Source organism: Arachis ipaensis, chromosome B1 (genome assembly GCF_059453495.1).
Source record: "Arachis ipaensis isolate K30076 ecotype BB chromosome B1, ASM5945349v1, whole genome shotgun sequence".
Taxonomy (NCBI): Eukaryota; Viridiplantae; Streptophyta; class Magnoliopsida; order Fabales; family Fabaceae; genus Arachis; species Arachis ipaensis.
The window spans coordinates 135,088,723-135,149,670 of NC_142436.1; the positions used below are offsets into that span (position 1 = coordinate 135,088,723).

Sequence of the window (60,948 nt, forward strand, 5' to 3'; positions counted from 1 at the left end):
TTTATAAAATTAAAGTGGTTTAGGGCTTTGAAAGATCGTATAGCATTGACTGATGATGTGCACATACAGATGTATGTAAAGTGTCATATAATGTTGTTATTTGGGACAGTTCTGTTTGCAGATAAGTCGGGTACAGCGGTGCACTGGAAATTTTTACCTTTGCTCCGCAACTTCGGTGGGATCATACAATTTAGTTGGGGTTCAGCGTACCTGGCACACTTGTATAGATCATTGTGTAGGGCAACTCGTGTCGACTGCAAGGAGATGGACGGTCCACTGACACTGTTGGTCAGTTGGGCTTGGATCCGGCTCCCATTTCTAGCTCCGATTCCCGGCAATCCCGGAGTGTTTCCAATTGCAAATAGGTAATTTTGATTATATTATGCATTGAAAGAATTGATAGAAATTGTTTTTTTTTTTATGGTAAGATAAGTTAACTAATGGATTATCCGTCGGCAGGTGGCATAACTGGGACCGTCAAAACTATCCCTACCGATATAAAACGCTTGCGCACTACAGGAGGTTGTTGGATGATCTACAAGAAGGACAGGTATTTTGTAAAATACAAGTACTTTATGTAACTTGTTAAGTGAATTAATTGTTGTGTAATCATCTGACTGGTCCGATGTGTCCAGTTTGTTTGGCAGGCTTATGGCATTGGATATATCGACCCAGACGTAATTCCTTTAGCCATCCGTCATAATTCAGTTATCTGGAGTGCCACAGTGCCACTTATATCCTTTGAATGCATCGAGTGGCATGCAACTGATAGAGTCAGGAGGCAATTTGGATTGACACAGGGTGTTCCTGCTCAAGGGCAGGATCTAGGTGCATCACACGGTGAAGTTCTAACTGGGCCTAAGAATCAAGATTGGGCCGATACCCACTCTCCTTGGGTGATGCAGTGGACAAATCGATATAGTCACACTCTCTCGGATGACCTAGTAAGCAGGCATTGTCTCAAAGTGAACCACTGCTGATGGCTCTTTGTGGCACATGGCCTCAAACCATATGGGCAAAGCTTCGTAAGATGCTTCCCAACTTCCGAAAATTGATTCGACCGCCTGCTGCTTTGCTAACCAAGCCTTGCGATAACTGATGGTGTAGTTAAACTTTGACTGGACATCAGCAATTACTGCTTTCACCTTTATAGACGGATCAACCTCTACCAACGGCTTTATTGCTTCTGCAACTGTCTTGGAATCCAGCTTCGAATGGTCTTGAGAAATAGTAGACCTGGTACAAGTGTGACTTCCATTGTACCTCCTTATCTCCCAACAGTACTTCTTCTGCATTTTGGTTACCCTGATCAACCAGTCACAACCATTCCCATATTCTGTGCATTTGGCATAAAATGTCGTCGGTTCCGACTTAAATACCCGATAGTCCACACCTCTGCGGATGGTATAATCTTTCATTGCCTTGATTACTGTCTCCCTTGAACTGAATTCCATCCCCACTGTGAACTCACCATCCGCCACAACAGGAGGCGCTGCATACATCAAAAGTAATAAATGCTTCAATATGTACTCAGTAGGAAGTCTTTTATTACAACTCAATTAATAAACACACTTTAATATTCTGCGGTCGTTATACTCTTACTTTTCACTATTTCATCTACGTAAAGAACAACTAAATATCATTCACAACAAAGAACTATTAATTAATAAAGAAATCCAGCGCTACGGTCACAAATGCCTAGTCACATATCACATACATTACTCATCCAACTTATTGATCTGCTACTTCAGAGTTTCACATAGCTACCTAAGTTTACGCACCTGCATTCATATATTGCGGAAACTCTGGTGCGTGCATAGCCTCCAAATCCAACGACCGCATGAAAGAAGGCTCCTGAAATCGATGCGAGTCTGCTAGTGCATTTGCAACTTCCGCCACATCTGCGTTCATGGCGCCGCCAGCATCATCTTCGTCTTCACCTGGACCGACGATCTCATAGTTACTTTCAAATTCATCTTCGCTTTCATTATAATCTTCCAATTCAATGTTACGGTCCGCTTCAGATTGCTCAAACTCAATATATAACTCGATGCACGACATCCGGTGGCGATTTTCCATGTACATTGAAAACATTTCATGCATACCTGCTTCATCCGTCACGTACTTGGACTGAAATTGAACAAACCCACCAAACACAGGTAAAGGATACCTGTACAAAATATACGATATTCTCCTACATCTTCGAGAATCTATCTTCTCACAAATCACACCTTTCAATTCCTCAAATGACAATGTGAACGGAATAACAACATCTAATGGATTTTCACACACAAATTGAACTCCCTCATATGTTTGCAGTAAGATCTGTCCGTAATAATAAACCTTCAATACAACTCTATCATCCATAACATTACACGTAGTTGACTATTCACAACCTCACAAAAAAAATTTTTACAAAAAAAATGGAGATGAATCAGAGAACAGAAGAGAAGAGGATGAACATGACGAGGAAGAAATGGGGCTTTTCTGAACTCACCATCCACTTTTTGTATGCACTAACGGGCAAATCGGACGGACCGACCGCTGCACCACCCAAATCGGTGGGTCCGATTTCTGCACCCCGAATTAAAATAAAATTTTCTTCCTCTAGTAATCGGTGGGACCGATTATTGCACTCATAAGGTAACGTCTTCCTCCTCCACAAATCGGTGGCACCGATTTATTCCCCATCAACCTCTCCCACACACAAATCGGTGGCACCGATTTATTCCCCATCATTCTCTCTCACACAAATCGGTGGGACCGATTTTTGGTTCTTCCTCCCTGCTAGAAATCGGTGGCACCGATTTCTTCATCCAAAATTTTAAAAACGCAACGCCGTCATAACAGTGTAAATCACCGGTAATGATCATATCTCCGCACAACTCACAGCCAAGCATCATATCTAAAAAAATCAGCCTAGTAAAGATAGATTTCATTCTCTCTTATTGTTTTATTATTTTATCATGTTAATATATATATATATATATATATATATATATATATATATATATATATATATATATATATTCCGTTTTTTTCTCTTAAGTTATCTTTTTGTGTTATCTATATGCATTGCTTTTTTCTTTTTTCTAAAATATTGTTTTCTTCTTTAACTAATCTGATGTATCATATCGCTTTTATAAATATAATTTGATATCTTTAATTAACACAAAATTTTGGAAGAATCACTTTCTTATTTTATATAATATTTTAAAAAATCTTTTTTGATTTGACAAATCTATCTAAATCTTTTTAATTTTTAAGATTATTCTATCTTTAACTAAATTATTACCTTAACTTTTAAGAATAATAATTATACCATCTACTATAAATAGAACACAACACAAATTCTAAAAGACACAACCTCGAAACAATGAGGAACATAAATAAAAACATGCAAAGACCAACATTTAAAAAGAGTAGGTCATCCTCTTCTTCAATCATAAAATCGCTCCCAAAAGAATTATTGGTAGAGATAGTTGCAAGTGTAGCCTCTCATTCATTCATTGACCTCCACAACGTGAAGAAGAGTTGCAAGGATCTTCTTGAAGCTGCGGAAGACAACTATGTTTATCGACGAGTCTCTCTGGACAAACTCTCCTTTATCCCAAGGTCTTCTAATGATAAAGAATTGTCATTCTTGAAGCGTTGCAAGGAAAATCAAAACACAGAGAGCTTGTATAGAGAAGGATTGCGAGAATACTTAGGGAATGGGAACGCCAAAGGTCTTAGACTTTTGGATATGGCGGCTAAAGAGGGTCATAAAGAAGCAAAATATGTGTATGGCATGATCTTGTTGTGTTCATCAAGACAAGATAAAAAGTTAATCGAATTGGGGTTACGGCATTTGCGTTTCTTGAGAGAGTCTAAGTGTGTTGTAAGAACAAGGAAAAAGGTAGAAGAATTCGTTAGAATAATAATGTGGAAAAACAATGGAATGATTATTAGTAGGATAAATAGAAAATTACTTTTGTGTCCATTCAAGAACACATGTAAAGGGTGGAGAGTGAAGAAAGGACGATGGACACTACATGATGATGACGACGATGATATTGTTATTGACTCGTGTGAATATTGTAGATGGGATTACAAGTTAAAGTTCTTTTATGGGTTGATGAACATCAATTAGTTCTAACTATATCATTCATCATGGGGTTCTTTAATTTTTTTTTATATTAGTTATCTTATATTACAAGATTTTAGAAGTTATATTATTCTTACGACAATAGATGCTTCTGTTCATTACTTGTATTATTTTTCTTTTCTTTTTTTTAATATAAATGAGTTAAACAAAATATTTAAAGACTATGGAGGCTGAACTATGAATCAAACATAACCACAATTTATAGAGTTTATTTTGGTGAACTTCTAAAAAGAATATTTTTTTGAGTTATTCTTTTTTTAAAGATTTTATAAAAAAGATAAAAATAATTTTATATTTAGATATTTTATGTGAAAATATTTTTTTATCTATTAATTATGTTTGGGTATAATAATATAAAAGTACTTTTTGTTTATTTATTATATGAAAATATCTTTTTTTTTAAAATATATTTTTTAAAAAAAGATATAAATCGTAGCTTTTTAAAAAAGATATTTTTTATTTTTTTAGTACTTTTACTTTTATTATTAGAAATTTACTAAACACGCTAAAAAATAAAAAAGATATTTTGTATTGAAAAAAAAATCTTTTTCTATCAACTTAGAATTAATTTAGATATGATTGACTTTTGAAAAAAAGTACTTATTTTTTTATATTTTTAAAAGATCTTTTTTTAGTAGACAAACTATTTTATATTTGGATAAATTTTTTTAAGAAAAAAATTTAAGTATTAAAAAGTCTTTTGTTCTTATTTTTTTAAAATAAGGTATTATTAGTTTTTAGAAAAAGTAAATATTTTTTTAATAAAAGTACTTTTTTAAAACATGTATCCAAATAGATTTAAAATTAAATAAAAATACTTTAATTAAAAAAATATCTTTTTAACTCAAAAAAGTTAATCTAAAATAATTCTTAATGACACCCAAATAAAACACATTTACAAATATCAATTTTTGCCGTGAATATTATCTTATATATAGTTAATTTGAGTAAGTAAATTATCTTTTAGAGGAGTACTTTTGTTTTTTCGAACTTTTTTTATAATAGAAAAAAAAATTGATTTAATGTACTATTGAAAAATTTTTCACTACTAATTTCCTTGATTAAAAAGAAAATTATTCCCAATACTTTGAGTAGTTGGACTAGTTTTTACCATGCTAGAAAATTTGAAATTTAGAACGGATAATTATGATTATACAGAGATTTGTTGAAATTTACTTGAACATAGATTTCAAGAAAATTTTTTTAAAGAAATACATAATATGGGTTATGCTATGTGTACACTAAAATTAGTCATTAAAATCAGTCACTAATATAAAATGAGAAAGTCTAGAGAACCAGCATTTTTGTTGAAATCTGGCCGGCACTTAACCATCAAAGGAAAAATAATTAATCCTACACCATTAAATCTCATCTCACACCATTGAAAATATTGATGATGGCTAATTGATGGCTAAACATCACAAATTCTGCTGGCCCCCTAGCACTCCTCATATAAAATACATGCTGGAATATAAATACACATTAAAAATAAATTAAACCACATGTATTTATACACAAATACATTGATGGTTGATTTTGGTGTACAAATAGTATTTTTCTTTTTTTTTTTTTTGTGTGATATTGACAATATTAGATACAATGGCATTTTGAATTTTTAACAATTAGAATTTGCATGGTATTATTGTATAATGAGAGAAAAAGAGAGTGTGACTGTGTATCATAACTCATAAGAAATTGCATATAAAGAAGACATAGAGCACATATGTGTGCGAAACAGGGGCATAAATCTCACTTTCAACCTTTATTTTTTTTAGTTCTTTTAAATCGAGCGAAAAAAAATAGAAAAAGGCGAAAAAAGGTGTGAGCAACAATGAGAATGGCCGTCAAAGTGAAAAACAGTGTGAGGTAATTGGTTCTGCCGGTGAAAGCAATAGGAGAGAGTGTGTGAGAGGTGTGCATCTAGTGGTAGAGCGGATGGATGAACAAACGATGAACTTCAAGCGGATCTTCCATTCTACGAAAATTGTTAAATCACTTTTTCGTAGTTCTCAATAGATCCTAGATTTTAGAAAGTGCCTACAGCTATGCACTTTCGGCTAGTTCAAATGCAACCATCCGGATGAAATTTGCTTCAGCAGAAGCTATTTCATGTATTTGGGGAGGAGAATCTTTAGATTCGTTGTGGTATGGAGGGTTCAAAGGGGATGAGAGTCTCCTTTAAGAATAAGGTGGTGGGAATGACTAGTCTTAAGCCTTTCACGATAGATGATGCTCTTAATGGGGATAATTTAGCTATCAGTGACAGATAAACAAGGAGATCCAAACCCACCATCTGTAACGTTCGTGGAGGAAGAGAGAAGGTCACTTTTAGTACCATATGCGGGATCTATTATCATCAAAGTACTTAAAAAGCATGTGAGTTATACAGCCATAGTTCATTATCTCAAGAGCATATGGCGATTGCAAGGCGGATACGATGTCATAGATGTTGGTTATCGATATTTTTTTGTGAAATGTGATCTCATGGAAGACAAAGATAGCATTCTCTTAGGTGGCCCGTGGAGGTTAGGAGGGCATTATTTGGCGGTCAAGTCTTGGTCACCTGATTTTTGACCTTGTGAGGAGTTCATTGGCTCAACGCTTATTTGAGTGTGCATTGTGGGCTTGAACATATGGTACTACCAAGAGAGAGCGATGTATCGCATAGCTGCGACCATTGGCAACCCATGAAAGTGGACATGGCAACAAAAGAGGCGGAACATAGGCGTTTGGCTAGAGTGCGCGTCTAGATTAATGTGGAATTGCCGGTTGTGACTGATATAATTGTTTACGGACACAAATACCAAGAGCATTATGAGAATTTAAAATTGGTGTGTGAGTAGTTCAAGTGCTTTGGGCATAATAAGAAAGCTTGCACGAGAGTATAAGGAGAGCAACCGGTGGAGGAGTCGCGCACGATGTTGTTGCACCACGAGAAGAGGCAGTGCCATCGAAGGAACCAATGGAAGCTGAGGGGAGCACAAAGAGAAAAAAAAAATCAAAATCAAATTCAAAATTCAAAAGTCTTGTTTGAATTTGGAAAGAATCATCTAGTTAATGAACCAAATCAGGAAGGAGAGCATATCAGAGGAGACGTTGCACGAAAATGTTGAGAATAGGTAAGAGAATCATGCACATGAGGAGTGGATCAAGTTACTAGGAGAAAAGACAAAAAAATTGTTGAATAAGTAGACGAAGGTGTGAGGTTTGGGCTGAAATCTAATAAGTCCAATTAAAAAAGGCTTCCATGTTCAATATAGTGCCAACAATCAGCATGGGTCATCTAGCCATGGGTTAAAACATGGGAATAAAGTTTCAACTACTAAGAAAGGGAAGTGTGTCTAATATAAATAGAGGAAATGTGCAATATGACAAGGGGAGCTCTAGTGTGAAGACGCCATCCTTTGCGACAAGGAGGAAACATGTGCAGCCCAATTTTCTTCAAAATTTTCCCATTGATATTGGGCCAAACACTAATGTGGTAGTTAAAACAGAGGCCTTCCGACAGCAAAAGGAGGCGTTGTCATCTCTCTAATTCCAGTTTTGTGGTAATTATAATCCATGTTATTGGCATACTCTATCCTTATCTTTTATTTATTTTATGGATAGTTACAATTTTAATACTTTGGCTTAGAATATAATTAAGAGGAGCCTCTGATAAGATGGCTCGGGTTCACTGCAAAGAGCTTGTTCACAAATATCACCCTTCTTTTTTCTTTTTGTTGGAAACTCATATTGCTTTTGTCAGAATGAAAATATTTTGGAGTGATTTGGGTTATTCAGCTGTAACAATTTCTGAATCGCAAGGTCAATGAGGTCGTATATGATTTTTATCAGCTGTTTCTATTAATCATTACAAGGTAGTTAGTGTTATAAAACAGTACATTACTGTGGAGATACTTATTTATGGATAGTAAGTCATGGATGTGTAGTACTATTTATAAAAGTCCTAATATGGGGATCAGACAGGAATTATGATATCATTTGATAGAGTTGGCAGAACAAGTTCAGCTTTCGTGGTTAACAGTTAGAGATTTTAATAATATCTTGCTCTCGTCTGAAGTGAAAGGGGACTTGTTTGACTGTAGAAGGGCAGAGAGTTTTGCTGATACTTTAGATAGGTGTGGGCTTGTTGATATTGGTTCCACTGGGAGAGAATATACTTGGTACAAGAGGGTATCTAAAGGTAAAGATGTTGCTAAGAGACTAGATAGGGCCTGTGCTAATCAGTAATGGTGTCTGAACTTTTCGAAAGTGTCTTCGGAGACTTTGTATAGGTTACATTTAGATCATTGTCCCATTATTATTCGTTGCAAGAGGTTTATCCACTCTAAGTAGGACCAGAAACCTTTTCGATTCCAAACTGCTTGGACAACTCATCCCAAATACTCTAGTATCGCTAAAGATGCATGGAATAAGAGAACTCCTAATGTGATTGCAAGTCTTAAAGAGGTGCAAAAGAAGTCTTTGAAATTCAATAAGGAGGTTGTTGGCAATGTCTTCATAAAAAAGAAGCAGTTAGAAGTTCAGTTAGTGAAATACAGAAGTTGTTGGAATCATCAAATAATCCACGTCTTTGGGATAAGGAGAAAGAGTTTAATGATGAGTATAATACTATCTTTTTGCAGGAAGAACTTCTCTGGTATCAAAAACCAAGAGAGCAATAAGTGAGGTTTGGTGATAGAAACATCAGTTTTTTCCACATGCAGATCATAATCTGCAGGCGAAGGAGAAAAATTCATGGTTTCATTTTGGAAGATGGTTCTTGGACCGAGGATCTAGATGTCTTGAAAGCAGAGATAAATAAATTTTTCTAGAGGCTTTTCTGTAGAAAGGAGAAGGTTGATATTGATGTCCTTGGAGATGTCCCTCTTCCGCAGTTAAGTCAAGAGGCGTGGAGCCTGTTTCTTTAGAGGAAGTCAAGAAGGAAGTTATGGGTATGCATTGTTTAAGTCATTAGGTCCGGTTGGATTTCAGGTTTATTTCTTTAAGAAATTTTAGGAGCACATTAGGAAAGATGTTCACCATATTGTGAGCATGGAATTCTTTGAAGGACAATTGGATATGACAGTTTTTGAAATTCTCATTGTGTTTATTCCCGATGTGGAGACTCTTACAACTTTTAAAGATCTCCGTCCCATCAGCTGTGTTATATGGTGTATAAGATTGTTACTAAAGTGCTGGTAAATCGTTTGAGGCCTTATCTTTCTAACATCATTGGTCCTCTTCAAAGAGGATTTATTTTAGGGTGGGGTACAATTAAAAATATTGTTATAGTTCAAGAGATTCTCTATTTTATAAGAAAGACAAAGTCCAAGAAAGGCATCTTAGCTTTTGAAATTGATTTAGAGAAGGCATATGACAGAGTGGACTAGAGATTTTTGGAGCACTCTCTTTTCAATTTTAGTTTTTCTATCAGTATAACCAGGTTAATTATGAATTGTGTAACTTCTTCCTCCCTTTCGATTATTTGGAATGGTGGAAAGCTTGAGAGTTTCAATCCGAAGAGGGCTCAGATAAGAGAATCCAATGTCACCTTATCTATTTGTTCTTTGTATGGATACATTGGCCTGTTATATTTCTCATAAGGTGTCTGAAGGAGTGTGGAAGCCAGTAGCTATGTCTAGAAAGGGACTCAAGGTATCACATCTAATGTTTTCAGATGATCTTTTACTTTTCTGCACAACTAAGGAAACACAAGTCACTATGATCATGGAGGTTTTGAACACATTCTAGAAAACTTCTGGGTTGAAGGCTAACTTCGAGAAATCTAAAGCTATTTGTTTAAAACATGTTTCCAATGCCAGAAAGAAGATGTTTACTGGGATCTCATCAGTTCTATTTACTCAAAATTTTAAAAAATACTTAGGGTTATGCGAGATATGATGAAAATTGGAAAAAAACGGTGTTGTTTCCAAACGGAGGGGGTCAGGAATCATTTTGTTCCTTGTTAGAGTTGACAGGGACCACTTTGTCCTCCGTTAGAGTTGACGGAACAAAAGGCCTAAGTGACTGACGGAGTTAATTGTTAGGGACCAATCGAGTAATTAATTTTAGTTGGGGACTAAAGTGCTTGGTCCGAAATTCTTTGGGGACCGAAATGGGTAAATACTCTATGTTTCAAAGTACCACCTTCTCTAGCCAACTCTCAACGGAACCAGGATGGGTTTGGAAGGAGAGCTCTAACAAATCTTATTCAACCAGAGATGGGTATTTGTGGCTGCTAAGAAGGGTTCACTAGGATGAAGGGCACAGAGCTGGAAGTGGCTGTGGCGGGTGAACAGTCCAAAGAAATCTAAGTTGCTGACATGATTAGCCATTCATGATACATTGCCGACAGAGGTTTTTCGTCACTGCCTTGGTCTATCGGAATCGCCGATGTGTCCCTGGTGTGGTGAGGAGCCAGAAACGGTGATGCATTATTTACTGCAGTGCCGAAAGGCGCAAGAGATTTAGGAGAAATTGGACCCTTTTATTCTGCAGCTGTTTTGGAAAAAAAAAAAAAAACTTATCTCTTATCTGGTTTTTGGTGGATTTAGAGGTATAGAAATCAGGAAGTATTCAATCCAGATAAAGAGTAGACATAGAATAAGGTGGTGGTTTTGGTGCGAAGATGGAAGAATGAGTCTGAACAGGGCCTTTTTCGGTCTCGACAGCTTTTTTTAGTCCATAATGTGATATGACAACCTCCTCAACTTGATTTTTCGAAAGTAAATTGTAATTCAAGTCTATTTGAGGAATTTCAAGTAGCAGAGTTTGGTTGTGTGCTAACGAATTACGCTGGTGATTGGATGAAAGGTTGCTTTGAAAATATTCTAATATGGAGTATCATAAGAGCAGAACTTTTTGCAATATGGAGAAACATGGTCTTAGCTTGGAAGTGTGGTATAAAAAAGATTCTTTGTGAAACTGATTCGAGAAAAACTTTCATTGCTGCTTAGAGGGAACCAACTTCAGATGATAGTAAAGATGCAGATATAGTGTCACATACAGGGACGGACCAAGGTTCACATAAAGGGGGGCATTTGCCCCCAGTAAGTTTGAGAAAAAAGTAATAATTATATATATGTATATATATTTGCCCTTAATATAATTATATTTTTTTTCAACAAAAATTTATAAAATTTTATTTCGAGATTTATATTAAAATAATTTTTGTTTAAGTTTAACATGTAACAATATTTATTTTATTAAACTTGATTTAATATCACAACAATTTAAAATAAGTAAATAAATTAACTCAATAAAAAAATAATTAACAATGATAACATAATTTTTTAAATTAATCAATCAGTTAATTATCAAAATAAAATTTTCTAAATATAAACAAAATTATGAGTATCTTTTTTATCTTCAAAAATTAGTTGACATAAAAAAGAATAGTATCTATCTATTAATTGATATTCTTTATTTTAAAATTATATAGTACTTTTATTTTATCTCTTAAATAATTTTGTTTGTAACAACTATTTTAGATTAAAAAGTATTTTATGTTATAAATATCATAACAAAAAAACTTTCTAATTGAATAAGAGGTAATTAATATTTGAAAATTATAATGAGTAGTAGGACAATTGTTTAAAAATATAGAAGTTAATTTGATATATTAAAATATATATATTTTTTACACAGTCATTTAATTATATTTATTCTTTTAGATAACTATTTACATGATGAATGTAAAAAGTAATTATTTTTAATTATAATATATAATTGTGTAAAATTTTTAATCAGACATTATATCAAAATTAAATAAAAAATATATAAAAAATTAATTATTTAAAAAAAATAATTATAAATTAAATTTTTATTATTTTATATAAATATATTTTTCATATACAAATTTAGTTTTTTTTTGTATTTATATATAATTCTAGTTTCAAATTATAAATACTAGTATATTAATAGGCACTAATGTGCCAATTGATTCATTCTTTTATCATTAAATGTGTATAAAAATTAATAGAAGTAAAATTAATAAAGATGACAAATTCTCTCTAATTTAATTAAAATGTTTTAAGATCAAGATTTAAAAATAAAAAAACATAAAATTATACATAATGAATAGTATTTTAAGAATGAAAGTGTTCATTAATTTTTTTTATTTCATATCTCTAATATATTTTTAGCATAATTAACAATATTTAACAAAATTTATTTTAGTATATATATTTTTGCCCCCACTCTTAAAATTTTCTGAGTCTGTCACTGCTCACATATCCATGAAATGCTTGAAAGAGAGTGAGAGGTTCAATTCAGTTTAGTGTTATGTGAAACATTACTGACTTGATGGCAAAGTTTGGAACTTAGAGTCCGAATAAATGGTTTGAACCTCTCAGTCCGAATAAATGGTTTGAACCTCCCACAAACATTTTTAAAGCTCTCACCAAGATCATGACGCTATTTAAGTTCTAGGGATATTTTTTCTGTGTTTTTTTTATTGTACTTTTTATTCTTTTCTTTTTTAGATAATTTTTTTTTATTTTTGTTATAAAATTTATAATTTTTCAGCTTCTATATATTTTATTAAATTATATTATTTTTATAATAATTATGTTATAGATTTTTAGCGTGTAAATTAAATTATATTGAATTATGTTAAATTATTTTAGTTTATAATTGTTATATTATTTTTTTATATTTTTGAAAATTTTTAAAGACATATAACGTCTAAAGATACATGTTAAAATTAATTTTTTTTATTGAAACAAATAAATACAGATAAATACAGATAGCAATAAAAATATGAAAGAGACAGAATACATTTTCTTAACAAATTAGTTGGCTTAAAAGAAATTAAAAAAATCTAAGGAATAAAATTCTACAACCAAGCAAAATATTTAATTAAATTCAACTAATTTGTCATAATCGTTTTCCATATCCCATGCATCTTCTCTTTCGCGTCCTTCTTTCTTCTTCCTTCTCATTCGCATTCTTCTTCCTCCCCAAGTGATGTTGCTACTTCTTCTTCTACTCATCCTCTTTCCTCTTTTTTCCTTATCTTTCTCTTTTGTATCGTCGTCGTTACCACCATCAGACCACAGCCTCTATCTCCTCCTCCTCTTCTTTCTTTTTCTTTCCTTATTTAAATTTCTTCGATTTTCTCCTTTTTTTAGTTGGCTTAAAAAGAAATTAAAAAAATTAATAAAGCTCTACAACGTTATAATCGTTTTCCACATGACGCGCTTATTCTCCTTCGCGTTCTTCTTCCTTCTCTTTCGCATTCCTCTTCCTCCCCAAGTGATGTTGCTACTTCTTCTTCTACTCCTCTTCTTCTCTCATTTTTTTTTCATTTGTCTCTTTTATATCGTCTTTGCCACACCACACCACAGTACAACCTCCATCTCTTCTTCCTCCTCTTCTTCCTTTTTCTTTTCTTATTTAAATTTCTCCAATTTTTTCTTCTTTTTTCTCCTCCTCCATAATGATTATTATCATCATTGTTATTGTTATTGTCGTCTTCTTCTTATATGTATAATAGTTCAAATCCAGAATGCATTAAAATTTCTTAACGATGACGACACACAAACAAACTCAATTCAAAATAAGTTCAGACCAAAATTACATCTTATTTAAATCCAGAATCTACCAAAATTAAATTCAGAATTCACCAAATTATTTAATCAACCTACATTAAAAATTGCAATATAATACATACATGTTCAATTAAGTATAATATGAGAAGTAATACTCCTAAAAGAAGAAATAAGAGTAACAGAAAAAAAAAAGAATAAAAAAAAGAATTAAAGAAAATATTTTTATATTTTCGTAACAAAATTTTGGTGTCAAAACTTAGAAATTTAATTGTTATTATTAAAAAATTTTGGTACATTTTTTTTGACAAATTCTTTATAATTTAAAATTATTCCTTTTCCTCTTCCCCATCTTCTATTATTTTTTTTCATCTTTTTCTTATTATATTCTTTTATAATTGTTTTTGTTTTACTTTCTTAAGAAAAATAAAACAAAAAAATATTTACTTAGTAATTGAATAATGTTTTTATTAATGATTAAATACTATGTTTTTTATAGTGTTTTTGATTGCACTCTCGCATTTTGACATCTTTCTATCAAATTCTTAGTGATTCTTGTTCATGTAATTTTTTTTAATCATTTGCTTCTCTTTTGATGCATGCTATTTCTCGTTTGATTGAGTTTTTTTTGTACAATTTTATTGTTACGAATTTTTTTATTATATTTATTATTATTATTTTTATTATTACTATTACTTTATAATTCATGCATTTCTTTTCTTATAGAGTTTTTTTTAGCTTCGTACAATTTTATCCTTATGGATTTTTTTGGTGACTTAGCATTATGGATTGTTGTGTATTATGTTTATTTTGTTATTATTTCATAATATGAATTATTATTTTCATTAAGAAGACTCATTTAAAGATAAAAATTAACTATAAAAATTATATTAGAGTAATAAATAATAAAAAATTATAGCCAAAATAATACTAAAAAATAATAAAAAAAGAGTAATGTACTTATAAAAAGAATAGTGGATATATTATATATTTTGTCTATTTTATCACGAGAGTACTGAAAAAATACATAAATTATTTATTTATTCATATATTATTTCTATGAATTTAATTTACATCTACTACGAGTCACTGTGTAATTAAATCAATAATTATTTTTGCTGATTTCTATTTTTGATATATTATATATTTAGTATTTTTATATATTATTTTTAATTTAATAATTAAAAATTAATTTTTATTATAAAATTTATTTAAATATTTAAAATAAATAATAAAATAATATAAAATTTATTTAAGTTCATGTTTTTTAAATAATTTTACATCTTCAAATAACTTTAAGTAATATAATCCAATATTTATTTTCTTGTAATTGATTTTGTAACGCAACTTCCTGTAATCAATTTGTTGCATAATCTTAATTGTAAACTTCAATTTAAATACACACTTAGATAGGGTAGTGCTTTACTTTTCTACGATTTAATTGATTATAAAAAGAAAAATAACTATGCTATTGTACTGATCATGATGGCAGTTGATTTTGGTGGTTTTACTAATAACCATCCCTCAACGCAAGTGGCTCCAGATAATAACGACAAGCAGTTCAGAACACTGTCAAAATAAACCGTAATTGCTTACTTCCACACTTATAAGACATACTCTCCTTCTCACTCTCACTTTCACTTTCATTTTCTAACATCATGAGGTTCCAAATAAGCAACACAGTAGTGGGCGCCCTCAACATTCTGTCCCTCTTGCTTGGTCTCTCTGCCCTTGCAACCTCCGCTTACATCCACTTCCACGGAGGCAACGGTGCCTCTGATTGCCAGAAGGTTCTCCAGTATCCACTCCTCATTGCTGGAGTATTCATTGTCATCATCTCTACGTTCGGCATAGTAGGCTCCCTATGCCGCATCAACGTCGCATTGTACGCCTACTTGCTCGTCACCTTCTTCCTCATCGTGGCTATGGTTCTCTTTACCATTTTCGCCCTCTTTGTAACCAACAAGAAGGTTGGCCAGCAAGTCTCTACCAGAGCCTACGGCGAGTACGTGGTTACTGATTTCTCTCATTGGCTTCAGCATTACGTTGTTAACAACAAAAATTGGGATGAGGTTAAGAGTTGCTTGATGGATGCTGGTGTTTGCCATGATCTTGCTATCCACGGTGGCTTCAACCATAGCAATGAAGATCTCTTTTTCAAGCACTTGTCCACCACGCAGGTAACTACTCTCTATCATTTTTTTTTTAATAACCGTAAGTTGTACCGTTACTTGAATTTTGAATTAAAAAAATATTCAGTTAAAGCATTGCTACACTAAAGTCATAGTTATTAATTGTAAAAAGAATGTACTTATTGTTGCTGCAGGTAGGGTGCTGTAAGCCACCTGCGAACTGTGGATTCAAGATGAAGAATGCTACATACTGGGAAGCTCCAAAGACAGGAGTAAGTCTGGCTAATAATTCAGATTGCAAGACTTGGAGTAATAAAGAGGACAAACTTTGTTATGATTGCAATTCATGCAAAGGTGGAGTGTTGGCCAATATAAGGAACCAGTGGAGGCATCTCACCATATTCAACTCTGTTGTGTGTGTGCTTATAACCGCCATTTATGTTTTGGGATGCTTTGCTGCAAGGAACAACCGCATCGACATGTACAACAAGAACCACACACACCCTTGATCTCTCTTCATGCTTTGTTTTGTTTGTGTATGTTGGATTGATTTTACGTTTTCTTTTTCTTTTGAATTTGAAGAAACAATTAGCATATTAGCTTTATTTCTTTTAATTTCTAGAAAGATGTGTGTTATGTTTCTTGAATTTATTGGTCCAAAAACATCATATTTTGTTTGTCTTTTGTTTAATATAATAATATATTTTTTTTTGGTGACTTTAATATAATAATATATAATTGTTAACACAAGAACTAATTGATTTGTGAAAATATTTTTTATTTTTTTTATAATCGATTTTTATTTTTAATTTTTTACATTTAAAAAAACTATTGATGTATGAAAAGAGGATTTATTTTAAATATTAAAAATAATAAAAATATATTTAGTTAGTCTATTTTTAAAATGTATTTTTTAATATTTAAAATATCAAAACATATTTTTATATACGATTTTAGTTATTTAATTTTTTTAAATAAGTTAACAATTTATTTTTATAAAATTTCAAAAATAAAATAAATTATTGTCTTAAAATAATTAATTTTATTTCTCGTTAAAAAATAAGACTAAAAAAAATTAATAATTAATCTATTATTCATTATAACTCTTTTAATTCAGTTAGTATGTACTCAGTACTAAATAAAAAAACTCAACAAATACATGTTATTTTTAAGTTGAACTTAGAAGATCCCATTTTGTTATTTTTATACCTATATTAAATATCATGTTATTTTTTATTAAAATTAATTGATAAAATTTCACTAAAAAATGACATGTTTAAAATTTTATCTTAAAGTTGGTTAAAAAACTAATGGCAGAAGAAGAAGGAGAAAAAAAAACCATCAATAAATGTTAAGTGAAAATGTTTTCAAAAGTGATAACTGAAAATTTTAGAAACAAGAAAAATGCATTTTCAATTTCTTTCACCTTAATTTCTCTTTGTAGTGTCGTTAACTGTAATATCTCATTATAATCTCTTGAGGAAAAAAAATTTAGAGAATAATAAAAAATTCACGGATTAAAACGCAAGTCTTGGCTTATTCCTTTGAATGATGCAACAATAACAGCCCTTCTTTGCTGTGATATTTGTACTTGCTTATTCAATTTCGTTAGGGATTGCTCCCATCAACCATTTTCCTGACACAGCTTAGCAGCACCAATAGCAAGGAGACAAACGGAAAATTAAAATAGGATCACAGCTAAAAGAAAGCCTCTTTTAAGTCTTAACAACAAAAGTTACTTTTGGATTCATTAAACAGATTCGGATATTACTATACTCTCAAAATTAATAGAAAGAACAAAACATGATTCCAGAACATAACCAGAACTTTAAGCAAAGAATCAAGGTCTAAAAAATATCTATGCTAACAACCGCCTAGTCAAACTCTTGCTTTGATAAGCACACTCAGAAACCCAAGTTTTGATCACCTAGCAACTCATTAAAGAGTGCAAGACACTGACTGAAGCTTTGTAAGAATTATCTCCACTTCACTTGAGGAAAGTACAGGCGAGGAACAAGAACAAGTAAACGAATAACGATGTTAAGAGTTCGAGTGTCCAGGTTGGGCGCAGCAACATAGACGGAATGTTGGGTACCGCCAATGAACCAGAAATCCATCCGCCCACTAGGGCCCCAAACCTGTAATTGTGCAATGAAAAACAATGTTGTCGGTTAATAAGAAAAAAGGGGATTTAGAAAGGTTAGTTGATGCAAGTTCTGCTATGTACCCAATAATGCAGGCTCTACCCAAGCTCTTTGTCTTTTCATTGAGAAAATATATGCAAGCAGCCAAAGAGATTGCGACCTGCATCAGAAGAACGATTTCGTTAGAGGAAGCAAGAAGTTGGGGTATGGAAATGACAGACAACTGCATACATATCAGCAGTGTCCTTTGATGTCTCCATTCTAATACATGAACCACACACGTAATAAATAGTTAGATAACATAATAAACCTAGTGATGGGCAAACTAGAAAAAAGTAAGCACGTATCAATAAAAGGTAATATTGGCATTTTATTCAAAAGAAAATTTGACTTAAAAACATGTGTTGGCTGTGTGAAAACTGAAAAGACATTGAAATTGTGCTCAATTAACCTGAAAGTCTCGTAGTTACAAAGCACAATCAGTGCAATGGCTGATCTAAGATTTCTATAATGATATATTTCTTCCTTTATCAAAAGAAAAGAAACATGTATAAGGATACTCAGACACAAGTAGTCAATCAAGGTATAACACAAATCAAGAATAAGCCTAGGAAGCAAGACTATATTCAGAAAAATAATGGTACTCTTTTAAAGGATAAGGCATAGTTATGATTTTCAATTTTTTTCCCCTCTATTTCAAAAATAAATACATGTTTATTTTGAAAAATAATCATCTGACTTACACCACACAGATATAAATAGCATAATAAAAAATAAATAAATAAATTCAAAGCAAACCTGAAAAGCAGGTCCCGTTTCAGCAGAATTCATAATACTCCAAGCACCCATGAAGGCGAAGAGAAATAATCTTCTGAGGATGACTTCAGTTGGTGGAAGCTCAACAAAATTGAGCAAGTTCTTAACCCATGGTGGAGACTCCTCTACTTTCTTCTTCAACCTGCTTTTCAAGTTGATTTTTGTTTTCTTCCTCTGTTTGAAACTAGCCATCAATAGTTTTTCAAAAGCAGCCTCGATTGACTCTTCACTGGCCTCATGTCCAGAATATTGCTGCAACAGAAAATTTCTTGATCCCCAAATCTCTTCTTCAGATGCATCTCGACTAATACCAAGGCGTTTGTAAGGATCCCAAACGCTACGCCGAGGGAACTTTTGAACGTTACCTACAAAGAAGATTTATATAAATACATAAATCAAATAGTTCAATAAGGTGGAACCAAAAAGACAGAGGAACACAGGGCACAAATGCAGAATTTATAAGCTCATATTCAGCTTTCATATCAGGCAACAGACAACAATCCAATATTCACTGAAAAGCTACCAGAAAAGGAAACAGTACTAGGGAAATGGAAATCGCACAATAGATCAAATTACAATCTCTCATTTCAAAGAATATAAACTTATAAAGTAATGATGCCAATCTACTCAGGCATAGCTGCAGCAACTCTCATCCTCCTTCATAAAGCAGGCCTCCGTGCACGCACTCTCACATAAAATGAAAGTAAACCTTAACAATGCTAACATAGCCTCCCTCTTAGATGCCCCTTTCTAAATTCCCCTTGTTATTGATTTAGCTAAATCTATAGCTTGGCCTTGTTCCACTTTAAGCACCACAACACCAACACAAAACAGGACCTAAAAAGGCATACCAATCACAAGGTTCCTACGAATAGAGCAGTGAGCAGAGATCGATTTTGCCCTAGGAACATGATACATGCCCCAACCAAATGAAACCCAATCAAAGTTTAATTATCACACTATCAATTTTACTAAATATCATCCAATCCTTCACAAGAGAAACATGTAATGTATACATAGAACCATGCACAACTAATCAGCAGTTAGCGTAAACATAAGCACATATGCAAATGAATTCAAATTTGGATGTTAATTAAAGAACACGAAGAAACCTCCGTAGGGCGTATCAACCGCACATCTGGTACGAATTGGAACATAGCAAAACTTTGTCCGCTTCCCCGTATTTCCTCGCAGCAACCTGAACAAACCCAAAACGCACAAACATAAATTAAATTAGATTAAAAAATCAAAACTTTCTTTTCCAAGAAAAATAACACAGACAGAGAGAGTACAATTTATTGTGGAGGAAGGAGGTGGAATTAGGAGGGGAAAGAGTAAGAGAGAGCATGGTTGCAAGTTGTGATGAAGAGGGAAAAGGGATGGGCTAATTGAAATTGAAGAGCATGGTGGGAGGGGAAGGGGAAGGGGAGGGGCTAAATGGTAAATATGGAAAAGGTGGAGCTTAGGTTTTTGCCGGTTTGGTTCGACCACCACCACAAGTGGTGTGTTCGTGTGTGTGTGTGTTGGACTGTTGGTTAGGTGGGTCGAAGAAGAACAAGACGGAAAGAGAAAGAAACGATAATAGATGATGACTCTCTTATTTTAGTTTGTGTGAGAGCTTGCTATCTGCTACGGTACGCACTAGGTGTATACTGCGTATATTACAATATTATTATTATTATTTTGAAAAAATATTAGGAATCTTAAATTATATTTTTAATATTAAATAAAGAAAATTTTTGAAACTTTTTATCTTTTTAATATTTTCAAACATTAAATATACACATAAATTCTTATCCATTTAAGAATTACAAGAGTAATTAGAAAAATAATTAGAATTCTTAATCATCACTCTCCCTATTTTTAATTATCTCGTTTTTATTTATCATTCTTCATATTTTTATAAAAAAAATTATATATTAAAATTAATTAATATATATCTATATATAAATATATATATTATTTAATTTATTTTTAATATATTTTTATATTTTAATATATATTATATTAATAGCTAATTTTAGTAGTTAATTTTAATATATATTTAGTATGATTAATTTTTATAGTACTAATGTAAAAATAAAAAGTTGGGAAAAAAATTATAATATTGACTATATTCAGTGACTAAATGAATTCGTTTGAGGGACTAACTTCAATTCAGTTTTATACATTAAATGTAAATTGAGTTAGTTATTAAATTGTACTTATACATAAGTACTCTAATTTACATGTTTAAATAGGAACGAATCTTCTCAAATTTTTTTATTTATTTTACCAAATATTATTTTATTTATTTTAATTTTTAAAGAATTTTGGATTAGATATTTTAGTTATTAATTAAAATTAATTATTCGATTAGTCTTTAAGGTAGCGTTTGTTTGTAGAGACTAGAACTGAGACTGGGGGATAAGAAGTCAGTATTATGTTTGTTGTGGTAGAGACTGGCACTTAAATTTGTGTCTCTGTCTCAAAAATTTCAGTATTTCAGTACCTCCAAAAAGTAGGGACACTGGAGACTGAGATTTTTAAAGACAGAGACAGAAACTTTAATAATATTTTTGTACCTCAAATACCCCTATTGTAATTAACTAATGCCAACTTTACCCTTTCTTGAAATCAGATTAGGGCTTCAGTGTGAGCAGCCACTCACTCTATTTTCTCATTCGTGCTTCAAAGTGTGGCTTTTAGCCTCTGCGTCGCCAGTGTCAGCACAGTCCCGTCGTCACCGCCGTCATAACCACCGCAAGGTAAGTGAGTCGCAGTTGAAGTTCTTCTTCTTAGGCTGTGAGTTCTCATGTCTTCATTTGCTCATTCACAGGATAACGTACAAGGAACCTAGTTGAGAGAGTCTTCGTTGTTGCTGTCGCTGTCGTGTTCATCAAACTTCGTTGTTGTCATCACAGTTTGCATAACCTAGGTTAGTTGGGGTCAAATTTCTTTACTGGTTTGGGTAAATTTTTTTATTTCGCGAGTTATGCTCCGTGGATTTCGTTATAGAAAGAATCTGGGTTTTTCTCTCTTCACTTCGATTTGGTTATTTGTTCTGATGTATAGATGCGTATATGTTTTCATGCCTTATTTCTTTAATTTTGTTTGTGATGTGCTTCTTATGAATTGGTTTTGGTCATGCTTGGTTATTTACGTTTTGCATTCTTATACATCTTTTGATTCTGAATTCTGGGATGCTCTGTTTGCCTAATTTATGTATGTTTGATGTGAAAATGTATAAATTGTTTTGTGAAATCTATGATTGTTGTGGCTATAACTAACGCACTCACTGTAATTTCTGAAATCGTATTGAAGAGGAATTTGTTAGTTTAGTATGGTAATATTAAATTTTGGCAGATGATTTGTTCTATTTCTTCATCCCCAATGTTTCTAGCTTGAATGATATCTGGTTGCTGAAGTTGTATTTGTATCATATGTAGAGTTGAAAACCTAATGGACTTATGTACTCAGATTCTGATTAAGGAGGAAAAAAATGCAGTTAATTCTTTTGAATTTTAGCTCCTACGTACTTTACACCACTAAAATTTTAAAATTTGCGATTTTTGACACCTTGAGGTTGTCAAATAGTGCATAAAAAGCATTTTTATTAATAAACTTCACAAGCAAAAGTTCAACGGGGTTAATTGTATATTTGTCTTATTAATTAAACTAGGAAGTATTATGGTTCCTACAATACCAGAGTTCTATGAGACTTCCACTGTGAGAATAATAAGTATCTGCGTCTCCTTAGCTTTTGTGTATTAAAACATTATATTATACTTTATATTTTGAAGTTTTCCTTCTATGGCATAGGCCAAAATAATAGTATTCTGATGCAAAATAATAATGAGATGTACTGATTTAAAATCCAATCTTGCTCCGCAATTATCAAGAATCATCAATGCATGATCAGTTTGCAAATCAAAAAATGCTAGCCATAACTTTCCATTCATAGAGATTTGCCTTCTAGTGCTGGTGTTGCTTAATTTCTATCTTGGTTCATAAGGTGTGAGAATTTTGCATTTAGGTCCTGCAAGATGTTTTGGGTGGATATTGAGATTACATGCTATTTCAGAAATTATTAGGGATCTAAAAAGGCCAGTTCCCATGAATCGGCTACTTCAGGTTGTGATTTTGATTAGCATGCTTTTGTATTTGAACAATATTATATCCCGTTATAACTATTTCATTTTTCATTTAACACATTTTAAGTACTTTTCCTCTTTTCAAGCTGCCATAAAACTGATTTAGGACAGCAGAGCAGTGTAATTATGTATAGTTCCCTAGTTTCTATTCCATTTGTGTTGATATGTTCTGATTGACTAGTTATTTTTGTTTTATCTCTGTAGTTAGGAAAATATTTACTTTCTGTACTTGGAGTGGCCTATTATGTGTTAGGAGGTTCATTGTCTTGACATATTTTCTCCTTTCAATATTTTCACCTACACTGAATCCCCTCAAACCAACTGTTGATTTTAAGTTGATAGTTCACTGTCCCGATTTTGAAATGTAACATTCTTTTTGAAAAATAAGTACATGTTAGACTATGAATGGTGTTTTCTTTTTTAAAATATTGTAATAGCACATAATTCAACAGTTACATTGATCAAGTTGTAGGAGTGTGTAGTGGTGTACAAGAATTATCATAGATTAAGTGGATTCTGATAGGAACTGAGAGACAGCACTACAGCAGCAGTTTTGTGATAGTACACAGGATGAATTCGGTTTATATCATACTCTCTTTAAATATTAGACTTGTAGTTGTAGCTCAAATACAATTATTATTATTTTTATATCACATTTTTCTACTGACGCATTAATAGTTGAAATGAAGACTATGGCAGCAACTCTTTCGTTAATTCAAGCCTTTTGTAGAAATTAGTAATTAGTTAAAGAGTATAATTTTTTAATTAATTTAAACATGGTCGGTTGACAGCACTTATCTTCCACTCCAAATCTAACACAAATCAAACAATTTTTATATACATACTCTCTATGCAAACAAATGCTATATTATATCATACTCTCTTTATATACATACTCTGTTATGATAAACTTCAATATATATGATTAGATAAACTTCAATTTATATGACTAGATCTAGATAGTGTTAACTGTCTTTTGGTTTCAGTTTCTTGATCTTTTTTTGGTCCTAAGATATAGCAGATTTTGCATCAACTATTGTTAGATTTCTATAAATGTTTATGTATTTTTTGATGTAATGATTTTGATAGGAAGAAATGGAGCGGTCGAAAATTATTAAGCGATGTGTGTCTTTTTATGAAGAGATGAGATCTAACCATGAAGACTTGATGTTGTTCTTTATGCTTACGCTATTTGTTTACTTTAGGGATAGAACTAGTGGCCAATTATCGTTAGGTGGAAGAATGAATAGTAGAGTTAGACGTGAGGCTTTAGAGCGTATCATTGGTGAGGGTGATAGGAATTGTATCTGGGAGTTGAGAATGAACACAAATGCCTTTGCTAATTTGTGTGAGTTGCTCCAAGTTCAAGGAGGACTTACCGAGGATGGTCATGTAAGCCTGCCGGAGCAGGTTGCGACTTTCTTAATTATCTTAGCGCATCACAAAAAAAATCGTAGTCTGCAGGTTAGATTTTGTAGGTCCGGCGAGACAGTTAGTAAGTATTTTAATAAAGTTTTGAAAGCTGTGATACGGATTCAAAGCATTTTGTTTGCCAAGGCTACACCAGTTGAAGAGGATTGTCTTGACCCCACATGGAGAAAGTTTAAGATAGAGCTTATTCGATGTTGTGTATGTTTGGGTATTTTTTGAAGGATTCTATATCTGAGTATCATAACTTTCTATGGATGATAGGGTTGCTTGGGAGCATTAGATGGCACTTATATAGAGGTGACAGTCCCCGAGTCGGAGAAGGCAAGATACCAAACAAGAAAGGGTAAAATATGCACCAATGTCTTAGGTGTGTGTAACCAGGAGATGGGTTTTCTCTATGTACTCAGTGGATGGGAGGGATCGGCGTCTGATTCACGGGTACTTTGAGATGCAATAACTCTTCGTAATAGTCTTAAGATACCCCACGGTAATGATGCCATCTTTGAAGTTAAGCTTATACAATTACCTTGAGTTCACGATAGCCAACGCCTTACCTTGTTTACATTACTCGTCTATAGGTAATTACTATTTAGTTGATGCTGGTTACACAAATGGTCCGAGGTTTCTCGCACCGTATAGAGGCACTCGATATCATGTAAGAGAGTGGGCCCAAGGAGCACGTGCACCACACAATTACCAAGAATATTTTAATAGGGTTCATTCTTCCGCAAGGAATAACATTGAGCGATGCTTTGGTTTGCTGAAAAAGAGGTGGTCCATCTTAAGAAGCCCTAACTTTTACCCTCTAAAGACACAATCTCAGATAATTATTGCCTGTTGTTTGCTGCAAAATTTCATTCGAAAGAGTATGGAGATGGATCCGGAGGAGGAAGGTAGCATATTGGATGAATTTCTGCCTGATGGAGACGAAGAACAGGATGGAATGATTGATGTGGTTGAAAACACGAACGAGTGGACTCACTGGCGTGACAACATAGCAACTGAGATGTATGAAGAGTGGCATGCAGGTCGTATGGGTGACTCTGGTGTTGGCAAGAGCAGCCTCCTTCTCTTCTTGCTTTCACACTAAGCAATGGAAGGAAAGATCTATAATATATACAAGCCTCAGCCATTCATGTTTTCCTTTTTTTTAAATATTAACTTCATAAAAAATTTGTTAAATGCGGTTTATTTTTTCACAGGCACATCTGACCAAGTTCTACAGTCATGGCAAGCCATTTCCTCTTTTTCACCGACTGGAGGGTATATTTGGCAGGGATAGAGCCACAGGAGTAGCAGCAGTTAGTGGTTTTGATGCGGAGGAACATGTTAACAAAGAGACAGAAGACACTGCAGTTGGATTTGATGAGTCTGATATGTCTCCACATCCAGACAACGGTGGAGGGCCAGCAATGCAAGGATAAGGTTCACAATCTGAAGCAGGTGCGAGTGCAGGAAGCACAAGGCGATATGGGAGAAAGAGAAAACAACTTGACGTACTGGAGAGGATGGCCGACCATATTCAGCAATCTTCAGCTGACCAAAGGAAGAATGCACAACTGATAGCTGATGCCATTGTTGGAGTAAACGAGAAGTGGAAGGTTGGCGAGAAGCTCACACAGCTTGGGTTCAGTGATGACGAGGTGGTGAGGGTGATTTTGAAGTTTGCTAAAAGTCCTAACGTGTATGCACACTTCTGGGGCTTGTCAGATTCACAGATGATTGGCCTTGTCCGCTCCATTATATGAAGTTGACTGTTAGTTAAGGGTATTAGGTTTGGGCTAGGGTATTAAGTTTTTTACTGTAGGGTTTTAGGATTTTGGGAGTAGGTTATGTTTAAGATGATATAACGTACAAACTTATATTTGGTATGCATTTGGATAGATATTTTGAAAATGCCTTTATTTTGCTCTGTTCAAAATAGGTGTAGGTTCTTTGTACAGTTTTATTGGTATTGTGGTATGGCCTTTATTTTGGTGGTTTGAGCAGGAATTTTTTACTAAGTACAATATTTATGGTCATGATCTTGTTAATGACAATTATCTTTTAATTTTTGGTCATCAACTGTCCCATTCTTATATTTTGTGGTTCTCAGTAATGCAGTTCTTCTTCTAGTCTTTGCTTTTGTTAATTTTCTTTTAGCCACAACTATATCTACTTTATTTCACACTTACCGCTATCAGCAACTTATGTATTTAACATTCATATCATGTGTCTCAATTATTACAGGAGCACAACACCAAGAACAAGCCTTTTCATTTCTTTATGGAAGAAAAAAACTTATTTTTCATTAACTCTTTAAATATTGGTTTAAGATGAGAATGTCATCATCTCTGTTATTCAAGAAGAAATAGTGGTAAAATAAGATACATAATAATTTATTTACATAGAATGGTAGTTTTTTGTTAACCTTATTAAATAAAAATTTATCCACTTTCAAAACATCAACAAATGCAGCACATGAGACAATATGTCACACTTGTTTTGAGTTGGTGCCTCTGTGCAAACTATGCCACTCACTCTCACTCTCACTCTGAACCACATTGCAAGCCCCCCCTTCTTTTTTCTCATTGCACTATTAGACCAATTTTTTCTTCTTTCTTGTGTTCTAACTTCTAATGCCACTCATCGTCACACCATTCTGCCTTAGCAGTTTTTCTATTTCTTTTAATGTAACATAATGTGTATAATATGATTCCTCTTATACGGTATTTAATAACAAAAAAGAAATATAAAGTGAGAGCAGTAGTGAAGTAAAAAGGACTATAGTGACAAAGAGAAGAAGAGATATTGAACCTGTACTCATTTTATAATTAACAATAAAAAATACTGAAACATGTTCTCAAACTAGTTATTACAATTTCTCATTTGCCTATTTGAGTTCAAAGGTCATACTAAAACTTACACAACAATAAAATGACCAAGACAACACAGACTACAGAAACAAGAAGATGAAGGAATGCTAACAATTTCAGATACACAACATCAGTATGAAGATTTTCCACTCTTTCGCTCGTCTTCAAATTAGAATTCACTTTCTACCCGGTTGGCCATGCTATTCGAAACTTGTAACGGTGCTCTTAAACCACACGCACCAAATTATTCTCCCGTTACGTTGCCACTGACATACAAACCACTTGTGGATCTTCTACTTGTGGAAGCCATTGTTAACCAGGCTATACCTTTAACAGTAAGCAAAAATCATTTAGCAGGTTAACAACAAATAGTAACACAAAACAAGAATGAATCAACTAATCGAAATAAAATGCACCAACGAATCTAATGAAAACAAATTTTCCAATTCAATATATCTCATTGCAATTTGCAAGAACGGGGAAGACCACTTCTGCCTATGTCCACCCTTCAATTCCTCCCAGAACCGCTAACGGAGAACAGAAAGCCCAAATGGTAAATTAATACAAAAACATAAAAGCTAAAATATTAAGAAGAAGCACAAAAAATGCAACACACCCAACAAAGAATTACAAGCCTAATTAACAAATAACGCTAAATTCCATGCTTTTATAATGTACACAATGTCAGTACTAGTGGCAACTTTTCAAACCATGTTTGTTAATAAACAATAAAACAACACGCATATTTAATACAACCAATTATTTGACAGTAAATAGCTATTAGGAACACTTTTGAGGATGAAGAGGAAGGAAATGTGATCAAGACTGAATGCTTGTCAATTCATTTAATGAAAAATAGTGTTTGTTAGATTTTGTGAATTGTAATAATGCTCTTACTGTGGATAGATAAAGTGTGCCTCCAAAACAAGGGAGAAACACATTAGGTGGTAACTATTAACATAAAAGCACTAGTGTATAAGAATCTGTAACTCTTGACAGCAAAAATTCAATATACAATTGTAAAAATTAGATTGAGAAGTCAAGAAGGAAATAACAAACTTCACTAACTACTAATTCAGGCAATATACAATTAACAAACAAACTAACTAATGTCTAATCTTTTGTATTTAAAATCAAATATTGGTGCCTCTAGTTTTTCCAATAAATTTCCAGACACCCGTGAGTACTAATTTCGATAACAAAAAAGGATCACAATAGGAACATAATTATGATATACAGCTCTCAAATCATCTTCTTTGATTTTCTATACAGTAATCGTCAAAAATAAATTTTAAAAAATAACAATCACAGATTTACAAATCAGCAATTAACAACCACAAGTAACCTGAAAAAAATTTTATGATACACAAACAATGGAATCAGCAATCAGCAATCACACATTCCCAAATCCTTAAAAAAGATGACACAGAATTCATAAATCTGCAAATGAGGGCAAATAAGAACTCGGATATAACAACTTCAGAAATCTTCAACATTTGAAGAAGCACAAATCATCAATTTTAAGCAAATTAGGGCAAATTTCAATTCATTGAACGAGGGATTTAAACATTCTCATCAACATGCGGACAAGTCAGAAGGTGAGGGTCTCACAAATCAGAAAATGGGGGAATCAAAAATCCCTCTTGAACTTCACAAAATTAACAAGCAAATAACGTAAATTGAAAGAAGATACCAGCTCCGTTGACAGAGAAACAGCGGAGACCAGACACACAGCTCCGAGACGGTGGCGACGCAGACCCACCGGCGCGGATACACCAGCAGTGTCACAAACCGAGGGTGGCAACTGGGGCCACGAAGATGAACCAACGAGAACTGGAGAGGCGCCGCCGTGGTTCCCACCATCGGAGGTGCTATCGGCGGCGGGTCAGGCTCTAGGAGTTCACGGCAGAGGAGAGGAGAAAGGGTAGAGAAGAGGTAAAAAGGGATTAGGGTTGGATGCTGATGAAAATGAAATTGTATTTGGGGGTTAGGGTTCTTAATTAAAATTAAGGGCATTTTAGTAATTTTAAATATTTAGTCTCCAATTTTTATTTCGAACCAAACAAGATACTGAGACATAAATCAGTCTTGTACACTTTCACACCAAACACAATACTAATATTTATTTTTGTCTCTGTATCTTGATCTCAATCTCTCTGTCTCTGTCTCTTGGTCTCTGTCTCGCAAACAAACGCTGCCTAATAATTACAACTCTGCTAGGTAGACAATAGAGATTGTAAACAATGTGAACAATAAAATGGACTTCTGGTCTACAGAAGATGAAAAAAAAATAGTCCATTACAAATTACCCTCCCAAAAATCCTACTTTCATCTTTTACACTTTAATCATCCACCTTCTAACCGTTTTATTACCGCATACGTCCTCCCCAAAGCTAGTAAAATGAACATCCAATAAATTTCATTATATCTACTTAAATCCAATCAAATTAAATGAACATCCACTTTAAAATGAAAATAACCATCCACATACCTAGTAAAATGAACATCACATCTAGAAAAGGGGAAGAAGAAGAGGAGGAGGAGAACCACGGCGGCGGAGGGAGGACGGCGACGAGACAGCCACAACCACAGTGGCACATGGGGAATGCGCACAATAGCATCACTCGCGCGACAGCAATCGGTAGTGGCACCGCAACAATTCCTGGCGCGACACCATATCAACGCTGCCAGAGAAGAGTGGCGCGAAAACAGCAAGACAACAAACTGCGGCGACAACGCTCTTATACACGTGAATGGAAGATAGGGAGGCAGCACGGGAAAGGGACGGAAACGGACGGGTGTGACTACGCTGCGTCTGCACGGGGTGCGGGGAAGGGAGACAGCGGCATTCTGCTACGTCTGGACGGGGTGAGGGGGACCGGCGGCATTTGGATGGCTGTCTCCGGTAACAATGCCGAGTTGTGGTGGAGGACCGGAGATGGAAGGTGTATGGTAAGCAGTGAACGTGGGGCAATGGAGTAACCGTATGAGTGGCAATGGAGTTACGGGAATCCTTATTTTTGAAATTTCATAAATTAATATTAATTAATTAATTAAGAATTTGAATTAATTTACCTTTCTTTTTTAATTCATTGTTCGTGTTGTTTACTATATACATTGTTCTCCTATACTTTTTTTAACAACTAACTTCATCAGTCACTTAGGTCTTTTACTCCGTCAACTCTAACGGAAAATAAAATGGTCCTAGCAACTCTAATAGGGGATGAAATGGTCCCTGATCCCTCTGCTCGGAAACGACACCGTTCTCCCCCAATTTCGATCATATCTCACACAACTCTAACATTCATACTCTCCTTCTTCATCTTCACAGTCTTCTTCTCCATCTTCTCCTTCCTCCTCTTCACCTCCAAGATCAAGTCATGGTGTAACTGCCATGCGTGTCGCACCTACTTCAACGTGCCATAAACCACACACTTCCTCAAATCTCTATGACTAGTACACCCACCTCCTCTACACTTCACCCATCAGAAGCATCCACCTCCACGTCCTCGATAACAATATCACCTCCGACTCCGACAACGTCTACCACATCTTCAAGACCAAGTTCCACAACTACTCTAAAAGCATGTCATTCTCCACTCTCTGGCAAGCAATATAGATTGTTGGACATTAGGACATCATGAAAAGATTCTTCTTCGACATCTATGCAAATTTTCATTTGGAATGGACACCGGGTGCTTCATTCCTTCTCTCCCGGAGTCCAAATTGGCAGATAGCTTCGACCTCGCATCCAATCTATTAGTACAACGAGCAATGTTGCCGTCGCCGCTGCCGCTTATATGAAAAGTGAAGCGATTACTAAACATTAGTTCGGAGAAGAAGCTGGAGGAAGCAATCGGAGTGGTGGACAATGTGGCCATGGAGATGATAGTAGAGGAGGAGGGAGATGACGACAACGACGACGGGTCTTAACAAATTAAATCAAATTTGCTGTCTAGATTCATGGAATCCATCAAAGACGACAAGTACTTGATAGACATAGTCATTAATTTACTGAGTATGAATAAGTTGAGGATTTTTTTTTTTGTGAACATTGAAGTTGCAAATTGTGCATTATGTAGCTTAAAATTGCAGTGTTAGACTGTTAGGGTTATGTGAGATATAATGGAAATTGGGAAAAAGCAGTGTCGTTTCCAAATAGAGGGAGTCAAAGCCTATTTTGTTCCCTGTTAGAGTTATCAGGAATTATTTTGTTCTCTGTTAAAGTTGACGAAGCAAAGAACCTAAGTGACTGACGGAGTTAATTGTTAACGACCAATCGAGTAATCAATTTTAGTTGAAATTAAAGTGTCTGGTCCGAAATTCTTTGGGACCACAATAAATAAATACTCTAATTTTTTACTATTTAATATTTTCTTTCGCATATTTTTTTATTTATCTTTTTTACTATTTAAATTTTTCTTTCGCATATTTTTTTTATCTTGCTTAAAGAATGTATATCATAAAAGTCGAAGAAATTACACTTTACAATAATTGAGAGAACAAATATTTTTCTTTTCTCATATATATCTATATATATTATCTTTAATCTCGTTAGAATGAGTTCTCATTTCAAACTATAAAAGATTTAATAAAAAGGAAAAGCAAGAAAACATTCCAGAAGTAATAGTAATAATAAGATCGCTTAGATAAATATTTTTTTTTATCTTTATTGAAAAAATGCATATTTTGTTTTTGGTCAAATAAAATTTAAATTGATTTATCTTCCCTCCTACAGTTAGCTTATTCACGTGGTAATTTAGATGTTCAGTTGTTAACGTTAAAATTTTATCTTGTGATATCATTGCATTAAATTACTTCACAAACAAGATATAAGTGTACTCTAATTCTAACTAAGACAAAAAGAAATTATAAGGAGCAAAACTAATTATGAGAAAATGATGAAACAAAAAATAAGGAGGACATGAACATACAAAAGAGGTAGATTTGTATTTGCAAATAAAAGAAAAAAAAGAAAAAAGAAAAGAAAAGAGAATCAATCAGCTCCAGGAAGAAGCTTGGCACTTGATTGGGAGGTTGTTCCAAAACCTCTAACAGCTGCAGGGATGACTCTTGATGGAGACAACACCTCTGCAAACGAAGAGAAATAAGAATCTGTTCCAAGTCTACTCTGTAACCACCCTTTGTTCCCCGAGAACCCGTCTGCCACAATCCACGTGTTCTTGAAACCGAGGCTCGTTAATGTTCTTGCTACTATTTTCGCCGAGTCCGAGTACCTAATTTTGCATCCAGCACCAATGGTTAATAATCAATTTATATAACGATGTAACTCAATATGATATAGCAAAGAAACTAACGAGTCCATGATCACAATGTTGGAGCCTTTGTTGATTTTCTTCAAGTAAGAAATCTTCAAAGCTGCTAGTTCAGCTTCCACTTTCTTCACATTCCTAACAAGTCCTCTGAGCTTGCTTGGTAGTTCTTCCAATCTGAGTTTGAAGATCATATTTCAGTTTTGATGCCTTATTCTTAAGGAGGTAAAAGTCACATGCTAATTTCACTTACGGAATGGCAATCATTCTGTTTTTCGCACTAGACGGAAGGCGGGGAACACCGGCCTTGTCCTTATCTTTCTCTGACCTAATATCAATCATGAAGTAGTTTTGTGTTGATATCAGATCGAGGGTTTGAGCAGGCGTAAGCTCACCTACAAAGCATGGGAAGAAGCGTATTATCCGATGGTTTTGCGTAAGAACCTTTTAATGTCAAAGGTACCTTTGTAACCACGGAAGTTGAAGGTGATGGCAGACCAAATTGGAGGAAGTAAGAGGTACGCAATAAAGAGTGCTCCAGCTGTTCCAGCAATCACAGTAGGATCTGAAGAAGATATTGTTTCAACTGTCGCCGAAGCTATTGGCTTCGCACCTTCAATCACCTTGGTTGTTTGTTGTGCAGTGTCCACGACTGTCTGAAAATTACAGAGAATATCCAGACCAGGTCAAGAAACTTGGTTCTTCAAACATCATTCAAGTTTCTAAAAAATGGTGCAAACTTCTTGAAAGGCAAAATACAAAATCCTTAGGGGTCATAATATGATCTATTTCTTTAGATTCGATATTCAGGGTCATAAAGCAGAACCTAGAAGAACTAGTCTAGTTTTCTTTTCCCTTTTCGAAAGTTCTGTTACTACTTGACTTCGAAAGGGGGAGAAAGAGTTTTGGTAGCATCAAATGAATAACACCTCGAAAACCAGAACACAGAAGAAAATTGAGTATAATTTAATAATGAAATTCCAAAGACATTTAGCAATCTAAATTCTAATCACACTCTTTATAGACCTTATCTCTGAGAAAATTGAGAAATTTTCCAAAGAAGTCCATGCTTTCATAACAGATTAGTATTTAGAAAACACATGCTAAATACAGAAACTAGCACATTGCTGCTTAAACAGGAACCAAATTGAGCACTTCAGAAACTTGCATCAAACATCATGAATCATAATTCAGAATCAAACAAGTGAAATTCTTAAACCTTGGCAGCAGTGATGACAGGTTGGGGATCAACACCAGTGCTTTGGAGTGCTTCTTGTGCCTTCTTGGAAGCTTCAGAGATGGCAGGGGAAGCTATCTTCAAGGCCTCCTCCCCAGCCTGCTGCACAATCGGCATCGCCGCATCGATTCCAGGCTTCAAAGCATTCCCCACAATCTCCAAAACACGCTGTGCCGCATCAAGGAAACTCGAACCCACCACCTGAACCTGATCAATCGTCTTCTCCACCTATTCCACAAATTATAAATAAAAATAGAAACTTTAGCTACTCTGGTGTGCCTGAAATTCAAGAATTAGATCAAATTCATAAACTTTCTGATCTAGTTTTACATAATCATGATGAACAAGGAAACCCTAGGCACAAAAATAAAAACTTTGATTTTGGCAATGTAAAAGGAGGAGTGGCTTACATCGTTGAGAGAAGAGACAATCTGGTCCTTGGGGATGGTGAGAGCTGCTTTGGCTTCATGGGGTGGTGAAAAGAGTGCGAGAAGTGAAATGGTAGTTGAGGTTGGAAGTGTTATGTGTGATGAACGCTTCAACAATGGCAACTTGGAGTTTGAGACTAATGTTGAAGAAGAAGAAGAAGAAGAAGAAGATGGAGTTGGAATTGGAAGAGAAGGTCTTGGAGTTGCTGAAGCCATGATGGCACTAATCTCCATTGTTGCTCTGCTTTGACTGTGATGAGAGATGTGTGGTTAGAAGAGAAAGAAAGAGCATTTGAATGATGATGCTTCTTTCTTCATGGCTTGATGCTGAATTCAAACACTATCATCAACAATCCCACGTGGCAACCCTCTCTTTGGTGGAGATTGGAGAATCAGAAAATAGATTCCAACATGACAACGTCAACTTGCTGTGGACATTGTCATTTACTGTTCATTAATAACATTCCAACCTTTTTTGTGTGATAGGTATGTGTCATTATTATCCTTCATTCATTACTTGCACTGTGTTTGGATTATGTTTATGTATAAAACAAAAATTTGGTACATTGGGCTCTATTACCTGTTTCTTCGAGTTGGGCTTGTGCTCATTGCTTTGAAATTATGACCACATGCCCAAATACCAAAACCAAAAAGCACAGAGAAACATGTATAAACATGGCTGGTTCTATTGTGGAAAAAGAATAATGTGGTCTTTTAAGGATTTGAGAGGTTTTATAATATAAAAGAATTGTAAAGGTTGATTTGTAAATATTAATTTAGTTGAAAAGCTCTGTTTTAAAAAAGTCTTTAGGGATAGATTTGCTAATGAATTAGATGACTACTCTAAATACAGAAACGAAAAAAATGACGTCGTGTGAGGAGCTCTTTACGATCGAACAAGAAAAGAAGCAGTTGCAGAGAGAAGTTGCTTCGACGGAGCTACAAGAAAGGGTTATCTTCGGTTGCTTGTTGTGACGGACGAAGGTCGAATTTCAGCACACTGATATCAACATCTCTCTGCCGCGTATTCCATCCACTAGATCTAGTGATTCAAATCCAAGAGATTAGTGCAGCTTTTTGCTGTATGCATGTTTGAGCTAAGAATTGGAGAAGTCTATAACAACAACTCCTAATCTTTAATGAGTGCTCTGTATGTCATCATTCCAACAGTATAAGGACATTGCCATCGTACTATCCATGCTTTAGGTTGATACTAGCTTTAGTATCTTTTATCGTGTACTTCTAATTTAAGTTCAGAAACTTGTTCATTTTAAAAATCCAAGACTAATGGCAAGTTCTGTTCAAACTTACAAGGTTAGCATTTTGGATAGCAACAACTCTTTAAAGATTAATTTTCTTTATTTCATTATAGCAAACACACGTGTCTGATGTTGTTTTCCAAAAGCTCTTATAAACTGTAACTGTTCATTATGATTTTTTTTTTATTATTTAATTGAAGGAGATACATTAGGCTAAGAATTGGCTTTGCTAACTAGAAAAAGTTGCTTAGAACTAAAAGCCATGTTACTCTATTAGTTATATTGGGAAAATTGCTAACTGTTAAGTTTGGTGCATTGGAATTTCTATTTCAATATATTGGACAAGAGTGGTAAAACTTATGTATTGGATAGATTCTTAGTTATATTTGGACAGAAAATTTTAACTCAAGTTGTCAAAAGTATAACCGATAATTATATTAGAAGTGAAATTGAAGCATGAGATAATGATATATAAGACACTATTTAAGTGGATAAATACAGACACATAATAACAAAAAAATATGTCCCTATCTTCTTCTGATAAATAGAAGACACATCTAATTTGTTTTTCTTGAAATTAAGATCATATAGATTAAGTTGTTTTTCAAGTAGTAGTAGTGGTTGATAGTGGTGACCAATTTTAAAGATCTTTTCAAAGTGTTGAGACAACACATTTGGTTTATAAGAAGTCTTCATGGTACAAACTTTTTGCCTTTATTGGTGCCCATGAAATTTTTTCAATTGAGATAATCTCATACAGAAGTTATAAAAACTCTCGACTTTATAAGTTTAGGTTTAAAATCGATCAAATTTATGATTCTACAAATAAACTTTTATAAGTTTGAGTTTTATTATTGAAGTTTATGTATGTAACATGTATAATTTGGTCCTAGCATAATTAGTAGAGTAATTAGCTATAAGTAGAAATAAATTAAATAGTAGTTAGAACTTAGAAGAGTTATGATGGATTATGATGAGAAATGAAATTTAAGTCTCACTTTCTTAAATTCTTTTTCAAATGCTTCGAATTTGCATTGGCTTTTTGTTTATCTTAATTTAGCTAAAGCTTCTGAGTATGCTTTTGGCATTTGACAAAATCATGAGTTTCTTAAGTAGCTTTAATAAGTGGATTCTGAATCCGAACAATGTTCCTTGCTTGCAATGAAGGAAAATCAAATGAAAAGAAAGAGAGAATGAAAAAATGAAATTCTGATTTTGTATGTCCCTGGACAAATTAAACTTGCCTAATAACATGTAAATATTTTATTATGACACATATATAAAACTCTTAATTTAGATGCAGCCCATTGTTGAGTAAAGCTATCCAACCATAGTAATATATTTCATTTTATTTGTAATTGTGAATTTGTATTAAAATAAAGTTTTTTACCTATTTTATTCTTAGTTGATAAGTGATATTTGTTTGTAAATAGTGTTAAGTAACATAACCACTTGTGATTTATGATGATGGCTCCAATGCCTTCCCTATTCCTTCTATAAAATAAAATAGGATTGATAAGGCATTAGATTGTTTAGATCAATTTATGTTGTCTTATCTTTTTTTTCTTATCCTTGGATTTTTTCATTTCAGATTTGATAATATCGAACAACCAAGAAGATAGTTCTTAGTGGTTTGGGATTTGACGAGTAATGATAGAGGAGACCAAGGAGGTTTCATCTAATTTTCAAGAGAATGTCATTCCAGAGGTAAGCATATCATCGTAAAATTGATGGAAAAAGTATTTTTTAGGACAACCTCTTGGCATCAGCTATGTATTATTTTGGTAATGGATTGTTTCAGGTGGAAGAGGACCCAATGACAAATGAGACCTTGGTTGCAGAGACGACATTCATTCTGATTGGTGCTAGTCAGGCAGACGATCAAAGAGATGTCATCGTTCTTGACGGAATAGGTTCATTTGGTGCAATTGATTTTGATGCATTGCGAGCTGGGGAGATTATGATGATAGAGTGTGTGGATTTGAAAACTACTTATAACTTCTATAGCGAGTACGGTCGAATTAAGGGTTTTTGATAAGGCGGTTGAAGGTAGGGCGCTGCAAGAAGGCAGAATCTGAGGGAGACATTATATGGCAAATTTTTGTGTGCTCACGACAAGGTGAATGAGATGCAAAGCATGTTCATAGAACTGATAGGAAGATAGATCCTAGACCCATAACGCGATGGGTGTAATGCATGGATAAAAGTCCATGTTGACTTGAGAAACGGGCCTTAAAAGTCCATGATAGAGGGATGATGCGATCTCACCGGGAATAAAAACAAGGGATTTACACCAGATTAATACGATGAAAAGCTCTGGCCTCCGAGTTTTGACAATATTTCGGGCATTTGCAAACCAAAGTGGTGGATTTGAGATGGTTGGGTTTGACGTGAAAGACATCTATAATGCAATTGAGAAGCAAAGAAAAGCTGAAGCCAGTGACACATATAATGCACTAAAGTATTTACAAATGTTGAAGAGTCGTGACCCCTGTATGTTTTGGAAGTATTCGTTGGATGAACAGCGGAGGCTCCACAATATATTTTGGTGTGATTGCACAAGTCAGTATGATTTTAGTATTTTCGGAGATGTATGTTATGGGGTTTGATGCGACGTCTGGGAGGAATAAGTACAAATGTCCCCTTGTGATATTCTCTGGAGTGGATTACCACATGCGTACTGGTGTGTTTGGATGCGCAGTTTTCTCAAAGGAATGGGAGAAAAGCTATGTGTGGTTGCTTCGGGCATTTCTGGAGGCCATGAAAGGAAAAGCTCCTAAGTCTGTTATTATCGATGGTGATCAAAACATGAAGAGTGCAATCAAAGTTGTATTTCAATAAGCGTATCATAGGTTGTGCAGTTGGCACTTTTTACGTAATGTGACCACTCGAGTATATATTCTATGGTTTTTGACCAAGTTTCATCTTTGTTTAATGGGGGGATTTGGAGGTCAATGACTTTGAATATATATGGAATGATGCAGTTGAAGAATTTGGGTTGCAACAAAATTCATGGGACAAGGATATGTATGAGAAGAAACATATGTGGTCGAATGCCCACATTAGGGGTAAGTTCTTTGCTGGGCTTAAGACAACATCAAGATGTGAGGCACTGAATATGTAGATAGGAAAGTTTATACACAACGGCTACAACTTGAGGGAATTTATTGAACATTTCCAACAATATTTAGAATTCATGCGTAGGAGAGTAGTGGTTGCTGATTACAAATATGTTTATAGAGATTCGGTTGTGAAAACAAGATTGGAGGAGTTAGAGCAGTTTACAGCAACAGTATACACACAAGAGGTCTTTGTCTTACTTCGGGAGGTGTTATTATTGGCTAGCAATGTCAGAGTAGTTTCTTCGAAAAAGACAAACACGTGTACATTGTTTGAGGTGGCCATATATTGCCAAGTAGATCATGGAACGTTTCTTGGGGTGAGATGGATGACAAATTTAGATGCTCTTGCCTGCGCATGGAATCCTTTGGAATCCCCTGTGTGCACATAGTTGTGTGCTTGTTAGACTTAATATGGTTGTTATTCCAGATAGTCTTATACTGGGTCGTTGGACAAAGAAGGCAAAACAACCGTCGATGAATAACCATGTTTTTAGTGGAGAGATTCCTGATGTAACCTATATGAGTATGCATGCGGTAATGCTCGATGACTGTAGAGAACTAGTGAAGTTATCTTGTAGTTACTTTGAGGATTACTTCGAGGTGAAGACCAAAATAGCTAATGAATGAGAAGCGTTAAGAGAAAATATCTAGAAAAGGTTGGCCACCATTGCCGAGAGCAGGGGCGATGATGCGTTCGTATATGATCCTCTGAGAGCCAGGCATAAAGGGTGTGGTCGTCATGTTGTGACTGCTCGTAGGAGGTCCAACGATGCAGAAAGTGTGGCAAGGTTGGCCATAATTCTCGTAGATGCATCGACAGGAATGGTGACGACACCACGCATGAATTAAATGCCTTGGGATCATCGCACAACATGGACGAATCACAAGAAATTGAGGCTACGTAACAGATGGAATACGATGGTCTGAGCTTCTAAATGAGTGTGAAGAGGTATTAATGTATGTTGTATTATTGTTTTATTGTTGCCTAAATTTCATTGTGTGCTCTGGATAATTAGTATTGGTTGTGGTGTTAGTTAAAAAAAGAGTGGGTTGGGGTGTGTTTATTAGTTATATGTGTAGTTCCATTAGACTGAAGTTGAGTTTTTTTTTTTTTTTCAATTTTGCTGTGCATTTGCAGAATTACTGCCAGAGGACTATAGCAAACAAGCAGCCCTCTATCAAACGGCTGTCCATGGTACCTAGATCACCACAAGAGAATCCTAAGGCTATATCTAGAGTAGTGTAATATTACGTATTTGATGTACCCACTATGATGTTATCGTCCATGCTTACTTTGATGGTAATGTGCCGATATACTTGATACCTATTTTAATATTTATTTGGATTTATTCTATGAAGAATGAACTATATAACTTTACTTTGTTAATGTTGATGGTAAATTGTGTGCATTATTTTAATCATGGACCTTTTGATTCCTTATTTTCGTAGCAATTAAAGTGAAAAAATATCCTGTTTGTGTGTATAAGTGTAAAAGTGATAATAATTTGATGTGTTTTGGAGAAATTGTAAATATAGATTCCCAAATAAATTTGTTTAAATATATTTGTGTTAAATTACGCATGCCTTTATTAGTCCCACCATTGGGTTACAAATATTATTCTTTCAACAGTTCCGATGGTATGTAACTCTGATGCTTGACCTAGTTGTGTGAATTGGATAATTCGATAAACAAAAAGACTAGATCCATTATGCCATGCATTTCTCATAATATGATCATAAACTAGTATAAATTGTAGATATTAATATTTAACATTAGTAGCTGTTGATAATAGTCCTCACAACAACAATGACATATGCATAGCTAACATGGAATAAATTCCAAAACCTACATGTGCACTTGCATGCTAAGGATCCCTTGACATAGTTCAGCTAATTTAGATGACCATCATGGATGTTGAAACTGTATTAGGGTAACAAAAAAATGGACATCTAATTTTGCGCTAATATTGTTCACGAACCATGCTAGCATAGAATACACTAATAACATAAAATATTCTACTAATACATGGCAGTAACCAAAATATTAAAAATTCATAATAGACAGACATAAGTAGGTTCCTAAGGCATGCATATAACAAGCATAGGTGCTCATGACAAGATTTCTCTTGTAGTCCTTCGAGAATTCCAGTCAACTAGGGACCGCTGAAAAAATTCATCTCTCATTTCATTGAAGTGCTCCGTAGCCAACGCAAGCGTAGTGCGCATCCTTATCTTGTCAGATATACAGTTAATGTTGTTCTGAAAAAGTGAGTGACAAATTAAGATAATGTTAGATTTACTTATGCCATCGCTAGTAGGCTTAGATAATGCGAAGACAAAAAAAATTAAGAGGAAGAAAATATTTTGCTGCCCAACAGGGTTTAGAGTAAACAACTGCTCCATTTGGAGCTAGAAAAGCATCCACATTTTGTCATAATAGCTACATGGATAATCCTATTATAGAGCCCATCATGATGCAATGAAGATAATATTAACAGAAAGTCAGCAACTGTCAGAATGGCTTATCAATTGTTCCTATTTGGAACCCTAAGGACAAAATTTGGGTGCCATTCAGCTAGAGGTGGTCTCCCGCCTAAAACATTTAGGTCAGAAAACAAGACCTTCATCACCTTATCTAATGCCCTTGTCTATAGATAAAGCATAGAAAAGGACTATAAAAAATGTTGATGTGCTTATAATGGCAGAATAGAAACACTTGGTAATGGCAAGAGAAAAAAAATATCATTTACATGATCCCATTAAAGTCCAACTACGACTCAAATCATTGAAAACATGATAACATAACAAAACAAAACAAAAAATAGTGACCCGAAGATATAAGGTTACAAGAAGCATGGTCCAAAGAGGATGAAGGCAACCCAACAACAACACAGATTCTTGTACCAAAAAATAAGTCGTAAAGCGATCTAAACAGGCCCGTGATATTTAGAAGAAAACTATCACATCCAATCAATACAGGATAAAAAAGCAGCAGTATGGAAGCTTTCAAAAGCTAATTCGAAGACAAACTAAATTATATTCAACTCATTTAATTACTAAATAGCTCTAGAACCAAAACACAAAAAAAAAATATTCACAACACCTTTGCATGAATGCAAGAATATAACCCATCATATTAAAAATCCAACCAAATAGCTCATACAAGGTCAGACTAACCATAATATTTGTTGTTGTGGTCATTGTGGTAGAATAGAGACACTTAAAATATTATTTACATGAGTCAAGTAAAGCCCAACTATGGCTCAAATAATTGAAAATATGATAATACAAAAAATAAAAGAAACAGTGGTCCGAAGATATACGTGCTACAAGAAGCATGGTCCAAATACAAAGAATGCAGCCCAACAGCAACACAAATTCTTGTTTCCAAAAAAATGCATAAAGCGATCCAAACATACCCATAATATTAAGAAGAAAACTATCACAGCCAAAAAAAATAAGATAAAAAAATCAACAATATGAAAGCTTTTAAATGCTAATAAAAGGTCAAACTAAATTGCATTCAACTCATTTAATTACCTAAATAGCTCCACAGCCAAAACACACAAAAAAAAAAAAAGACATTCACAACAAATTTGTATGCATACAAAAATATAAGTCAACATATTAACAATTCAACCAAGTAGCTCATACGAGGTCATACTAACAACATCCGAAGCAGCATGAACCCTCCCTATATTGGTTTCAAGTGTTGAAAAACTATCAAATATCCATATCTTTCCGTTTGGAATGTCCATTATCATAAGATAGTAATGGCTTTCTTTTGAGGATTTCAGCACATCTTTCATTTGAACATAAATATGAAAAATAGATATGACAATCATGTGAGAACGTATCAGCATGATGCAAACATAAAAATAAATCAAATCCATATGAGATATACTTACATATTTCAGAACAATTGGTTTGGAAAAGTAGTCATCAACATAATATGTGATAACATGCTCCTCGTCGATCTCCAGGTCTAGTATGAAGTCCTATAAGGAAGGAGAAAAACAAAGTTTATTCATTTGTGTCTAAAATGTGAATGTTAGGTAGGTTTTGAACTGAATAATCACTTAGAGAAAATGACTGGGAGGGACCACACGGTGCATTCATGAAGTTGAGCTTGTGTCCATGCAGTTTTATAAGACATGAGCTCCAGGACAAAGTCCGATGGATCATTCCCTGGCAAAAGGCGGGAGAATGCTTCACGGTTCATACTATGAGATCCTCTCTTGAAAAGAATCTATTTCGAATTCAATGAAGCACCAAATAAGTAGGCCGCTACCTGAGCCTCCTCAAGGTTATACCGCATTGCTCTCGTAATCTTGAAGTTCAAACGGATGAACTTTTAAGACATGGAATGTGCTGTTAGGGTTCGGATAATGGAGAAAGATAAGCACCAAATAGTCCATAATCAATGCTTCTTACCGGCGGAAACGTAACTCCCACAGTAACGCAGCTTAACTTCAACGGTGGTTCTCGCATTGGCTTGCGCATCTTACCACTCCTCTTCGTATCCTCTGGAGAGCGTTGAGCAATCTTTGCAATCTTCGAAGGTTTTGGTGTTCCAAGCAAGGATGGTGTACATCAACCACTACTCTCACCAAGCCCACCCTGGATAAGTTGAAAACAAAAGGAACCTCTACATTAACAACGATGGATGAGTTTAAAATGGGTTCATAAAGAATGCGGTAAACATAATTACCATCACTTTAACCCTCATTTACGAAAGGATGTAGGTGGAGTGTACTGGGGCAGATGCTGTAGCACCTGAAGAAGAACATCCAGCGTCGGACGTGTTGAACGTACACGTCTGATCTTGATGAATAATAGAACCCAAGATAATGGTGTCTTCATTCCAATTGCCAACGAGCCCGGAGTGCAGCAAGGGTTCCATAGGGGGTATGGTGTCACCCACAGATTGGTCAGCTGGCTTTTCGGGGATATAGACCTCCTTCTCATCTCTTGCAACCAGAATGGCAATGTTCTTGCCATCGACGATATCATCGTTAACAGCAATGACATCAGAGGCGGCATTGTGAGAGTTGCTCGGTTGTCGATCCTTCTATCCGAATGTTTTTAGCGATTGGTCAACCAAACTGAGGGTTCTTTTCAGGTCGCCGGCAATAGCTCCGACTTGCTCAGTGCGCTGCTCGTAAGTCTGTTTATGAGGAATATATTATCATTTCGATAAGTTAGTTATGATAATTAGAACTAAAATATGGTTATGTAACTCAGGGCTTTTGTCAAACGGATTTACTTGAAGAACCTTGAACAGATTCTTGGTAAGACCCTCCATGGTTTCATTCAGGACCTTCAACACAGCACAAACATCACTATCCTGAAAAACAACACAGATTCACACATTAATGTCATATGACTACAACATTACGGTATAAAATAAATGAAAATGAGTAGTAAGGAGCAATGTATCGCAATAGGATCTTGGTGTTCTCCCACAGCCTTCACTGGCTCATCAGCATCCATGATAGGAGGGAACAAGGTCTGTGAAGAAATATTAAGCAACATAAGCACTTTCTGAATGGTATGAATGGTAAGGCATAATCCTACTTAAAGGGGTAGTGAAGGATAGTCTTGTAAAGTGAGTGAATAGAGGTAATGAGTGAAATTTTTTAGGCCATGTCATAGGATGGCGTTATGGGAAAAGATGAAGCATAATAGCTAGCTTAATCTCCTTTCTGGTCTGTAGCAGGAAATCTAACTATTAAAGCATCTTGCATCCTTGATAAGAACGAAAGAATCTCAGAATGACCTTCACATCTTCTATTCTTCTAACCTGCCAACACCCTACTTGACCTACGTGAATGAGACATCCTTCAATATCTTCTCTTCTCCTAACTTGCTTACACCCTACTTGACCTACATGAGTGAGATATGGTGGTGTCATTAATTACCCACAACACTAAAAAATCAACTAATATCTTATCATCGAATCTTCTATTTAACATCTACATAAAGTTATTATAATTTATTATACTTAATGGGATAAAAAGCTAAGATGTAATTGTTAATGTCAAATACAGTTATCAATCCTTGAAAAAAGTCATAAAATGGGTAATGTGGTGAAATAAGCAAACTTCTTGAATTAAAAAATTCTAATACATTGTTTAAATTCTTTTTTTTATATAGATTATCAATTATTTTTGTGTTGAAATAATTCATAATTTGAAATCTTTAATTTTATTGTGTTCGTTTATATTTTTTATATTATAATTTTAAATCATTGATTACAATAAAGAAAAATTTTGTTTCTTTTCGAAAAATTTGGACTCACGCTAGAGGAACAAAATGGACTTTGGGCACTAAACTCTTATTATACACTTAAATATTTGTGTCGTCAAGCAATGCATTTGGGCATTATAAGCTCTTGCTATCCATTTCTTAACATGGTGGGAGAGTAATTCTAATTATAAATACCATTGTTATCTCGCTCTTATTCACGCATTCTTCAAGTTTTGATTGAACCTGTCATTCCTAAAGAGGATGCATTATTTCTCCAATTTTTATGTAATTATAAATCGAGTATTGCCCGCTAATATGACAAATAATTTAAATCAAATTTACTAAATTCAATGGACATTCATAATAAGCGTTAATTTACTCTTCATGATAATGATTTAAGTTTAACTTCAACACTAATAACATCTTGCACAACTTCTTTTCAACTTAATTACAACTGCCATTCATACCACATTAGACACAATAAGTATCACTTTTAATTCTACTTAATTATATAATGAAAGAACTAAGAAACGACAAAAAAAAAAAAAAAAACAATAAAGACAACAAATTAGTTCTTGCAAGAAGTAGTTTATGCAACCTACTCCTTACATGCAACTTCGATGCCGTCAATTCTTTTGATCCTTCATGTTGAACATAGTCGACATCTTTTCAATAATTTCTTTATAATAACATTAACATCTAATTAGATGTTAAATTTTTTTTTATATATTATAGTACATACATGAAAGTAAATTATTTTAAAATTTATTTATTTTCTCATGATAATAAAATTATAACATCTTAAATAAATTCTTTAAAACGATTATATTTTATATATTGTATTCACGAATATATATATATATATATATATATATATATTCTTGCATTTACTCTGTGTTACAAAAATATAAAAAAAAATTTGTTCAAATTGATCAACTAAAAATGTATATTTGTGTAAACTTTTTTAAATACATAACTCATAAACGTTAAATTTTAAATTGTAAATCCTTAAACCCTAAACTATCATTTCTAATACTCTAAACCCTGGACCTTAAATCTCAAACCATGAATCCGAAATTCTACACCATAAACTTTATACCCTTAATCCTAAACCGTAACCCCTCAACCTCAATCTCTAACCCCTTAAACCCTAAACACTAAACACTAAACACTAAACCTTAAACCTAAAACTCTAAATTCAAAAACCCTAAACTATAATGCTCTAATCCCTTGCACCCTAAACCCTAAACTCTAAATCAAAATTTCTAAACCCAAATTCTAAACCCTAAAACGTAATTCTAAACCTTAATTTCTAGACGCGAAACCCAACCATAAATCTTAAATTATTAGCTATAAACCTTAAATCCTAAATTCTAACTATAATATGAAAATATTTTAATATTTACAATAACATTAACATCTAATTAGATGTTAAAAAAAATCTTTATATATTATAGTTGTTGGGCCAACCATGGGGAGCTCTCGACCACCGGAGAGATTTCGGAGAAGAATCAAGTGAGATAATATAAGATGAGAATACACCACATCCAACTCAAAATCTTAAGGTAGTAAGTTAATGGGTCTCTCATCTTATAAACTCCTCACTCTTCCTTACTTTCTTTGATGTGGGACTAACTTTAACGCTCCTTACACTTGCAACATTAACAATCTCCCCCTCAAGTGTGAGCCTCCACATCAAGCATCAACTCCCCTCTAGCTCCTCCACCACATATGAGTATTCGTCCATCACACTGCCGCAAAACACTGCCCGAACCACCTTTGTCGGAAAGACTTTTGATGCTTCACCTTGAATACTCCTTAAAACCACCAGACTGATTAACCATCGGCTCTGATACCACTTGTCGGGCCAACCGTGGGGAGCTCTCGACCACTGGAGAGATTTCGGAGAAGAATCAAGTGAGATAACATAAGATGAGAAGACACCACATCCAACTCAAAACCTTAAGGTAGTAAGTTAATGGGTCTCTCATCTTATAAACTCCTCACTCTTCCTTGCTTTCTTTGATGTGGGACTAACTTCAACACTCCTCACACTTGCAACATTAACAATAGTATATACATAAAAATAAAATTATAACATATTAAGTAAATTCTTTAAAACGATTATATTTTATATATTTTATTCATGAATATATTTTAAATGCATATATAGATTATTTATTATTCTTGCATTTACTCTGTGCTACAAAAATATAAAAGGAATTTGTTCGAATTGATCAACTAAAAATGTATATTTGTGTAAATCTTTTTTAAATACATAAATCATAAACTTTTAAATTCTAAATTGCAAACCCTTAAACCCTAAACTATCATTTCTAATACTCTAAATCCTGGACCCTAAATCCCAAACCATGAATAAAATATCCTATACCATAAACTTTATACCCTTAACCCTAAACCGTAACTCTTCAATCGTAATTTCTAACCCTTCACCTCTAAACCCTAAACCATAAATCCTAAATCCTAAACATCAATCAAATTGTTATTATATTGTAAATTTAAATATCTAAATTTAACTATTGAAAAGAATTTTTTAGTATATTTATTCCAGTAAGAGTATCATAAAATGATAGATACATATTAAATCATGAATTTGCCTATCGTGGAAAAATTAATATAGTGTAATAGAAGGTAAAAATAGAATTACGACAAGTAATTTTAAGGTATACAAAAATATGGGAACTACTTTTAATGATAGTAATAGAGTAGATAGATTTAAATTTCAAAACCCTGAATTTAGTAAAAAAATAAAATTTAGAATTGTTTGTGATAAACATGAATTTAATAAAATTAATTTATAAAAAATAATATACATATTGAATTTAAGTAAAAAATAACTATTTATGCCTTTATCTTTTTATAGAGTTTATTTTTGATGTATTAATAGTGTAAAATATTTTGTACAGTCGTCTAATTATATTCGTTGTTTGTTTTAGAAGACCATTCATGTAGTCAAAGTAAAGTTAAGTTATTTTTGTTGATATATGAATATATGTGTAAAACTGCTTTATATTGATAGTGGATTAAAATTAAATTATGTTGACAAAAAAAATTGGTAATTGTTTGCTCTGCTTTATTTTATTAGCACAAAAAAATATATAATTAATTTAAATCTTTTGAAAAAATTATTAACAAAAGTAAATATCAAATTTGAAACTATTATTTATAAACAGTGTAGTTTGTATATATTGATAATTTACAAATAGATGAATACACAAATTTTAGTAATTACATATGTCTTGAGCAATACAAATAATAAAAATATAGCGTTATTATTTAATTGATCTAATTATTATTTGTATAATGCTATTAATTAAGTAAATATAGTCTAGCATTTAAATTTTTAATATAATTTAAAATAAAAAAATTAAACATTTCTTTGATTTATAAAAAATATCAAGTGAACAAATTATTTTTGTAATTAAGTTTAACAAATTTTTTTTCTTCTTATGCCTTTTGTTTTCTCTTTTTTCTTCTTCAACTAATTTTTTTAATCAATTTTTAAAGTTGTGTCCACTACTACATTTTAGATTTTTAGTAACATTTATTTCCTAACATTTGTTAAAATGTCAATAATTATCATAAAATTATATATTATGTAACATTTATAATCAAATGTTAGGAAATACATTTACTTTTTTAAAAAATCTTACAAAAACTGTTACCTATTCTCAATTGCAGCCCAATCAACAAATCCTCAAGCTTTGAAACTCGAAATCACGCGTGTTCTCACTTTCACTTTCACTTTCACTCTCGATGCTCTAAAACGGTGAAACCACCTCTCCATCCTCTTCAATTTCTTGCTCCGCGTCTTCAATCTCTCGATCCCCTCATCGATCTCATCACAGTTCACTTTTAGCTATTTGAATTCAACTCTCAATCCTCCTCAATAACTTGCTCCGCCTCTTCGATCTCACCTCCGCCACTATCACCAAAGTTGTCGTTGCCGCTGCCGCCACCGTCATCGAAGCCACCATTGCCGGCGTAGTCACCAGGATTGTGATGATAGACAAGGATATCTCAAATTCAAAATGAGATCTATGTTCTCGGATCTGAATTGAAAATTCTCAAGGTACGTCGAACTTAATCTATTGTTTCATGTTTGTGTTCTTCCGCCTAAAATTAATCTCATTGAATTGAATCCGTCGCTTCTCGAAATTGTGCATTTTGTTATCGAAAACTTAAGAAACAGATTTATGGTAAGGAATTTGTCATGCTTCACTACTCATTTCAATCATTTTGTAAATGGAAAGGTTGATTTGATATGTTTACAAGTCTTTCATGCTTATTCTCTTACCTGATTGAGTAAGCAATTCATCAACAACATGCAATGAAGTTTTTTATTACAGATCATCGAAGATGAAAAACTTCAATTGTAGAAGTAACTTCTCCTATCTTTCACTGAATCTTTTTATTTATTTGGATTCTCATTTATAGCTAAAAATTTATAGTTAATGGATTTTCATTGTTATGCGAATGAATTCATATGTTGTGTTTAATGAGGAATCCAAATTTTTTTAGTATAAGAATTTTGATGAAAGTTCTCTATTGTATTTTTGGAAGTGCATTCAAGGTGTTTGAAGAAATGCCTCAGAGAACTTTATCTTACTATATATCTTATATTGAGTCTGAGAGTATGGGTGTACGAAGGCATGAACCGGTATGCTTTGTTTCTTTTCTTTTTTTCATTAATTCAAACAATTTATCATGCTTGAATCTTTTCAAACATTAACATGAACTTCAGCAGCTTTTCACTGATGGAGTAAAATATTTCATAGATGTTTCAGTTTTCTCCCTTCAATTATTACTTGAGACATGCATTTCTAATTTTAATACCGGGTCATTCTTTTTTCATATAAAAGTTTTAGAGAAAGTATAGATGATGCTTTCTAAGTTAATTCACATCTATAGGATTATGTTACAACAAGATGGAACAGAGCACCGGAGCTTTGTGGATCATTTTACTCAAAGGTATGACTTTCTCAAAGATCCTTTTTGTTAATTGCCAGTTGAATCAACAGCATATGAGATCTGAATTCCAATTGAATTCCTATATGTATGTGCTTGTATTGATGTGTTCTTAAATTCTGTTATTTTTTACTCTTTAGAACACTTTATTACCAGCAATGTCTGTTCTTTTGGAGTGTAATATTTATGTTTATGTCTGTATTTTTCTATTATGATTTTTTTTCTGTTACATTTGATTACTCTTCCATTAGATATTAGTCTATATGTTAAAGCTTTTATTATATTTTTGTTATGTTTTACTTGTTATTATGCTTAGCATATGCTCTTTGATAAGTAAATTTCGTCAGTATTTGATTATAGAAATTTTGATTGCACTCTAATTTCATAATGTCATTTAGTCATGTGTGACTAGGGGTGGCAAACGGGCCTAAACCTACCAGGCCGGCCCGCGTAACCCGCCAAAAAAGGCGCGCCAGGCTGAAAAATTGGGACAGTCAAATAGCAAAAGCCCGCTTAACCCGCACCGCTTAAATCGCAGGTTTTGGCGGGCTTTGGCGGGGCGGGGCGGGCTTCCCCGCCGGGCTTAGTATTTTTTTGGCAAAGGGTATTTTTACAATTTTTTTTTACCAAAATCCAACTTCCCCCAACCCAACTTACAAGAGAATGAAGATGAAAATTGAGTGTTTTAGATTATGTTTGTTTTGTTTTAGAGACAATATTGTTAATTATGTTTTGGATTATGTTTATTTTGCTTTGGGAACAATATTTATAATTATGTTTTGGATGAAAACTTGGTTTATAATTATGTTTATTAGATATTTATAATTACAAAGACTTTAATGTTTGTGAATATAAAAATTATAATTTGTTTATACTTTTAGAAATTATAATAGTTAAAAGTAAAAAACAAAAGAGATTTTTTTTATCTTTATATATATTATTTAATAGTTAAAAATAAAAAAAAAAAGGATATTTGGCGGGCTTAGCCCGCCGGCCCGCCAGCCCGCCGTTAGGCGGGGCGGGCTGGAATTCTGGGACCGCCTCACTAGGCGGGGCGGGCGGGGCGGACCAGCTTGCCAAAAGACGGGCTTCTGGCGGGGCGGACTTCCCCGCTTGCCACCCCTATGTGTGAGTGAGAGAGGACCTTAAAGAAATCTTTCGTATTAGCCTCATCACAATCTCATAATTGCATCTTCTCTTCAGTTACTTATTTTAGATGACATAGGATGCTTTTAGATGCTACTGGATTCACTTGTGTATTATTTATCTGGATGCATATCATGTCTAAGAATGATCCTTATACATTGGGTTGTCAAGGTTCTAAAGTGCGGCTGCAATATTGTTTTTGCAATGCCAACCTCATTGGCAACACTAGTGTAACATTTTTTCTGCATGTTTAAAACCATCAGTTGCTATATGACTAATCAGGATGGGCTTTTATCAACTAATTTCAGCTTGAAATCTAGCTCTGCTGTTATTTAGTAATGACTACATTTTTGTGATCTTTTCAATTCAGTTAAATCACTGAAATTCTACTCTCTTTTTTACCACTCTGCTTCTGCTATCAGGGTGAAAAAAAAAAGATAAAAAGAACTAAAACTCAAAAATATTGGATCCCAAGCAGTTTATCTTCATTTCTAACATGAGACCTTTTTTGACAGATTAATGAAAGCACAAGCACTTGGAGACAGTTCTAGTTTAGAGTTTATGAGGGGTAGGAAAATTTTGGAGGTTAATCCAGATCATCCTATCATCAAAGACTTAAATGTAAGACTTAGTTCAATGCTATTTATTAATAACAGTCTTTAGTTTATCAAACTTGTGATTTTTGAATGGGACAAGTTATTTGAAATGTGTTATTTTTTCTTCGTTGCACTTTTTGACAATTTTAAGGTGTAGAACTGAATTGTATATCTTGAAAGTTTAGAATGTAAAGTGCACTAGCATTAACACAAGATTCAAAAAGGGACACACCCAATTAACTTGATAATTAGTTAATTATATCAGTTGCTGATTTTACGACTAAAAAGCTACACAAAAATGAATATGGATGTAAGTTCGGTAGTTGTGATTTTGACCGGAGTTTCGAACCTCTTCGCTTTCTTTGTTGCAAGCAGCATGCAAATATTCACTGTAAATACAAAGCACATAGAATAAATCAATATTCTTTAAGGTGAGAAGATTGGTAAAATGAAGAGTTAATTACTCTTAAATTAAGATAGTGAAACAGATATTGTATGAGAATTATAAATTCAATTATAATTAATCTCTCACTTTATTACTTTAGTAAGTATCTAAATTTCATGTTTGCTGAGGGGGAAGTGTGATTCAATTTTTGCCACATAAATTTTCGATTTTACACAGATTCTGTTTCTGAAAAGCCTTCATGTTTCATATACTATTACTCATAAGTTGCTATTTTCTGAAAAACAAACTAACTCTGCATGATCTTGCCAATCACCATCCAGTGGTTTGTAGGGAGTATACTACACAAATAGGCTGATCACATGCATACCTATGGATAAAACAGATTCAGCAATTTTGCCGTTTTGAGCAATTTTTTATTAATGTGACCAAGGAAAAGCTTCATTTTAATCAGGTTTGTTTGTTATAGAGATATTATTTTGTTTATAATTACTGGTGTCTCTTGCTTGTATAGTTGAAAGATAAACACGATTACTTCTTTTTCAATTTAAACATGTACTTATGGTCTCAAATATTTGTTCTCCAGCATGTTTTCAAAATGGAGTAGAAAGAGTACAAGAAGGAGGAGATCGATTGGAGTTACATTGAATTTGTTGACAATCAAGATATTCTAGATCTCAAAGGTTCATAGTTTTATTCTAGATCTCAAAGAAATTAGGCTATTTTCACATTTGTTTTAGTGTAATAGGCAATTTTCACATTTTAATTTTGTATTTGATCATGTAAACATATTGAAGAAATAAAAAAATTGACTTATTGGACCAATTTTAGTGTTTAAATATCTTGGATTTAATTTGTAAAGTAGGTGTAGAATATGTAATTGAAGAAAAAAAATTTAATTCAATATTTTGTACATTTAAATGTTACTAAAGATCTATTGTAATATTTTTTTATTGTTAGCAAAGAAAATCTTTTGTAACATTTATTAGAGTATTGCTATAGAATATGGTAATATTTTCTAAGTGTTACAAAAAATATTTATAGTAACACTTTTCTAAGTGTTATAGAAAATATCTATGGTAATATTTTTTTAAATGTTACAAAAAATATTTATGGTAACATTTTCTAACTGTTACAAAAATTATTTATGGTAACATTTTTTTAAGTGTTATAAAAAATATATATTGTAACATTTCTCTAAGTGTTACATAAATGGTCTATTGTAACATTTCTCATAATATTACTATAGAATATCTTTTGTAACATTTTTACTAAATGTTATTAAATCTTTAGAAAAATATTAGTAAAACTCTTTAGTAACATAGGATATATTTAACATTTGTTAAAATGTTACTAATATACATAGGTAACATTTTAATATGATTTGGTAACATTTTTTAAATGTTAGTAAAAATCAATTATGTAGTAGTCGTTTGTCTACATGCACATGATACTGAAATAGAGACATAAAGATACAAAATCATGTTTGACAGATCAGATATGGACAGAGATATTGTGTCCAGAGATATTGAATTAGTGTATTTTGTGTCCATCCTGATAGGAAGACACAAAGACACTAACAAGAGACACAACTTATTTTTCATTTTTTCTTCCATTATTCTTATTAATTTTTCATAATTATATTTATTATTATTATATTTTTCTTCCCAAATTTTTTAAATGAGAAAATGAGAATAAATCAGAGTTTTAAAATTTGTTTTAATTTATCACCAAATAAAATACAAGAATACTAATTTTTATGTTTCTGTATTTTGTGTCTTGTTCTCAATGTCTAGTCTTGTCCTATTCTTAAAACCAAACACAGCCTTAACTATTAGACCAATTTGATTAAACTTAATTACCGAAATGCCTTTGTTATGTAATATTATTTTAAATTAATATAGTAATTGATGACAAATGAACTACACATATATTACTCACAATCTAATTTTTGTCATTTCAAAATTAATAAAAAATAATATATTAATATTTTTAAAATTACATTTAAATTTGCCTATAATACAAATTGTTCCAAGAGTTACCTGAAACGTCGGTTTGGACCTAGACATGAGGTCCAGATCCCTTTGAAGGGCAGCGATCGACTTGTTTAGTGTCGAGGTGCTACTTGTCTGAGTTTCTCGTGAGAAGGTGGAGGGTGGTACCTGCAAGAGACTCTGATGCTTAAGTTAGCAATGACTTTAGGCAGGTTTTTAATAGAGTAGAACGTGTATATATCTGAGGGGTGTTAGTGTATTTATACTAGGGTTGTTAAGCTCCTTTGTTGAAGTAGTTTTATCTTTATGGATGGATAACCATTCGCTTCATCTTGGGAGTTTGTTAGGGTCTATCTTAAAGGGAAGATAGAAATAGTTGTAGAGATTCACAGAGGCAGTTATTTGCTTGAACAAATAAAGCTGGATTCCTTTGCAGTGTCTGACTTCTTTAAAGAAGTCGGACATATAGTAGAGACTTCCCCTTTGGGTCAGACCTTTTATCCTTATTGGATTTGGCTTTTGTGTTGAGTTAGGATATGAACACAAATTAGGGGTGTACATGGCCCGGTCCGGCCCGACCCCGAACACTTTAGGGACTAATTTAGTGTGATTTCATCGGGTCTAGGGTCGAGTAAGAGTCTCAAAAATAGATCTGAACATTATTTCGGGTTGGGTCCGGGCCATAGCTCGGGTCACCCGAACTCGGCCCGGTGGCCTGGTCATCATACACAATTAATATTTTGTGTTATTAGTGATGGATGATGGCTATTCTTATGTAGAATTTAAATATTGTAAACCTTAATATTTTGTGTTATTAGTCATTATAAGATTATAAGTTAATATTTTATGTTTAAAATGCATAAGACTTTAGACTAATGCATAATATTGTGTTATTTGTATTGATTTAAATATTTGGTGTTATTAGACAATATTAGTATTGATTATGGTTATGCTTTAATTTTAGAGAAGGGTTGATTCTTCTTATATTTTTTTAAGTGAATTTTACTATGTGAATTGTGAAATAATGGTCGAAAATGAGGTGATTTTTACATGCTAAAGATCCGGTTTTCACCCGATTTTTACCCAGTTTTCACCCGGCCCGAAGGTGTGTAGGTTTCATCGGGTTTAGGATCGGATTAGGATCTAAAAATTAAGCCCGGTCTATATTTTGGATCGGGTCTGAATTAAGTCAAACCCGGTGTAGCCCGACCCATGTACACCCCTAACACAAATAAACATAATAAATTCTAAAACATGCCCCTTAAAAAATATTGTTATATGTTGTAGCTAAAATTAATGCTTCGTTGAAATAATGTATATAATAAAAAATTATATGTTATTATTATTATTGTTATTATTATTATTATTATAGTAGAAACTTTGTTTGAGTTTTTTTTTTTTTTTTTTTGCTTTGTGAGTTTTAGTTCATAAACTATTAACGTAACAATTTTTTTTTATTAGTGTCTAATATTAGTTTTATGTATGGAGCTAAAAGTGTTATTTTTTAAATGAATGTCCATTAAAGGCCCAAGTTGCAAAAAAATCCAAAAATTTTTTTTTTTTGGTGTCTAAACAAGGAAAGAAACAAAGCAAAAACTATCTTAAATCCGAGCGGATGATTCGTTGGAGATCAACACCAGGCTCAGACCAAATAACATGATTAGAGTTACTCTTGGCACCATATTTAGCCATCCAATCCGCAGCTCTATTTGCTTCTCGGGACACCCATTCAACGTGAACAAGCCAAGGACGAGATAAAAGCTCCTGAATCTTGAGAACCAAATCTGTTACTTCAGATGAATACCCACTTGTAAGCTCATGCATGATGGGCAGAATGTCAAGGCAATCCGTTTCACATATAATATCCCTCAAACCGCAATCCCAAGCTAAAACCAGCCCCCTCCAAGCAGCAAATAATTCACATCTGATTATAGACCAAGGGGGAATGCTTCCAGAGCATCCCGAGATCCAATCTCCCTTAGAATCTCTAATAATACACCCAAATCCCGCTAAATTTGAATCCATATACAAGCTTGCATCACAATTAACTTTAAAACCATTGCCTACCGGTGGTTCCCAACACAGGCAATTTCGGAGAGACCTAAAGGCATTGCTTCGATTCCTGTAAAGCTGTAAGTTCTTGGCGGTAATTCTGGCCAAGGCAACAACCTTATGGTCTGTCCAAGGGTTGTCAGTGTTGAATATGTCATTGCACCTATGTCTCCATACCCACCAAAGCCCTGCACCAAAGGACGCTTCATTGTTAGCCAAGGCCTTCCGAAACCACTCTTCAAGAGCAGTACCAGCCGTCGAGTCCAGGATACTAGGATCCAACATATACCAGATTGCCTTTGATCGTTCACAGTCTCTAAGGCAATGCTCCATAGTCTCCTGTGCCTTGTTACATCGCTTACACATATTTGAAGAAGCTAAATGCCGCTTGAATCGAAAGGTCTCAGTTGGTAGAGCATCATGTAAGCTAAGCCACATAGTAAATTTGAACTTCTCTGGAATGTTTGTGTTCCACAACCAGTTCCAATTACTGTTGGCATTCCAATTTAATGTTTTCTTTAATAACCATTTGTAACCCTCCCTTGCACTATACTTTTTTGTTGCTGCAGGCCACCACTCCCACTGTGGCTCCAACTCAGTCAAACTAGAATATCTCAGACCACAAATAAACTGCTTAATCTCATGCGGAATAGGCGTGGTAAGACTATCAACCTCCCAAGACACCCCTTTCCACAAGTCAGCCACCATGAAATCTGATTCAGAAATATGTACATAAGGGACAAGGTTGCAAAGCTTACCAAAAGGAGTCCACTCATCATACCAAACTGATTTGTGGACATCCCCAATATTCCAATGAAGCCCTTCCTTGAGATGCTCATAGGCACTAACAATGTTCTTCCAGGTAGCCGATGAAGAATTTCTACTGTTTCTGTTCATACCAGATTGATTTCTGAGATATTTATGCTTCAGAACCTGCACCCATAACTTCTCACTATTATTTAGACAATCCCATACCAACTTTCCCATAAGCGCCATGTTAGCACAGGAAGTATCCCTAATACCCAATCCTCCTGCCTTTTTAGGAGTTATGGCGACCTCCCACCTGACCAGAGGCAGCCCTTTTCCAGTCTCTTGGCCTTTCCACAAGAATTGTCTCATCAAGGAATCAATTTTATTACATGCATACTTCGGGAGAAGAGAAATTTGCATTTCATAAACTGGGATAGAGGCCATAACCGATTTAACAAGACAAAGCCTCCCTGCCTTATTCAGTAGGCGTCCTTTCCAACTGGAGAGCTTCCTCGAAATTTTTTCAATAATCTCCTGAGCCGTCTTCCTGGAAGCTCTGGCATGACCGATGTTAATTCCCAGGTATTTACCCAAATCATTGCAGAACCGGATGTTAGAGACCCCTGAGAGAACCTCTTTTCTCCTCTCTGACACCCTCTTGGAACACTGAGCCTTTGACTTATGAAGATTTACCTTTAAACCTGACGCTCTAGAAAACAAGTCCAAACAATGCATGACCTCTATTACTTGAGCTTTTGATGCCTTACAGAAAAGCAAAAGATCATCTGCAAACATCAAATGAGAGAGTCGTGGTCCATTCCTAGAAACCGCAACTGAGTTCCACAAACCTTGGGAAACTCTATGAGAGATAAAGCAGGCAAGCATTTCCATACAGAGTACAAAAAGATAAGGAGACATAGGATCTCCTTGCCTCAACCCTCTCTTCGGATTGAAATTTTGGAGCCTGTTCCCATTCCACAAAACTGCCAACGAAGAGGAAGTCACACAATTCAATATAAGATTAATGGTAGCCTTTGGAAACCCAAACCGGACCAAAGTAGCTTCCAGAAAACGCCAGTCTACCCTGTCATAAGCTTTTTCCAAATCAATCTTGAATGCCATGGTCCCTTTTCGAGACTTGGTGTTCCTCATGAAGTGCATAATCTCTTGAGCAATGATAATATTCTCTGTGGTTCCTCTTCCTGGAATGAACCCTCCTTGCAAAGGACCAATGATCTCCGACAAGAAAGGTCTGAACCTGTTAACTAGAACCTTTGTGACAATTTTATAAATTACATTACATAAGCTAATAGGCTGAAACTCCCGTAAGGAAGAGGGAACTTCCACTTTAGGAATTAGAACAATGAGAGTATCGAAAATAGCCGCATTCAGTGGCTCACCCTCAAACGCTCGCTTGACCAGTCCACACACATCGTTGCTAAGAGAGTCCCAGAACTCTTTGTAGAAAATTGCTTGAAATCCATCTGGCCCTGGGGCTTTAAATGAACTCATGGTCATCACAGCTCTTTTAACCTCTTCAGACGTCACCGGTTCCACTAACTTTTGATAAGCCTCAGTACTAAGAGACGGGCAAGGAAAAGGCCCCATGGCGTCCAGGTCAATATCCTCCCTTGTAGAAAAGAGCTTTTGAAAGAAAGAATTTGCCGCCATTTCTAGAGTCGTAGTCTCCGTGGCCCAAGACCCATCCTCCAAAAATAACCCATGAATTTTGTTCCTCTTTCTCCTGATAACTGTCTGCAGATGAAAAAATTTTGTATTTCTGTCTCCACATCTCACCCATTGTTCTCTAGATTTTTGATACCACAACAACTCTTCTTGAAGAAGGACATCATTCAGTTCCTGATGCAAAACTTGCTCTTTGATCCTAAGCTGTTGATCCTCCCGACTTTCCAGAGTAATCTGAACGTCATTCAAAAGCCTCTCCAACTCCCTTTTCTTAACAAAAATATTGCCAAAAACCTTTTTATTGAAGCTAGTTGCATCTTTTTGAACCTCCAACAAACATTTGACTACATCCGGAGCTCCTCTATTCCAAGCTGTATCAACAACATTCCTAAAAAGAGGATGAGTCATCCACGCAGCCTGGAATCTGAACGGACGATGGCCCTTGGTAGCCCTCTTTTCCATCTTACACCTAGTGAATAATGGGCAATGATCAGAGTGAAGGCGCGCCAGCACCTCAGTATAAGCCTCCGGAAACATTAGTCGCCAGTCCTGGTTGATGACTGCTCTATCAAGCTTCTTGGCCACCTGCACCCCACCTTTCACCTTCCTATACCAAGTGAATCTTCTTCCAATAGCTCCCATATCAAACAGCCCACAATCCTCCAATGTTTCTGCAAATTGTTCTGCTCTGGCAAGTCTAAATTGCCCCCCTCTAACTTCACTCTGCAATAGAACATCATTAAAGTCCCCTAACACAATCCAAGGTCCGTGGATCATATTAGCAATCCTTGTCAAGTCACCCCACAGTTCTTTACGCCGATGTATATGCGGATTAGCATACACCGCACTGCAGTAACTAGATGTATTGCCCATAGTGATTTCAAAACTGATACATTGATCAACTACATCCAAAAATTTAATCCCTCTTTACTTGCATCCAAATAAAAAATCTTTTATTAATGATTCAAATTTTTTTGTAATTATTATAAATTTTGGGTGAGAATATAAATGTACAAACTAATTTACTCGGATGGGACTACAACCACATTTGGAATCATTTTAAAGTGTCCTTTAAAGATCACTTTGTTCTTTCCCCACTATACTATAAACATATATAAACCCCAAGTACACTTGCATGTTTGACCCACTCAAACCACCTCTGTATTCAATGGCCAGAAACAATCTGGCTACTCTCGTAGCCAACCTTCAATAGAACACCTGCTCACCAAACCTACCCCACCATTTAGCAATCAGACTTAGTAAAATGAAGGAGAGGCAGCACATCGGTAGTTAAAGACTGAATTTTAAAATATAACTCTAGACTAGATAAACATATACATCGTATCAAAAGAAAAATAAAATATATAAATTAAAAGAGAAAAAAAAAATAAAGAAGACCCAATAAATATTAAAGGACTTTAATTAAAAACGAGAAGAATAGAATATAAGTGTTTGAGTTAGTAGAAATTACTCCAGATTTTCAATTTAAATTTATAATACTATAAAAGATTGAAAATATGTTAAGTTTGTAAGTGTTTTTCAAAAAGAATGGAACTGTCTTCCAATATTTGTCTAAACTCTATCTATAGATTGATTTATTGCAATCGATAGTTATTCATAGGACAATAGCGTCGGTTCAAACTTAGGTCAATGATTGCTCATATCTCTTGCCTTTGACACATTGTTGATATAACTTAAATAATTTTGAATTATCTTATGATTACGTCAATATAACTTAAATTAACCATTGAAATTAAAATAATATGGACCAAGTTAATAATGATATTTCAAATAAGATTGTTAACCTATATTTATTTGCTTTAGAAATAACTTTTTAATACTATTTTTTCATCTAATATTTCAAATGAAATTTATATTATTGATGATTTAGTTATTATGTTAAATGCTAGAAAGAACATTTGAAAATTTTTAAAAGAGTATTTGATAGAATGTGAAAGCACAACTTGAAAATGAATTCTATAAAATGTGTTTTTGGTATCTCTACAGAATTTTTTGGTTTTATGGTGTATAAAAAAAAAAATTAAGATTTATAACAGCAAGACAAAAGTTATTTGGAAAGCTCTTTTTCCATCTCAAAAACAACTGCAAGTATTTCTAAAAAAGATTAACTATCTTTAAGGTTCATTTTAAATTTGTCAAGAACTATGAAGTAAGGACACTTCCTTGATTTGTCGTATCTTCGTATCGGATACATTCTAGACACGACACACGTTGACACTTGTCCGACATACATGTTTTCTGTATCCAACTGTGTTTTAATAAAAAATAAATTTTTTTTTTCGAATACGCTTGGAATGGATACATTTAAATATCATTACATGTCAGCGTATCCAGTCTTATTCTTAACATATATTATTAAAATAAATTTAGAAATAGTATATATTATTAGTTATTAAAACAAAATACATTTAAATACTTTATATAATTAAAAAATATTAAAAATAATTAAAAAATTAATTTATATTTTAATATCAATAAAATACTAAAATATCATTATAATTTATCTAAAAAATATTTTATATTTTATATATATACTATGTCCCCGTGTCTTA

At 33.8% G+C, this 60,948-nt stretch overlaps 6 protein-coding genes and 1 pseudogene across 6 annotated transcripts in view; 4 read left to right on the top strand and 3 right to left on the bottom strand.

Annotated features, from left to right (window-relative positions):
* Nucleotides 1-980, top strand: part of LOC148578480 (serine/threonine-protein phosphatase 7 long form homolog) — a 1,440-nt gene extending 460 nt beyond the window's left edge. Inside the window, exons 3-5 of the mRNA XM_088503060.1 lie at nucleotides 1-365; nucleotides 460-550; nucleotides 636-980. The exon at nucleotides 1-365 is cut by the window's left edge and continues 137 nt beyond it. Of these exons, the coding sequence (XP_088359186.1) occupies nucleotides 1-365; nucleotides 460-550; nucleotides 636-980 (801 nt within the window). The remainder of the gene's footprint in view (nucleotides 366-459; nucleotides 551-635) is intronic.
* Nucleotides 981-3,376: 2,396 nt separating this feature from the next.
* LOC148578481 (putative F-box protein At1g67623) lies at nucleotides 3,377-4,132 on the top strand. Its single transcript, XM_088503061.1, has one exon. The coding sequence runs from the start codon at nucleotides 3,377-3,379 to the stop codon at nucleotides 4,130-4,132; it is 756 nt and encodes a 251-aa protein (XP_088359187.1).
* Nucleotides 4,133-15,338: 11,206 nt separating this feature from the next.
* LOC107611958 (tetraspanin-11-like) lies at nucleotides 15,339-16,321 on the top strand. The gene is made up of 2 exons (XM_016313821.3): nucleotides 15,339-15,860; nucleotides 16,007-16,321. Exons 1-2 carry the CDS (start codon nucleotides 15,339-15,341, stop codon nucleotides 16,319-16,321), a joined length of 837 nt encoding a protein of 278 aa, XP_016169307.1.
* Nucleotides 16,322-17,504: 1,183 nt separating this feature from the next.
* On the bottom strand, nucleotides 17,505-20,421 carry CDF1 (cell growth defect factor-like protein (DUF3353)). The gene is made up of 5 exons (XM_088501792.1): nucleotides 20,065-20,421; nucleotides 19,885-19,970; nucleotides 18,755-19,137; nucleotides 18,040-18,116; nucleotides 17,505-17,950 (listed from the first exon to the last, which is right to left on the bottom strand). The coding sequence occupies exons 1-5, from the start codon at nucleotides 20,118-20,120 to the stop codon at nucleotides 17,800-17,802; spliced, it is 753 nt and encodes a 250-aa protein (XP_088357918.1). The 5' UTR covers nucleotides 20,121-20,421; the 3' UTR covers nucleotides 17,505-17,799.
* An 11,639-nt stretch (nucleotides 20,422-32,060) lies between these two features.
* Nucleotides 32,061-34,648, bottom strand: CAS (calcium sensing receptor). The gene is made up of 6 exons (XM_016338507.3): nucleotides 34,112-34,648; nucleotides 33,684-33,929; nucleotides 32,928-33,120; nucleotides 32,718-32,859; nucleotides 32,510-32,641; nucleotides 32,061-32,428 (listed from the first exon to the last, which is right to left on the bottom strand). The coding sequence occupies exons 1-6, from the start codon at nucleotides 34,361-34,363 to the stop codon at nucleotides 32,188-32,190; spliced, it is 1,206 nt and encodes a 401-aa protein (XP_016193993.1). The 5' UTR covers nucleotides 34,364-34,648; the 3' UTR covers nucleotides 32,061-32,187.
* Nucleotides 34,649-37,038: 2,390 nt separating this feature from the next.
* LOC148578482 (protein FAR1-RELATED SEQUENCE 5-like) lies at nucleotides 37,039-39,415 on the top strand (annotated as a pseudogene).
* A 16,068-nt stretch (nucleotides 39,416-55,483) lies between these two features.
* On the bottom strand, nucleotides 55,484-59,248 carry LOC148578483 (uncharacterized). Its single transcript, XM_088503062.1, has 3 exons — nucleotides 58,512-59,248; nucleotides 57,538-58,268; nucleotides 55,484-57,036 (listed from the first exon to the last, which is right to left on the bottom strand). Exons 1-3 carry the CDS (start codon nucleotides 59,246-59,248, stop codon nucleotides 55,484-55,486), a joined length of 3,021 nt encoding a protein of 1,006 aa, XP_088359188.1.
* Between the last annotated feature and the right edge of the window lie 1,700 nt (nucleotides 59,249-60,948).

Coding starts and splice junctions, on each gene's coding strand:
- LOC148578481 (XM_088503061.1), top strand. CDS start 3,377: ATGAGGAACATAAATAAAAACATGCAAAGACCAACATTTAAAAAGAGT.
- LOC107611958 (XM_016313821.3), top strand. CDS start 15,339: ATGAGGTTCCAAATAAGCAACACAGTAGTGGGCGCCCTCAACATTCTG. Junction 15,861..16,006: donor AGCACTTGTCCACCACGCAG/GTAACTACTCTC, acceptor TTGTTGCTGCAG/GTAGGGTGCTGTAAGCCACC.
- CDF1 (XM_088501792.1), bottom strand. CDS start 20,120: ATGCTCTCTCTTACTCTTTCCCCTCCTAATTCCACCTCCTTCCTCCAC. Junction 19,138..19,884: donor GGTTGATACGCCCTACGGAG/GTTTCTTCGTGT, acceptor TCTTCTTTGTAG/GTAACGTTCAAAAGTTCCCT. Junction 18,117..18,754: donor AAACGGGACCTGCTTTTCAG/GTTTGCTTTGAA, acceptor CTTCTGATGCAG/GTCGCAATCTCTTTGGCTGC.
- CAS (XM_016338507.3), bottom strand. CDS start 34,363: ATGGAGATTAGTGCCATCATGGCTTCAGCAACTCCAAGACCTTCTCTT. Junction 33,930..34,111: donor TTGTCTCTTCTCTCAACGAT/GTAAGCCACTCC, acceptor TTTGTGGAATAG/GTGGAGAAGACGATTGATCA. Junction 32,860..32,927: donor CAACTTCCGTGGTTACAAAG/GTACCTTTGACA, acceptor CATGCTTTGTAG/GTGAGCTTACGCCTGCTCAA.
- LOC148578483 (XM_088503062.1), bottom strand. CDS start 59,248: ATGGGCAATACATCTAGTTACTGCAGTGCGGTGTATGCTAATCCGCAT. Junction 58,269..58,511: donor CTTCAAGAAGAGTTGTTGTG/GTATCAAAAATC, acceptor CCCGTCTCTTAG/TACTGAGGCTTATCAAAAGT. Junction 57,037..57,537: donor CTCTCATAGAGTTTCCCAAG/GTTTGTGGAACT, acceptor TCTTGTGGAAAG/GCCAAGAGACTGGAAAAGGG.